General features: G+C 31.5%; 1 protein-coding gene and 1 non-coding gene across 2 annotated transcripts; both read right to left on the bottom strand.

The window, feature by feature from the left end:
* Window positions 1-2,702: 2,702 nt before the first annotated feature.
* LOC132748795 (uncharacterized) lies at window positions 2,703-14,727 on the bottom strand. The gene is made up of 2 exons (XM_060738430.1): window positions 13,881-14,727; window positions 2,703-4,502 (listed from the first exon to the last, which is right to left on the bottom strand). Exons 1-2 carry the CDS (start codon window positions 14,294-14,296, stop codon window positions 3,605-3,607), a joined length of 1,314 nt encoding a protein of 437 aa, XP_060594413.1. The 5' UTR covers window positions 14,297-14,727; the 3' UTR covers window positions 2,703-3,604.
* Window positions 14,728-48,021: 33,294 nt separating this feature from the next.
* Trnaa-ggc (transfer RNA alanine (anticodon GGC)) lies at window positions 48,022-48,094 on the bottom strand. The gene has a single exon. It is a non-coding gene; the product is annotated as a tRNA-Ala (tRNA).
* Window positions 48,095-72,089: the final 23,995 nt, after the last annotated feature.

Genomic DNA, 72,089 nt, shown 5'->3' with positions numbered 1-72,089 from the left:
ATACGGAGAATTAAGAAGATACCCTTTATATATAAACAGATATGTTCAAATGATAAAATATTGGTTGAAAATTTCAAATACAAATAATATTATTTTAAATACGGTATATAATAACTCATTAAAACAATGTTTAAATGGTGTCAAAAATTGGACATACAATGTTAAACTATTATTAGACAATTATGGTTTTGCAGATATATTTTTGAAACCAAATGAAATTAATATAAATGCATTTTTGGTACATTTTAAACAAAGAGTTTTGGATTGCTTTAAACAAAAATGGCAAGCAGATTTATACAATAATAGTGTTTTATACACTCTTTATATTCATCTAAAAACAGATTTAAATTTTGAAAATTATTTAAATACTATCAAATCAAAATATCTAAGGAGTAGTATTACGCGTTTAAGTATTTCTTCGCATAATCTTAGAATTCAAACAGGTAGATATGGTAGGAATAGAATAGATAGACAGGAAAGATTATGCCAAGTGTGTCAATGCTCTGAGATTGAAGACGGGTATCATTTTATTCTTATATGCAGTGTTTACCATGAATTAAGAATTCGATTAATTAAACGTTATTTTTTATCATAAACCCAGTATGTACAAATTCATAGAAATGCTCAAGTCAAACAATAAATCTGTTCTTAACAATCTTAGCAAATTTATTTATTTAGCCAATAAGAAAAGAAATGATTTATTGAATTCATATCCTAGACTTTAAGACTTTAACAATATTCATTATATTCAATGTTAGACACTTTATTAGTGAACAATTGCTGTTATTCAATATCTAATTCATGTTTATTAGAGCTTATTCTCCATAGTGTATAAACTGAAACATTATTATTCTCTTTCATTTGAATACCAACCGTGACAAAATGTTTTATATGTATTGATGTATAACGAGATACATGTAAATGTATAAGTAAAATAAAATTTCTTCTTCTTCATATATTTAAGTAATTGGCCTGACAAAGAGTTTGAATTGAAGGTCATTGTGAGCTTGACACCTCACAATCAAAAGTGGTCATTTGCAAGCCTAGATCAACAATGCCACCAAATATAACGGTTATAAGTCTAATGGTTCTCAAGTTATGATATTTTAGTGAACAGGGTTTTTGAATGAGAATTTATTTTTAATCCAAAACATCCCCTTTTCCCCTTTTCCAAAAACATATAACAAACAGCTGGCAAAAATTTAAGATGTTTTAATTTCTGAGTCAATCAATCTTTTCTTTAAAAAACAAATGACTATAGTATTACTTTCTATTAATACACATTAGTAAAACTTGAAGGGGCTGGCTTCCAGATTTTCACTTAAAATATATATCCTATAAATTTAAGTATTGTACATAAGGTGACATTTTCCACACTTTTTTTCTCGAAACTTAATTCGTTTTCACGCAATATTAATTCGTTTTTACGAAATATTAATTCGTAATTACGAACTATTAATTCGTTTTTGCGACCTATTAATTCGTTTTTACGAAATATTAATTCGTTTTTACGAAATATTAATTCGCAATTACGAAAAATTAATTCGTAAAAACGAAATGTTATTTCGTAGAAACGAATTAATTTTTTTCTAGGGCGTCAAAGAGTTTTGGTAATATTTATAAAGAAGGACTTGAAACTAAGTCCCTGACTAAATATAAGGCATGTAAATGCAATACAAATAGTGATTCTTTTCTCCCCAAGTTTTTTTTACTTAACACTTATGTATATAAATTAGAATAATCGTCTGTCAATAGCGTTGCCGCCACAGCCATGATAGTACACGCGCTAGGAAAATTGTGCTAAAATTGGGGTCCTGTGCTTCAAATCCATCGTTTCGTCGATGTTATTGAGTTTTGAAATAAAGTATTATGTTTTTACGATCGCACAGTGCCCATACATAAATTGAAAGGAAATATACTTTTTTAAATTGATAAGATAAGTGAAAATCTGGAGCCCGCTTTTTTAGTTTTACTTATGTATATGGTAAAAGAAAGTAATAATTTGGCATTGTTTCTTTTTTAAAGAAATTAAAGAAACATGTCAGAAAAGATAAATAGCCTCAAAAATATGCCATCTGCTGGTGAATATCACATCATATTCAATGGCACACTTGTTAATAATTGTATAACAATGGAAGAAGTATTGTCTTCTTAACAGTTATTTTTCGTATTGGTATATTCTTTTTTCCAATGTCCTATACTATTTATAACTTTCTTAAGTTTTTCATTAAAATTTAACTCTTACAAGTTTGTCTAAATCAACACCACGTATCAAACCTAACAATTGAAACGGTGTTTCATCCCATGTCAGTTTCCATTTTGTCTTAATGGATCTTGTACAGTACTTAAGAGAGCCTATCCGATAACTTGAGTTTGTCAAAATTTACCTTCAATCCTGAAATCTCTGAAAATATATTCAATATCTTTAAAATAGTATTAAGAGACTTTTCTGATCCATCTAGCAAAAGTGAAGTATCATCAGCAAATTGTTTAATTTTATTTTCCTCCCATCTATATGTATACCTTCATTATGTATACTTTGTCTTATTTTTATTGCCTAAAGCTCTACACATAAAATGAAGATATAAGGGGAAATTGGATCGCCTTGCCTACAACTTCAGTTAACTTTGAAAATATTTCATAAAAAATAAAAAAATAAAATGAAATAATAAAATTAAAAAAAACATTTAAAATAACACAAGTTTCAGTATTTAATGTATTAGAAATAGGACCAAAGTGAAAAAGTTATAAACATTTTTCTATAAATGTAAAAGATAAAATATCAAAAGCTTTTTCAAAATCTACCATCATTACTAAACCTAGTATATCATTATCTTCAGTATATTTCATAATATCATGCAATAATTAAGTATTCTCACCATTATATCTATTTGATCTTTTTGAAACTAAAATATCTTAAACAAGTTTAAGTCTATTTGCTATGGAACCTTAAAGCAGCACGCCTCCAGATTCATGCTAATTTTCATGAAAATGTGAAAATATATTTAATAGTATAATAATGTAAAGTTTCCAAAAGAATGCAATTTACACATTATCAATGACACTTAGAACCCATGTAAATTGCTATAAAGAGGTCAAAATATGCAAAAATAGACCTAAAGTAATGGGTTAGTAACGCAGTAGAAATATAGTTATAAATACTGAAAAATCGGTCAATAATCGCTAATAACATGTAAATTATTACTAGATTTTGAATTTTTATACCTTTCCTAGAATCTTAGTACATTTTTTATCAGGTTTGATTTTATCGAACTATTTTTGCTCATCTGGAGGCGTGCAGCTTTAAGCTAACTTATAAACTACATTTAATAAAGTTATTGGTCTCATTTTTTTTTTAAAATTGCTTTGGTTTGTTTTCTTTTGGAATGCATGTACAGATATTATTCCACATAACTTAAATTCTCAACTATAATGGTACTTAAGTTTTATTTTTTTCTAGTTCAAGTTTAAGTAGCATACTAATTTGTTTCTTAACATAATTGAAGAATGAATCCATGATTTAAGCCAACTTTCATATCTTCCTAATAATGAGTATGTACTAGTAAATCTCGCCAGAGTTTAAATAATAACACAATCTGACTAGTTACACGATAGAAAGAGCTTTCCATGTCTTTTGTACATGTTTTGACAAATTGTCTCCATATTTAACAAGCACTGTAAAGTCAATAACTTTGTCATGGTCTTCTGGCTTTCCGATATTTCGATAGTGATGCACTAGTGCAAGTTCAGGAGGCACAATAAATATTCTTCCGCGTGGAATCTCATGCACATTTCCAAACTCAACAACTTCTGCTCGGGCAAAATATTTTGAGCGATGGTTAGGCGGCCATATTTTTTTCTCGTGTTCGAAATGGGTAAGTGTTACTAGATTGTATTTTTCTGCAAAACGTTTCTCAGAAAAATTTTGATTCTTCAACTTCCAGTCTAATCGAAAGAATGAGTGTCTCACAACGTAACCGGCATAGTTTTTGTTAAATTTATCGATCAGCTGTGACCAAGTTATGATGTCATTAGAATGAGGAATAATGTATTCATCTTTATCAATATTGACGATGAATTCCGAAACATTTTTATTTCGGAAAATACAATCATTTATAGCCGCCTTTTGAGCAAAATATTCAATATTACGTTCAATATCAGGAAATGGTAAATTCCATTGAATAACGTCAATCAAACCTAATTTCACGTAATACTCAATGGCATTATTAACATTTACACCTGTTGAGTAGTTATAAAAAACAAACTTTTCAGCACCAAGAATTCTATTTAGTTCAACCCACTCGACCATCTGGAAAATGTTATCATATTTAAACACTGGTGACAAACATACAGTAAAACGACGCTGATATCCATCTGGTTTAGAGGCATCACGAACTTTTAAAAGGTTTCTTGGGATTTCACAGGAAGCCATGACAAGGGAGACGTACTCGGGTTGTTTTTCTGTCGTTTGCACTTTACATTCATAGATTGTAGACGTGAAACTGAAAAGAAAAGAAGAAAAAACTAACTGACTTTACAGTTCATTTTCAAACAACCGAGTGATTATTTATAAGAAATTACTTCAAAAACAATCAATAACATATCATGCAGCCGCCATAACATCTGCCCGATAACACTAGCCTGAACTTATTTTCGATATCAGGTTAGTAATCTGTAACCTGATAAAAAAATAAAGCTACACCAGTTGCAAAGGACTTTTTTAAATAGGTTATAGTCTCATTTTTACCTATTAGCATTTTAAATCTATAATAATTATTTTATCTCATATCCTTGCAAGTCTTAAATCAAGATTTAATGTTTATCATTTTTATTTCGATTTCAAATATAAACAAATTAGATAGCGAAATGTTAAGGACAAAATTAATTGAGTGACTTCATAATTTGATTTGCAAATGACAGCATCGATGCCAACGTAAAGTCGTTATATTATAAACATAACGATTTAAAGTCGTTATATTATAAACATAACGATTTGTTTTCGACAATTATTAATGCCCATTTTCTAAAAAATTCCCTACCTACCTACCTACCTATTTAGCATGCATGCATCCATGCATGTATGAGTGTGTGCGTGTGCGCGCGTGTGTGTGTTTGTGTGTGTGTGTGTGTGTGCGTGCGTGCGAATTGAAAAACCTAATCATGACTTTATTTATTTTCTTTCTTTATTTTAGCATACAGTATGTCATTTTATATTATTTTATGAAGTAACATTTAATCAGTATGCTGCAAATAACTATAACCCGATAACCATTCATTTGCAGTTTAAGTGACATTACGCCCATCAAAGTGCAAATGATGAGGGCACTGGTTTAAATACTTTACATTTTGTCATAACTATGGTCAAAAAAGAATGGGACAGTCTTTAAATATTATAGGTATCTTTAATATTTTATCCCATTCATTTTCCATTAGGAGTTATTGGTCAAAAAAAATGTTATAATAGTCCAAATCTCTTAGATTATTGGAGAGGTCATCAGACCTCTCCACCTGCTGGCGGCATCCATTTTTTAGTATCTGATTGTAATGAACGAATCTCATTTAAAGCGTAAAATCATTAGGAGCAGTCTACAAAAATTATTTTGCGCATGCTCCGTTTCAAAATACGACATAACTTAAACGAAAAAATAAGATCGAAATGAACAAATCGGTACATAGAAAAATCGGAAAATTTTATTTACGTTACTTAGCTCTACGTGGATGTTTCATTCCGTTTTAATCTTTTATATTGTATAAATCGATTACCGTATTGTTTTTCTGAATAGCGTTTTACTATTTCATGTTTCGATAAATAGTAAAAGTGAACATTACAGTACAATATCACCATGCACTATTATCTGACCGAGTTAACCGTGTACCGGTGTAGCGTGAGATTCGTCAGACCCGTGAAAAATGTAAGATCTTACGAATCTCACGGGAGGGTCGTGAAAAATGTCAGACGTGAGAAACATTATTCATTATTACACATATTACAAGTTTCATAAAAAATATTTCTATTACTTTTTGTGTTAACACTGGATCCAGTTTATGTGTAAAAATTGCTATATCTTCAGTCTATTTGTTGCCATAGCAACCAGAATTTTCAACATAGGAAGAAAAAAAAAAGACGTGCATAATCTCCATACTGCCATCTATCCATATATCAAGTTTCATAAAAATATTTCCAGTACTTTTTGCGTTATCACTGGATCCAGTTTATGTGTAAAATATGCCATATTTTCAGCCTTTTTGTTGCCATAGCAACCAGAATTTTCAACATAGGAAGAAAAGAAAAAGACGTGCATAATCTCCATACTGCCATCTATCCATATATCAAGTTTCATAAAAATATTTTCAGTACTTTTCAAGTTATCGCGGGATCCAGTTTTGTGGACGGACGGACTGACAGACAGACGGACGGACAGACGGACGGAGGGTAAACCTAAAGTCCCCTCCGGTAAACCGGTAGGGGACTAATAACATATTTCAAGTAAAAAAATCTAAATTTATGGGGAGATAATTCTTGCAATATTGGTGCTAGAGATATCCGTTTCCCGAAAAAGTGAAAGTGAAAATTTTTTTATTGCACCAAGACTTCGTATAGTGAAACTAAAAAACATTAACCGGGTACAATATGTGAAAGTGCTTGCCTTAAGTTCAATCTTGTTATCTTGCAAAGTTTCATACTGGTTTAAAAGGAGTAATGTGCACAAATTTTATAAATAAACAAGAGGGCCATGATGGCCCTGAGGTCGCTCACCTGTATATGTTTCATGCTTAACATCTAAGCTAAAGGTCAATGGGTTTTTTTAAAGAAGATTTTTACTATAAACACATAGTTAAAAACAATGACATCCCTGTGGCGGGGCAAGTTTTGACCCCAGGGGTTTTATTTAAACAAATTTTGCAGACACTTACTAGAAGTTGTTTCATGCTTAATATCTAAACTCTAGCTATTTCGGTTTTTTCAAAGAAGATTTTTTCAGTTTTTGCTACATACATATAAGGAAAATCAATGACCCCGGGGTGGGGCCAATTTTGACCCCAGGGCTTTTATTTGAACAAACTTGGTAGACACTCATTAGAACATGTTTCATGCTAAATATCTTAGCTCTAGCTCTTTGGGTTCTTTAAAAGAAGATTTTTTAAGTTTTTACTATATGCATATTGGGAAAATCAATTACCCCCTTTGGCACAACACAAAAGGTATTTCACAGGGCCAATGATAAAAAATAAATCACTTATTCAAATGCGAGCAATTGACACAGTGCTAGAACAGGCAGCATTTAGTAGATCCCTGGGTGTAATATGCCTTTAATAAAATTGCCTTTTTTAAGGATATAAACCACATTTATGTGATATTAAATGGACGTGAAATTGTATAATCGAATCATCCTTAAATGTCTAAATCCATAGAGCTTTTGGGAGCTGCGCCCCCTTTACCCCATCCAGGGCCCTGCCCTGGACCTGCAAGGGGGCCCTATTGACCTCCTGTGTAAACATTTGTGCGTATATTTAAAATGACCCAGCTACGCCCCTGACAATGAGTGTCAATAAGAAAATTTATAATATTTGTGTACACATTAACAAATGACAACAATCATTTTAATTATTCAAAGTCAAATTAAATGGAACTAAATCTATAAGTATTAAACCCCTTTACCTGATGTTTTATTTAATCTAACTGTTATACGACTAAACAATTAGCATGGTCAATGAGGATCATTTATCAAAGGGGAGTAACTATGTGTAATTATTACAACAATAATGAAGTCATATATTAAGGTTTCTTTCTCCAGACTGCATAAATTCCAAATATTTGTTGATGTGACTCACTGTCTGATACAAAAGTCTTCATAACAAATATCTTAGATTTTGGCATTATAATTTTACACAAAGCTTAATTGATTGTTTTACTGAAGTATTTTAGTCTATAGAAACTTAGTGAGCCCAGGGTGGTCCAGGGGGTATCATGGTATGTCAGACTTACAGAACGTTTGTAGAGACCCACAAGGAGATGCTTCATGCAAAATACAAAATACCTTGAAATTTTAGAGAAGAAGATTTTTTTTGAAATTTTTACTTTATTTGAGGACCATCTAAGAATCATTCCTGTAAAAATTGGTCAAAATCCATCATGTGGTCTATAGTAGCGTTTTTTTAATAAATTGAGGACAACAACAAACGACAGATGACAAAAGATAGACATACTGCTAACCAAAAGATCTGACACCTCTGAGCACTTTGTGCTCATGTGAGCTAGAAAGGGGGTATAACTCTGCAAATATGCTTAGCAGACAAAAAGTACCCATATACATGTAGCATGAAACAACCTAAATTATCTAAGGAAAATCACAAAATGTAATAATTGTGCAAAAAATCATATACATGTAACATAATAATAAAATAATAATGCAGTCAGAGCCCCTGTTTTGCATTAAAATTACACATGTATGAAAAAGAAATACCAAAACCTCTTATATATGACCACTTGATAAACTATCTTTAATGCTTGCAAACACATGTATTTTTTAAGTCCTGTATATACTTGTGGTTGAAAGTTGACAATAAATAGTTTTGGATAGGTTTATTAAAAGCAAAACAAGTTAAAACAGCTGGCAAATTCATCCTATTTTTAATGAAAGCTCTAAAAAAGTATTTAAAATTTTAAATGTGAAATGTTGTGAAGTGAACAATTTTTTTTTTTACAAAATTTGCTTGCAATCCACATAAATTACCAAAAAGGAGATCAAAATAAGCAAAAATAGCCCTAAGACCTTGCACTGTGTTAGTAAGACAGTAAGAGATATGTTGGTAAACACTGACAATAATTACTGCAAAATCCAGTCCTTAATCATAACATGAAAATTATCATTTGTATAATTACGTACTTGAATTTAAAACATTTTTTCTTTTCTACACTTTTATCAAGTTTTATTTTCTTGAATATTTTGGCTCATCTGGAGGCATGCCGCTTTAAGAGCCAAAAGTATACTTTTATTAAAAAATATTGGGCCTAATATTTATCTGGCTCGACTAAACCGACATAACAAGGGCTGCATGCTGGTGAATTCAAAATTAATTTTTAGCTTGAGTATATGTAGAGCAGTGCTACTCACTCATGCATTGGCATCTGTACTATTCAGTTTTAGTGCAGCAATATAATTTGATATTTCATTTTTTTAACTTTTAACTTCAAATATTATATATGTTCCTTATCATCACTCAATTCATATGGGACTCCAGTTATATTTCTCACTTAATAGAAAGGGACCTTAGATTTAGGTAAAAATTATTGCTAAAATTTCCACTTTGGGTAGAAAATCAGCTGGTGTACATAAGGAAAACTGCATTATTTCAAAGAAAAATTCAATTGGACTCTAGCATCAATATTTCTAGAATTAGCTCCCCTAAAGCCTAGTATAAGTTACTCTATTTTTTTACTCTAAACATAACTTGAATTTACTTCTTTTTTCAGGGATACACTTCAATATAATCAAAGTCCCCTTAGCCTTGGTGCTACAGAAATAAGTGTTGATTAATGAAAAAAATAAATATTTTAAGCGAAACCTGATTCATACTTTGTTGCTTTAATTTAATAAATATTAGACTGCTGCATTATCTTACTACCTGAACCATACTAGGGATAGTGGTTCACAAAATGTGTGTTTGATAATAACATACTAATAAATATAAAGGGGGGGGGGGGGATTTCGGCCCTCTACCAACTTGGCACGGGTCAAATGGGCACAGGCCAACTCGGCCCACTTTTTTGAAAAAAAAACATAACTTTTTCTGATAACTGCAAGCTGTTTTCAAAACTTTTTCCTTGACATGTCAAAGTCAAAACATTCAGTATCAGGCATAATTTCAGTTTCAAAGTCAAACCGGCAATCAAAAATAAACATGCATGAAACAATTTGCTGATCACTTATAAATTCAATATAACAATCTGGCACATAGTAAATATTTACAAGTTCTCCAAGAAAAATTCGCCTGGCCTGTTTGTTATGTTTATCGAAATAATATGACGTGAATATCGATGATGTCATTTTGGAAAATTATTTATAAATTGTGACGAATCACTTCATTAAATTGGTGCTTAAAACTTAACTATTCGCTATCTAATCTGTTCGTAATTGAAAACGAATAAAATAACAAATAGACTTGTCAGGATATTAGATAAAATTGTTGGATTAAAGGCTAATAAGCTATTGAAACAAGTCTGTTAAAATGGGGGGAGCTTATTTTTGATATCAGGTTACTAACCTGATATCAAAAATAATTATCAGTCAAGTGTGATCGAGCAGTTATCATCGCAGTTGCATGATAAAAATTAATATAATACAAATGTGTTCCCTTCAAAATGATGCTTTTTGTTTGTTAAAGTGATCTTCAATAAAAAAAGAAATATAAACTTGTTACTTATTATATAAAATATTTTTAAATGTTTGTTATTTATCTTGTATACATAAAACAACATGTAATGCATTTATCAACAGGCAATGTATTTTGCAATGTCACAAGGATGGATTGTAATGAATTCATATTATCCCAAATCATTGAAAACTCTTATTACCAAAAATGTAATAACAATTTAAGAAAACGTCTTTCAACGTTGTGAATAAGTCCATTTATTCTGCTACTGTCTATATCATCAGCTGGATAAAGCTTTGCCGGATAAACTTATCTATCTCCAGTCATTACGTCATATGATTACGACATGTGTTTAGCAGCAAAACAAAACTACACATATAGATGCTATTTTATCGGGGAAAAAGAAGAATGAAACCATCTAATTATTATAAAAACATTGATTAAAGCAGGATAAATCAAATACATGGTTGATGTCGGGATGGAGAAGGATTATCCGGTTCGATGCGAAAGTGAATCTTGGTTCGCTAAATCTCGCCAAGATACACTTTCTCGCTCACCAGATAAACCTTCTTTCATCCCCCACATCAACCATGTATTTTCTATATATCAATAATATGGTTCCAACAACAGAGAGTGATAAAACAAACCAATATATTAACACTGATAATCAGATTAATTAATTTTTAAGTGGGCCGAGTTGACTATGGAGTTGATCCGTGCCGAGTTGGAATAGGGCCGAGCTGACTCGGGGCCGAGTATGTTAGGGCCGAGCCGACACTTATTCAAATCAAATACATATAATTAGACAATATATCAGTAAAATTAAGTGTGCCATACCCCTAGATGTCGGCTGGCTGGTCGGCTAAAACAAAATTAAGAAACGAAAGGTTGAGCTACATACCGCCCATTTCTTAAAACAGACTGACATGGCCTACAGTACCTGTAAGCATTAATAAAAACTAACATACTTTCATCGATACTTGAAATAACCACATTCTAATAGCGAGCTCGACGAGCTGGCCCGAAGGGCCTGCTCGCAAAGCGAGCTTTACGGTAACGCGAGTACCTGCTAAGTGATGGTTTTGAAAACTTTCGTCAAAAGTACTGAATTGGACACATCGCAACCTTTCGAATTTAAAGATAACGATAAAAACTGAGGAATTCTGACTGAAAACGGATGTGTAGACTGTCACCCGCGCACGTCTATGGGAACCATAATTGGACAGGGAACCAGAATAACGGAAGCTGTGTATAAAAAATGAAAATCGAAGGCGCCATTTTGCAAACTCCTCACAGCGGTTACGTCACGCTTTGCTACTTTAACAAGCTTACCTCGATCAAAGCTCTTCGATTTTCCAGGATTTTCTATCAACTCGACATCGGGAACGAACGATGTCGAAAGACTGCATTTGGACAATATTTCATCCACACGATACGTTGTCACAGATAAATAAAAGTTGGTATCGTAGAAAATATCTCTATGCTCATGAATAAAAGGAAGAACTACACTTGGATTAATTAATGAGCTTCTAAACGAGGTTAACACACAAATGTACCAGAAAGTCTTACATTTCTCACGTCCCCGTCCGACAACTACCTGCGCATGCGCAGAACGTAAAGTCTTACGTTTCTCACGGGTCTGACAAAATTCACGCCACACCGGAATTGGGCTGCTCCTTAAACATTTGAACCGGTATGACTAAATAACGCAACGGTGATATTTTTGCACAAATGGCAAAAATTTACTCAAGATTTTCCTCACATATTGCGGTTGGAGGCATGCAGCTTTATATACTGTTTATTCCAATCAAATGTTATAAACATTTTTATGTAAATCAGGGACTTAAAATTGTAGAAACTTTTATTTTGATACTACTTTTAATATATATACATGTGTATATCATTTATTTTAAATCTAGTTTTATCACATAACATAAATTGTTCCCTTTAAGAAAAAGTACCCCTAATGCGCCGAGAAAAAAAAGTCCATTTTACCGGCATATAATCATTCAAAACATTTAAAAATATGAAGTGTAAAACAGACTTTCAGTATGATACTATAATAGATATAAATAATAAATTCTATTTATTTAAATAATTGTTATTTATAACCATTCATTGTGTTTATGAAAAAAATATCCCAATATATTTTCGAATTAAACAAATCTTCTACAGCAGCAAAAAGACTTCTCGCATGCTTCTTTTTAAAGATTACCAATTGAGCTGAACTTGATAGCGGATATGGAGCATAACGTCACTTTTAGTGAATTGGCTTAATTACTACGCAAATGTGTATTACAAATTTCAACATGAATAAGTACACAGTGTTATCAGCCCGGTTGACATGGAAGTGCCTGACAACGCAAAAACTGTACCTACTTAAATAACCTACATACTTAATCCCGACGCAGTGAAAAATTTTGAGGTTTAAATGGAATGCAAAAAGTAAAACTAAATTTTTTCTTGTTAGATAACTAGCTCTTATACCAGCTATAATATCGAAATAATCGCTTTGTAAATAGCACAAAAAGGAGTTGTAAGTATACTGTGTGTAAAACACCAAAATGCTTTTAAATTTATCATAAAATAAACAATTGCTGTCGATGACGCAGAATTCTAAAAAGCCGAACGACTCTTGACATTGAGCCGGGAGATTTTGCTCGCATTGGAATTACTTTTCCACGAGATTAATGTACAATCTGATGTAAGTTTAGTGCAGAATTTCAGACAGTTCACATATTTTGTTTTGATATTCATTTTTGTATATGACTCAAGCATTTTATTACGCAAAATTATACAATAATAGGAAAGCGTTTTAACCTTTTTAAAACAAATCTGACTAAAAATCGCTCTACAGAGGTCGGTTTTATAATATTTTTTTATTAGGTTTTACAAATTTTCCGCTTTAAGTTCCCTAGTTGATATTTTATAGAATTTTAAATTTCATGTATTTTAAGCTTTTGGACCTCAGTTGGGCTCCTTTAACATTAACTCGCGTATAGTATGTATTGTTTTAAAACATGGGTTGCGAAGGTCATCGTGCAAAATAAAAATAATTAATTTTTCAAAGCTTTGACAAAAAATAACATTACAATAGTAATATTTATAAGAATTTTAGAAAACAACAAAAAGATTGGTGATAAGATAAAATAATAATAAAGTAATAATATGTTGCTCTGATGATGAATTCTATCGAGAGCAATACAATCAAATACAAACGGCTGAATTGATTGAAAACCAATTTCTGATTGGTTTTGTTTGTTTATCAGAAAATATGGAGCGTGCAACATCTTTAACTGCCCCACTAGCACCAGTTAAAGCGGAAACTAAGCCCAACTGTATCGGCATCAATGCTCTCAAGGGAACAGAACACTACTAGAATTATGATGCTAAGATAAATTGGAAGACAACATTTTACAGCTGCCCTAAAACATTAAATATATGCTTTTGTGAGTAAAAACAAAGTGAAATTGTGAAAATTGCGGATTTGTATAAACGCAACTTACTTGTACGCAGTTGCTCCAATCGGAGCAACGACATTTGCCAATGTCTGTTGGACATGCCGTCTGTTATCTTTGAAACTGGTATACCAAAGTTGACATATAACCGAAACTTCAAAGAAAGGCTTTGTTCCAATGATAAACACTCTTTCCCTTTCCAGAACATAATATGCAGAAATAACATAAATTGTTTCGTTCACGTCAACTACACCCCAATTTCCCTCGGTGTTTAGTTGTGAAGGGAATTTTGTATCATTGCAGCGTTTTTGTACCAAAGCATTTTTCCAATCGGTAAAAGTAATGTTCACGTTCCAAGGCAATGTTGAATCAAGTCTAATATACGTAAGAAATGCAATAGTTACTGCCATTACAAACGTGAAAACTTTCGAACATATGTAAACGTATTTAAAACTTGATGACATGTTATTTTGTATAAGATGTGTTACGTGCGACAAACAAAAGTTAATAGCACCCTATAAATATAGCATTTATTTAATTTAACATTATCTTAAGTTCAAGATACTTACAATAACATGTATCTTTACACATGAAACAAAATTATATTATCACTGTTAGAGATTAAATCCATATATTTACAGAAAATACCACAAAGTAGTTCCAATTTTTACGATATTTAACGAGCACGAAAAGAAAATTTTTTCTTTTGACTATATGAGCTGATAAACATACTTTATTGCACTGCTTATACACTTTTTAAATATGTTGTCATAAAATAAGTTCCTCAAATTTAACCTTTAACACATCCAAGATAAGAGGTGAAAAACAACGTTTCAGCCTATACAGCACTGTGTTGTTATATTTAGCGCACTCGAATCAAGCGTCACTTAGATGCATCTGTACATCATCTTAACAGTAATGATTTATTCAGCACTTTTGTTACTATAAATATAATACTGATACAGTGATGAGTTCAAGGTATTTTTATGAGCAGACGACTTCCTCTATTTGTTTAGTGACATTCTAAATGGTAATAGCAAACAATCTCAAACTATTTGTTTTATTCTTTTCACCTCAGTCTAGATTTAAAAAAATCCTTTTTTCATTAGAATCATTGATAACAAGCCTGTTTTGTTTGTGAAGTTTTTAAACATATCTTATCGCTTTGTTGACAAGACACATTTATACATCAGCATAATAGCCCTTTCGTCATGGTTTGTGTTAAGCTCTATTCAAATGATTATCTTTTGTCACAAGTGAAGAGCCAGGTTATTCTTCCAGATATGTGCTAAGTTCTATTCAAATGGTTATTTTTGTCACAAGTAAAGTGCCAGGCAGCTTGCACATCCATGCAGTCTGACCACGCTCCGTATTGTAGGTTTGCTTTCAAGTATGACGCCATACACATAAAGCCTGGAACAACACAAAACAAAACAAAGAAACAAACAAAAACAGAAATATAACACACACTTTAATGCAATACGTGACAATTTATTGCATGTGCGTTTGTTTAGATTTTGTGTTTTTCCCCTTCCAAGACCGGAAACCGAAAATGAAGTACAGTTAAAAACAATGCGTTTGATAATTCACCTATTATTTTAAAGTTTTATTATAATAATAGATAAAAATACATTAATTATTCAAAAACATTTTTGAAGGCTTTAATTATTTATTCTAAAATTCATACATTTTGCTATTGAAAAGTTACATATGAGGTAAACATATATCTTTATAATCTAACGAATTAAAGTGTAAATATCACTTTAAAATATCTTCAATTATAATATGTAAATTATGTAAGCCTTCAATCATGTCTATTTATTACCACGCATTTATCTTAATGTCTGAATGTTTGTTGGGTAAGAGAATGTTACGCATTGTATATTCCGTATAATTATAAATATTCAAAAAAATATTAAATGCAGGCGACCATGACGGACGGTGTCTAGCTTTTTGGTTATTGCAACAACTTAAATTACATTGAATGTTTTCTTTTCTTCGTTGGATTCTTTTCTATATACATGCATTGAGCTGCTTAAAAGTATGCACCCCTGGTCACAGAGAAACTTGCTATACTAATCAAAGCAAAATATTGGCATATTTATTATCATTAAATTGCAGAAATGTCTTGTCAATACTATGTTTTAAATTCAATTGAAATTCGATTCTTATCAAAAGTATACATGGAATAAAATTCCGCCCTCTGAACATGATGTTTTGATAATGTAAAATATGACGTCATTGTTAAGTGTTTGCACGTGTTCAGGAGCGTATATGAATATGAGTTTTTGGGCACGGTATGCAAACTCATAATCAGTCACGTGACACTCATAATCAGTTACAATGAAAGACAATGTTTATACTATATAAAGTAACAAGTGTATTAAGACGTGATACAAGTATTCACCGACAGAAAGAATACCATATTGACCATAAGGCTCACAGGTCAGTAATTGTATATTAAATCAAAAGTCAAAACAAACAAAAAAACTGTGTAAAACATAAATAATTTTATCAACACAGAAGTTTACACTTTGTTATTTAGTTGATATATAACATGTGTAACGATAAAACTGAATTGAAAGAAAGACGAAGTTCAATATTTCACGAGAGATATGAAGCAAAATATCCAATGAACCAGATTTAGTAGGGGTAAATACAATTATATGTAATGCAAACTACATGCTGTGTATCCCATTTATAACATCCAAGTTATTCACCGAACCATTTGTATTACAAGCATTCAACAACTTCAAATTGTACAAAAAAACATGAAGATTGTGTGGTTAAAGGAAAGTAATTTTATTAACAGGATTAACATTTTAAGGCGAAATATATCCTAAACTTTTGATGAAAACAAAAACTGAATCTGCAACAAAAGTCTGGGGATGAACCTTGACTTTGTAACGTTTAAAGTATAATATAATGTAATGCAATGCAATGCTATGCAAAACTATACAATACAATACAATATCATATTTATACAAATATGGAAATTTTAGCTGGTGAATATGATGTATATTGACCGGGGCGATTTTGCAATTTCATGTTTAAATGTTGAATTCTGCTTAAGCCGGTGCTAGGGGGCGTGAACGGTAGTTTGCACTTGCACTTGACAGTACCGTCCACGAACAGGCTCAATCAAACCGAGCCTGCAACATTTTTAATTTTGCCATTTTGGACTTTCTTTAGGGGTTCTTATATTCTCTACTTTATTTCCACATCAGCGTTGTTTCTGCCGTCTGGAGGCTGTGAAAAGTCGCCCCGTACATTCAATCAGAGATGTTTTATTTCCGATCCATAAAGATCTTCAACACGACACTATTGTTGTGTTTGTGGTATTTTTTAGTTTCATCTATTTGTCTTTTTCGATTTGGGTGGTTCCAATATTCCTACTTGAATAATGTTGAATCACCCTTAGGATATGTTGCCTGCTTTTTAACTTTATTTTTTGACGTCTTATCTGTGATACGCAGGCTTCATAACCTCTGATCAACTTTCAAAATTCTATTTTGTTTTGTTCCGCCCATTGTTTTCTCGTTTAAGACACACGCTTAATTTTACTCGAGGTCTATACGCCGCTTTTCATTTAATCACACGTGTCACATTAAAGGTTCCATGATGACCGCCTTAAGAATACATATGCGGACGTTTCAAAATTCATAATTTTGCCATTTCATGTTTAAATGTTGAATTCTGCTTAAGCCGGTGCTAGGGGCATGGACGGCAGTTTGCACTTGACTGTACCGTCCATGAACAGGCTCAATCGAACCAAGCCTTCAACATTTTCAGTTTTGCCGATTTGGAATTTCTTAAGGGATTCTTATTTTCTCTATTTTTTGCTGTTATATCTTGTGAACTAGATAGTTGACCTGTTTTGTCAGGTGTGACTACTGGCTTTTTGAACGAAGATGGATAGATGTACCTTATTAATTATAGCCACACATTATTAAGTTTCATTGTATTTTAAAGTTGATTAATTCTTTTGCCGTGTAATAAAACTTGACTACTTGTTTGTTTTTTTGTTAACGCAAAATATAAATAAATAAAGAAGTTAATACCGGAGATAAAAAATGCAAATTTCATGAAAGGTCAACGCCGGCGGATAGATTTAGGCTCGGCATTTTAGCCAAAAAATAAGACCCAACCTCAAACAAATTCCTTCAGAAAAGATATTTGCATATTTGTTATCTACTATATATGTGTTGCTACAGGAAAAAAGTCTTCAAAAAAATTCGAAGTATAAAATTCTAAAAATGACATGTTTTGAAATCATGTGTTTTCAATTAGAAAAAATCTGTGAAATTAAAATGTACGCAAATCTGGTCATTAACAAAGTAACACATTAATACACAAACATTCTTTATTTAATCAAAAACACTTCAACCAATGTTGATTACATTCAAAAAGTCGCAACACTGCATAATCTATACATCATCATATAGACTGGTATAAAAACATTACCCCACCCACTAATGATAAATATTTTTTTTACTTTAAGTCAGATTCCATTAAATATTCTTACAAGTTAGCTCAGCCTCTACCAAGAATAAAGTTGTATGAATCTATCTAAATTCATATTATAATTCAAAATTGCAATACATTTTACACAAATAATTATTTATATGCATTTCTGTTCTGAAAATCAATCCTTCAAGTAAATATCTTACCAATGCTAAATTGCACTTACTTTACCATAGAAAGTTTGTAAAAAATATTTGTAAAAAACATTTTAAAATAAAATGAATCTTCTGAATGTTAAGACACTGGAAAAAACACAGTGTTATTTCATCATTTTTGTCACCGAGGCCCGACTATCCATATAGTCTGACAACGCTACACATGTATATATACATATATATACATATTGCCCTGCCCTTGTTCAATGATGAAATTATATCTCCACTTTTTCGGCTGGTGCTGTTGAAACCTTTAGCCTGCCCTTTTCACAGAGACACATTGTTTGGCATCTGTAAAATTGTTACAACATAATATGATAAATAAAAATGCGAACTTTGCATTCTGCTTTTAAAATAAAACAATTTTATGTCAAACTGAAAATGTAGGTACTATGAAAAGCAAGATAGGATTGTGCTTTTAGATTTATATTTTTATATTGAATTATCTAGAAATAATTCATACATAAATGAGGCAGGTTTAGCCTCAGCAAAAACGTGCCTCAGCTTTCTTCCTTAGAAAATATGTTTCATGTTATATTGTTATAACAAATTTAAAGCGTGTAAATTGCCTATCGCCTGAAATAAGCGCTGACTGTGAAACATGATAATGTGCCATATAAGTAGGAAATACTGAACAAAACAGCACCTATACTTTCATACAGATAACTAAATAGGAAGTTTTGGTCGAGTGTTTAAGGTCCTGACTTTAAAACACTTGCTACTTACGCTGTTAACGATGTAGGTTCGAGTCCTGCCTGGGTTTTGGAATCAATTATCTGACATAGCTATTCCAAACTAGCTTATAGAATATTGGTGGTTCTACGCGCTAAAAATAATACCTATGTCACACTTTTTCCTTCACAAGTAAAGCTTGAAGTTATTATATGACCTGTAAAGTCTTGATGTAACATAAAAACCCAACAAACAAATCTCTGATCTTAGTAATTCCGAGAATGTAAGAAAAACTGCAGTTTTGGACACTAAAAATGAAAACTGCAGTTTTGGACACTAAAAATAAAACACCTTTAAAAGAAAACCATTTAACTTTTACAAATGTGAATTCCCTTTAGAAAATTTACAACTGTTCTAAAAATGCTGACAACAACATGGAAAACATTACTTAAAATATACATACAACTGGCACTGGTATCATGAGGGTAGATTATCAAGCTACACAGCATTTAGAAAGAAAACAATTGAAGCAAATTTAATATGTAATAATAAGAATAAAATGGTTTAGGATCGGAAAAGATATGATTAAAAACTATATCAAATGCAATATTTAGGTCTGGTCTGTTAACACCTCATTTTAATTTTCTCTTTGAATATTTCATCTTAGTATTTAAGTAAATTATGTGTTTTAAAACCATTTTGATAAGTGAAATCTATTGCATTTTGACATGTAGATTATTTGACTTATCCAAATTGTCTAGTATGATAGAATAAAAAATAATTAAAACATAAGATATAAAACCTTTGTAAAGAACAGAACAGAATTTTATTTTGGATTTGTACATAGTGCATCATCACTACAATATAAATACACAAATTGTAAAGATGTCACGTTTCCATTTAACAAATAATATATAATAGGATTTAATATATAGTATCGAATTTCATGTAAAGCTGGAGAATAAACAATAATGGATTACCACTTATAAAACAATTTGTTACGAAGAGTATACAACAAATCAATTGAATTTTTAGTATAAATTTGTAACAAAATATCAAAATTCAGTTGTTAGTACTAACAATAATGTTCCTGATTTTAATTGATTCTCTCAAATATTTAGCTAGATTAGTGAGTATAATTCTATTATTAGAAGAAATCAGTCCAAAATTTACACATTGATGGACATTTGTAATGATATCGTTTCACATATTTTTTTCCTAATGTCAACATAGCATGGGCATATCAAAACAAAATGGTATTCGTCTTCTAAATCCATAGTATTACAACATAAACAATATCTTTCACTCCTTGGGATTCTATTTTGCCCATATCTGTACTCTAAGTGTATGTGCAGACATTCTAATTCTCGTGATGTAAAATCTAAGATCCTTTAAATATTTTTGGAAATAATTTACTATCTACGATATTATTTTCAAAAAAGTATTCAGATAAACTATACATATCTAGCATTTCTTTAACATTTTATACCCAGTTTTGTACCTTTATAAACGATCAGATAAACTTAAGTCATATATTTTTCCGTAAAATTATATTGTCAGTATTTATCAATTTGCACCAAAACTTAATTATTCTTACGTATTGATTTATATACAATGGGTAACGGCCGAGTTCGCCGTATATACGAACATTGCTTGAATTAAAATTCTTTTACAATATTTCAAGTGAATACGCTCAATTATCTTTTGATTTGCTATAACCCCATACTCTCAGATGCATATGATATGATTGAACCTACAAAATAATCAATATTTGGCATAATAATTTGGGTTTTAAATCCATGTCTTCTGTTGAGAAGTAAAAGTAATGTATAAAGTTCCAGTAACAATGTCCTTTAATAGGTAATAGTTTTATCTTGATTACACCCTATTGGATACGTGTCTATTTTTCATATAACATGCTGGAATATTATCATTTCGCTTAGAAATGCATTTTGTGTATTACAAAATACGTTTGTTTACATCAAGTTAACATATTATTTGATTTAATTATGTTTCCACAATTCATAAAACAATGCCAACTCTTTGAAATAAGTCAAATTTAACATTTTGAAAATATCCCTAGATTTTCGTGATTTTGGTCCAACACGCTTCCGTAGGGAAGAAAAATTTACATGATTGTACTTTCATTCAAAATTGTGTTTAAAATCGAGAAATATATGACACATTTTGTCATCTGCATAATCGATTGATTGGTGGTCAATCAAATCTATCTACGGACATATTTTTCCCTTAAATTTATACAGAAGAATATAAAAAATTACTAAAATTACTCATCTTTGCACTAGGAAGCTGTATTTGAAGTAACTTCAGAATCTTTCATCGAAAATGATGATAAATGTTGACGTCACCGAACGTGCATAAAATTAAAGTATTGGTGAAATTTAAAGAGACACATTTAAATATCGATTTTTTACTAAATTTTTATGATCGATTTTTTCAGGATTCTGCAAGGGAGATTTTTTGAGGACTTTTTTCTCAAAATGTAGATAATGTTTATCTTTAATTTAATCGTGAAAACATTTGTGAAGGAATTAGTTTTACCATAATTTCTATTATGACTGGCCTAATTGTTTTAACCTACTGACTACTAAACTTTTATGATTATCTTTGGTGTCAAAATGGGACCACGTATCAAACAGTAATATTTTCTGTCAAAAAAGGACATATGGGCCAATCCTATTTTTGTATATCGACGATGTCAAAATAGGTCACATATAAATTTATTTAAGTTATCTCCGGTGTAAGAATAAGAGCAGACGACAGTTTTATGTTCAAATTGACAGTAAATCTTATTAAAGTTGAATGTGTATGTCTAGCTACATGTAAAGATTACATGAAAGCTCTTCTTCAAGAAGTGAAATAGAATGCAGTATGGCTAGCACTTGCTCCAGTAAGTATGTAGTGAGAAAATATCATTGAACAAAACCCAGATGAAGTATAAAAATAAACAAACATGTTTGATGTGGTTAAAGAAATATAACTGCAATTAAGGTATACGCCTTATAATATATTTAAATTCTTAATGCTTATCTTGTACCCGAATAATATTTGCTTTATATTTCAATGATCTTTCAGAGTATCGAAAACATTCGAAGTAAATCTCTATCATCACTCTGCATAAATTTAATTAATTACTACTCCCCTGAAAAGTCACGTTTCTTTTCAATTGAAAATGTCCTGCCATTAAGTTGTGTTCACAAATAATGAAAGTGCAGACAAAATTCACTTTGGATTCTAATAGCAGTAAGTTAAACATGTTGATAAGCTGCTCCTTTTCCATAGTTAGTGTGCTGAATTTTTCTAAACAACATATCAAACAGTTTTACCACACAGAAACTTCACATTGTTCATTAGATTAACAAATGTTTTCAAAATGATTTTCATTTTAAACATAGCACAATAATTGTGTTAAATTTAAAGGAATTCTCTACTGAGGTTTTTTGACTTGACTGGATTGGAAATAAATTTTTCAAAAATTAATGCTCAATTTAATATAGGTCTAGACCAATAATTTATGTGCAAAATGTCAGATTATTGGCTCGAGAATAATTTTTCGAATTGTGAAAAAAATGGCCTAAAAGTAAAAAGCTTTGCAACGCTTTTCACTCATATCGGTCTAAGAAAAACACAAATACGATTCTTAAGAATTTGTGTTTAACATTTAATGAATGAATCGATAGATATTCATTTTATGGTTTGTGTAATTGTCTCCCTAATTGGTTTTTCTTTTTTTCAGATTGTATATAATAAATGATATAACTGCTAAAATATGTTCACAAATGCAACAGTCAATTCTCGAATGTTGCATTATAAAAGTTTCGCTAATATTAAGAAAAAAGTCCGTAACCTGATCACGAACTAAAGTTATTTTGCCTAATATTTTTGAAACTTTCTCTTAAGCCAAATTCCTCACAGTAAGTACCTCCCTTGGCAGAATTGTAATCACTGCCTTCACATGATGGTGAAAGTCACGTGACGTAACGTAGAAATTCAAAATATAAATATCGACCGTTACATAGAAAATCTAACGTCATTTTTCTCTTTCTGTCTTATTTTTAATTTTTCGTACCTACGTTCGTTATATTTTATCAAAAAATTATCAAAAGTATACAAAATAATGAAAAATAAATGAGAAAGCTAAAAAACATAAAATATCAAAATATTGATATTTAAATGTTTGTGATGGCAGAGATCTCTGTATTGATAAGGGGAGATCACTGGGTAGGAGATTGCTCTTTAGCATGTAATTTGGCATACAGAATCATGTCCATAATGGTTTCTTATCTCGGCTTCTTTAATACAATATCAACTCAATGTTAATTTGTCAGGACGTCAGTGAACGAGTGGCTAATGTCGTTGAGTGGCATCTGAAGTCTTCAAAAACCAGTTAAGATGGAAGAACACCATGTGGCATCAACTGTGTTGATGCGACTCGACCAAAAGAAATGTGAATTTGTTGAAGGAATTCATTTGTTTGTTTTGTACAAGAATGGCGGATAGCATTTATCATAATAAGAGGCCAACCGTTTAATAATGCTGTGTTATGTTTATTGATGTAATTCAGTATGCTAGAGAAAGATGAGGTATAAAGTTTGACTTCCTCACATTTTGACACTATACAATATTGAAAACAGGAAATGGGAAACAAAGTTTGATGATAACGTTTAAAAACTGGTATTATATTCTTTCACATCTTAAATGTTACATTGAATACAAAACATAAATGTATTAAATCTCAACTTAGTTTTCCTCATATTAATTGTCAGGAGAAAAGAATTAAGACCAATTCGTCATTGTCCGATTAAGTTTCCAGCAGCCTGACATTTACTATACTACTAACGAAATTGATAAAAAAAAAATAATCAAAGGGTGATTCTGAAAAAATGAGATATATATGTTGTATATAAGCAAATAGAAAAGAAATAGTTGAATTTTATATACATGTACAATGACTAATTGAATGTTCTATGTCTGTAGACTTAAATGAATTTGGATACAACAATGGAATGTGTAAGACGAGGTAGAAAAAGGATAATGCATGCGTTTCATAGACGAAAATAAAAGTGGGAAAGATGAAAGCGGTGTAATTAATTGCAACAAATTGGATTGTTAGTTTCTTTGAAAATAAAGATTAAAACAACTATAAATGTACAAAATGAGTTGTTAATGAATGTATCTTAAGCAAATAAATAAACATACCCAAATGTTTTCCAAAGCATTAATAAAGATTCCTGAATAATGTACATTTTTTCAAAAGGATAAAATGAGAAAATTTTGTTCAAAATTAATATTCAATGGAAATATTTTTTATGTACTATTATATTTTAAGTTTCAAATGTGTCATCCATTTGCATGTTGAAAGAATATTGAATAAATCAGCAAAGCAACTGAATATAAATTTGAATATTTTAATGGCAGAAAAATAATGGAATCTGATTTAATATTTTATTATATTTCATGCTTTTATCAATGCACAATTTCTATCTGTAATACATATATATGTGTATAACAAATTTTAACCAGTTATTTTCTTATATGCGTTTTCATATTGCATGATTGCCCGGAACATACGATATATTCCTTATATGTTCACCTTCCTCGGTCTGTTGTGATTGCATAACTAATTTAATATTTTGATATTTTAAAAACGCAAAGTATGTCATATATTTCAGATATTGTTTTGTTATTGCCAACATTTAACACATATGGAAAGTAATGGCGAATATTCGAATTGCTCTTTACCATTGGCCAAATGGTGTCACGCTTTAGCAATCAAACAAGAGAATATGTCATTTCGAGTATCGGTTTATGTAATATAAACTTTTGTTTTAAATACAAAGTTAAAATGCTGATATAAAAATATCGCTAAATTCATACGTGATTTCTCATCTGTTAAACGTAGTTTAGATGTTAATCCTGTCAGAAGTTTTGATCAGGAAACAACACAACTCAAATGTTTTGAGAGAAACCATCTGTGGGGAAATGTTGTTTTAAACAGACTATCGTCAGTTTTAGATTTGCCAGCGACTGATGCAATATATCACCAGACATGTAACGTCAATGTTCGAACTGGAAAACATATTCCAAAACTGTTCGTGGATGGTGAACCATCAGTCAAAAAGAGTACCGGTAGACGAAGCTGTACATTTAGCATTTTAGAAAGTCGCATGCTTTTTAGAAGGAAATGATGATTTCCTTATTCGTCTACAAGATCTCGTGCAGGTTATGTCCGACAGCTGTGGAGAAAAGGCATACTTTGGAAAACATTTAAAGAAGAAGCTAAAAGATCATTTCCGAGACTCCTTGATAATCACGTCGTGTGAAGGAAAAGATGACTTGAAATCCTTAAAAGAAACAGCTTCGTCTATTCTTAACATGTTTTACAAGACACAAAGGAGTGAATCCGAATAGGAACAGAAATATATCATAATTGAAACGGCAGCAAAATTGATACAACGTGAAGGGTTCAAAGGATTACTATCCATCCTTTGGTGATGTACTTTTGGTTGACAACAACTTGAATTACGTCTCAGACAGTCTGCGGTTGCTGCTTTAACATATATTTCCTGGAAATGATAATGAAAACGGCTGCAATAGAACAAGCTAAAATGCAAGCTTGCAGACCTAGAGCATTGATGTCACCTCTCCAAAATTGTCTTTTAGTTCAGCTTTACCATCATTTTTCATGCAGGTTTTTGATTGATACACTTTTCAACATGTGTGTTGTTCTTCGTATCCCGAAGTTATCAATTTATGCAACACTGTATGCCATCATATTTTCAAACACAAACATGGATTACAAATGATCAATTAAATTCAATTGAATGGGGATGGGAACTTTTTGAAGGATGTCTTGTGCCCACAAACTCTACACAACCCGCTGCTCCAGACTTTCTTTTAAATATCATCAAATGCAATAGAATAAAATGCGACTCTAAGAGATGTACCTGTCGCAAACATGATCTCGAACTTTTGGTTGGATGTGGAGAATGTCATGGTATAAGCTGTTCAAACTGTCGGTCCATTTCAGATATGGATTTTGCAGACATGGTAGACCTTGATCTTGTTTCGGCTATATGCTCTTAGAAGTTAATTATCAATTTTTACCTATTTTGTTTTGAAAGGTATTCATATTTTGTGTTATTATTGGCAACGAACATGTAGCTGGCATCTTGTTTGTAAATAAGCAGTAAGGGGTTTCACTTAAGTTATTCATACAAAACTTCGCAGACATAAATGGCCTATATATTGAACAGTCTCATATTCATCGTGAAGTTAATAAATGTAGTTTGTAATAACAACATTGACAAACGAAAATTTATCCTCTTAATATCAGTAAAATATATTTCATACTCTTACAAAAAAAGATATATGGAATACAAATATTAAAGTGGGCGGAGTCAAAACTCATATTTAGTTTAAGGGACTTGTTTTGCCATTTTTTTTAAAAATCTGATAAGTTAAAAACAACGTTTTGTTGAATTTTGTTTTGAAAACTATCTAATATGATAGAAAATGGTCTAACTAAGAAAATGAATCCAAACACTAATATCTTTAATTCAGTCATAACGCTATATATTATAGACGTTTAAAGAGTTGTTTACGTGATGACTCAATGAAGTGCTAAACAGTGCGTGAAAAATCAGTCAAAACAGGACGCATCCATATATAATCAATATATAACTGCGCGCTGTACAATTGCAGATGCGTAGCAAGTATGGAGATTCGTAACCATTTTTCTTTGTTAATGAAATTAAATAAAGAATATATAATTATTATTTCGTTTTTCGTGAAATTTGGTACATATATTCACTCAACATAATTAAATGCCATATAGTTTCACTCGCCTTCCTGCCTCGTGAAAATATGTGGCTTGAGTGAAAATATATTTCATATATCACTCAAACGAAAAAAACTACTCTACTCTTAATATAAATATGAAAGTGGGCGGAGTCAAAACTAAGGGACTTCTTTTGCCATTTTGTCTGAAAAATCTGATAAATAAAAAACAGGGTTTTGTTGAATTTTGTTTTTAAAACTTTAAAAAATCTAGAATGATAGAAAATGGTCTAACCAAGAAAATAAATCCTTTAATTCGTTCATAAACACTGTACAGACGCTTAAAGAGTTGTTAACGTGACGTCACAATGTAGCGCCAAACAGCAAAAACAGTCAATAAAATTTCACATTTATTTCACCATTCGCTTGAAAAATATATAATAAAATAAAATAAACAAACACAAATTATATGTGTTTTGAACCGCGTAACGAATCTATAAATGATAAATATATTACTGCGCGCTGTACAATTACAGTTGCGTTGGAAGGAAGGGGAATCGTGACAATTTTTCTTTGATAATGAAATTAAATGAAAAGGTTATGTTTTCGTTTTTTTTGTGAAATATTGTGTATATGTTTACTCAACATGATAAAATATCTTTTTATCATGTCTCGTGAACATATATTCCATATTTAACTCAAACGATAAAATATCCTCTTAATTTAGGTAAATTTTGCTTCTTTAGGAAAAGGAAGCCGATGACATCATACATCATGATAAAAATGTAACAAAATTAGAGAAATCTTTTTGTTTTATACAGTAAATATACAGAGAAACAAATTGATTTCAAAATAACAAATAGCAAAAGGATTGGGCCCTAGTTTTTACAACATTAGCGATCGGGCCTCCCCTGATTAGAGAAATTTTTAAACATGATGATGTGACGTCATGATGTGATGCCTTCATCAAGGAGAATGCGCGTAAATCAGTAAAAAGTACTTAAAAAGACAATTTATATGGTGCTGCAATCGAACAGCGCGCAGTAATATATATTTTATAGATGCGTCTTGTTTGCACACGATATCTGGCGCTACATTGTGACGACACGTTAACAACTCTTTAAACGTCTGTACAGCGAACATGACTGAATTGAAGATATCGGTGTTCGGATTTATTTTGTTAGACCATTTTCTATCATTCTAGATAGTTTTCAAAACAAAATTCAACAAAAAGTTGATTTGTATCTATCAGGTTTTTCAAACAAAATGGCGGAAGAAGTCCCTTAAAATAAATATGAGTTTTGACTCCGACAACTTTCAGATTTATATTTCATATTTATTCTTAAAAAATAAGAAATATATTTGACTGATATAAAAATATATACTTAATGAATTCCAGTGTGAAAATTATTTCGTTCATTGAAATACATTCACCAAAATTCTTTCAGTATATCTTGATTTTTTATGTCTACAGAATATTTCGGAATGTTCGTAGATTTCCTTTATTCGAGTAGATCAAATATAGAAATTTTTAGTAATTTTACTGGAACAAATTCATCTATTTGACTTCGCAAATGTTATTTTGTAGTGAAAATCGACAAGGCTCGTTCCCAATGGAACCGATCACCTTCGGGTTGGGATTTTCCTATCCTCTATCTAACCCAATGATGGATTCTATTATTTGCTCTCATTGAAAATTACGAAAGTGACTTATTTAATATTAAATATTATTTGCATAATTTCTTAACACAAGTATAAAAATTATGCAAATAAATTGCTACTAAATCATCATAGTAACAAGTTCAGATGTCAATGCATAATTATGAAAAGTGTTCTCTGTTGAGAAATATTTTATATGTTACGGCAATTGTACAAGATGGTCAAATAATGATTTAACAGTTACATTTTTTTTTCTAATTTAAAAGATTTTTTTTCAAACTTGGGTCCATATAATTTTATGCATTACAATTGATAAGAATTGAAAAAAAAGATAGATTGGTTGCCTAACCCATTGTAAGAATTGTTTCTCTTTCCATATTTTATAACACATTCTTTTTAAATTTTCATCATTCTATATTCTGTGTAATTTTTCTCGTAAAATTATCGAATTTACCATCAAATCAAATCTTTCAAATATTTTCTGTAAATTATTTACAAAAACACAGGATCGTTAATGAGCCTGCATTAATTTAGCTTCACGTTTAATCATTTACATGTTAAATGTGCAATGAGTATGTGTTATAAATATTTTCATTAATTAACAAGGAAAGTAATGTAGCCGTATCACAATGTGCATTAAATTTCCTGCCGTCAGTGTAGCTGCCCAAACTACACAACCTGGAAAAAAGGAGAAATGTTTTATTGAGAACATTTATTTTGTTCAAATCTTTAAAGAAATTATCCCAGTTGGGCAGTTCAAAAAGCTTAATTCACTCCGTAGAAACCAAACAGCGACTGTGTTGCAAGACCCGAAACAATGCATCTGTCTCTGAAATAAAAGGTACCTGCTATAAAAGATGCTACATAAACACTTTCTATACTTAAGCAACTCCATTTGCATGCGAAACATCTAAAAGAAACAAGTGCTTCGCCTTGTAGATATTTTGCTGTTGCTAAAAGTTTGTACCCCTCCCCCACTGTAAACTGACTATAATAAACAGCATGTGATTTCTAACCAGAGATCATTTTAGACCAAGTAATTACAATTTTGTCGCTAAAAATGCATTTTTAGTTCATCTATTTCGGAAAAACATCAAGCTATTATCATGATGACTTTGTTGTTGTTGTGCTGAATCTTTTATGACACCCATACTCAAAGAATTTTAAAGTTATAAATTCAAAACTTGGAATGTTTGTTTTTATTGACATTTTGTCAAAAAAGACTTACTCGGGAATTAAGAATTTTGGGTGTGTGTGTGTGTGTGGGGGGGGGGGGGGTAACAAACAAACTTTTACTATTATCGTTTCACGGTGAACTACCCGTCACACTAGATTTAATTTCATTTTATGCAATATGAGATGTTTCATGATTGAATTGATAAAAGTTATTTCAATTTTTGTTGTCAAAATGATCCTTATTGATCAGCTGTAATGCCCATTTAAAAGATACATATTGTATGTAATGTTCTTGATTATTGAAAAAATGAAGAGCATGGAATCACTTTTCATAATTTGATTTATTATATTCTATTACGAGGAGTTATTTATGAATCAATTGATAAAGGCAGCGGCTGAAATACACGACCCAATCCTTGCTGGTTCTAGCCTGATCAGACCAAACGGATTTACAGGATGACCTGGCTCTATATTCAGCCAAATTCATAGGGAAATGCCAGTAACTGGTTTCAAAGACTTAGTTTCAGTTCTAGCAGGTTGAGCAACAGGCTTCCATTGATTCTGTCATTATAAGATTTAGGTAACACTGTTATGCTGATACTGATCATTACTAAATTTCATTACAAATCTATCTTTTGTTTGTTTCATTTTACGCCTTTTTCAACAGTATTTCAGTCATACAGGCGGACAAATCTATCTAATAAGATAATAAGACAGCAGGAACTTTTCCTATGAGCTACAGATGTTCTATATAGGTCAAAAAGTGTCAAAATAGAGAAAATAAGGATCCCTAAAGAAAGTCCAAAACGACAAAATTGAAACGTTGCAGGCTCGGTTTGAATGAGCCTGTTCATGAACGGTACTGTCAAGTGCAAACTACCGTCCGAGTACTCTAGCACCGGCTAAAGTAGAATTAACTATTAAAACATGCAATGGCAAAATTTTGAATTTTAAAACATCCGCAGGTGTATTCATAGGGCGGTTATCATGGAACTTTCAATATGACACAGGAGTGCCATATCATGAAAAGCGGCGAATGGTCCCAAAGTAATTTTAAAAGGGCATCAGAGGTCATGAAATAGATAAATACAGAATCCCTAAAGAAAGCCCAACACGGCAAAATTGAAAATGAAGCCTGCATATCACAGATAAGACGTCAAAAGACAAAGTTAAAAAGCAGGCAACATATCCGAAGGGTGATTAAACATTATTCAAGAAGGAATATTGGAACCACCCAAATCGATAAAGCCAAATAGTTGGAACTAAAAAAAACACAAACACAACAATATTGTCGTGCTGAACGATCTTTATAGAAATAATGTATGTCACGGTCAGATGCTATTTTATAGTGTGTTCTTTAAAAAAGATTATATCTTATGTTCTGATAAAAGATATAGATCAAAATTTGTTGTTAGTTTTAACCATGACTCCATTTATTACTGAAAAGTCAAGGTTACTGGGGATGCAGTTTTAAGATAATATAAAGTGATGATTTTGAGTTGCCAACTAAGTCACTGTCCCTGCTGCCTATTTTTGCATATTACCTATGACAAAAGTCTATTGCCACTTTAATTGACTTATTGTAAACTTTCACAACAAATGATGTTGCGATAAGGGGCTGTTACCGCCATTTGAACACATCTGCGGTGTTTCTAAATTCAAAATTTCACCATTTTCGTGTTTAAATCTTAAATTCTTCTTTAGCCGGTGCTAGGGGGCGTGGACGGTAACTTGCACTTTCAAGTATCGTCCATGAACAGGCTCAATCAAACCGAGCCTGCAACATAATCAATTGTGCCGTGCAGGGGTTCTATTATTCTCCATTATAAAACTATTATGCAGCATTAGAGACTTTTGCTTATATCTCTAAAAATATCTTTAGCATTCTTTTTAAGGGTTGATCCAGGAATTACCATCCTATGAGCATGCACAGGGAGGGCATCCAGGTGGATACCGGCCGGTCCAACAATCAGAGGAAACACCTTATGAACAACCAGGACAACCAGTCTATCGACAACCAGGACAGCCGCCCTATGGACAACCAGTCTATCGACAACCAGGACAGCCGCCTTTGGTCAACCAGGACAACCACCCTATGGTCAACCAGGACAATCACCCTATGGTCAACTACCTTATGGTCAACTAGGACAGCCTTATGCAACCCAACAAGTTATAAGTTTTACATTTTCAGCTTTACAATTTAAATGTAATTGTTATTTGATAGATAAATAATAAGAAGAAATGCATGGTATCTTCATGAAAATTGTGTTACAAGTTTATTCACTGTTGCCATAAGCATTGTACAGTTGGCAATGAAAAACTGATGTTGTTTTCAATAGAAACTAAATGGTAATATCGAAAACATTTTACATGGCAAACATTCTATCATTTTAGCTAAAAATGTTTGTTGTCAATCTTCTATCTCATTGTCTTTCCTTTTTATACAATTCTTAGAGCAATATGCCATCAAATGTTAAAATGAAAAAATGAGAAAGAAATTATATTATAAGAAGTGTAATTAGCTTTTACCTATAAATTTACTACACCTGACCTCTTACTTCAAGAGAGAACAGAAACATGGTCAGTGTTTTTCTTGTATAGTCTACATGTGCTGTGTTACAAACACAGGGGCCGATATGAAAGGAAAAGATATTTTATTACACATAGTCACATGTCACAAAAGTGGTGGAGTTATCTGGTGATCTTTCAAGTTAATTCAATGTTTAGGCTGGTATAACTCTTATCGGATTTCAAGTTTAAATGTAAAACTCAATGTGGTCATTTATTATTACATGACCTTATATGATGTAATTTACTGTTTTAACACTTTTTATTGCCACAAATTAAAGACAAATTTTTAAACAAAAATAGTTTCTTTGTAAATATCTATCTGCAGCTGTTTGGGACTGGGTTGGGGGAATGCCATTTTCCCACAATTAACTTACCTCTCCAGCTATTTTAATATATCATTGTCTGCCTGCCTGGTCATAGGGGAAAAGACATGATGGGGTTAGGTTTGTGTTCATCTTTATGACATTCATTCCTTACAAGCAGTAGATCTGAGGTTGAAAAAGTAGTATCTCATCTTATGTACAATGCAAATGACTGGTGTATAAATAAATCTCTTTTGTACAATTGTAAATTTATAAATATATTCGATATAATTTCAGGTGTGTTAAAATGTCATAATTGAAGTCCAATATAAAAAAGAACAAAAAAAGAGAACATTCTCAGACGATTTGCGGAAAAATCTGTGACATTTGGGAATAAATTGGAAAATATGCGTAGTCATTTCCCTCTTTATTAATATCATTAAGGACAAATTCCAATTATTGAAGTAATGTGACAATGTAGCTTGCCCTTGAGAAATCATTTTTGTATGACTTGTTGAACACACATGTTGTAATATAATGTAATACTCTTGAATCTTGGTATCGTTAAGATTTAATTAACATATATATTTAGGACGTACATGCCATAATGTCCCGGACATCCGGGAATGTCCCAGAAAAAGAAGATTCATATCCTGGTAAAAGTCAAAATCTAACAAAGGCCCTCTTTGCAGCCCGTAATATTAAAATCGCACCGTCCGTTCGTCCGTCCGTCTGTGCGTCCCCACTTCATTGTTGTCCGGACAGTAACTGTCATGCATCAAAGGATTTTGAAATATCTTGGCAAAAATGTCTACCACATCAAAACGATGTGTCGCGTCCAATAACCACATCCTTACCTCAAAGGTCAAGGTCACAATATCATTTTGTAGTTCACATTATCGCAATTAGAGTAAATCGGTACACACATTCGTGTCCGGACTGTAACTTTGTCATGCATCAACTGATTTTAAAATAACTGGGCATAAATGTCTACCACATCAAGACAATATGTCGCGTCCAAGAATTACATCTCTACACCAAAGGTCAAGATCACACTAACATTTTGAAATTTCACTTTATCAAAATAAGAGTTTATAGGTACACATATTATTGTCCGGACTGTAACTTTGTCATGCATGGAAGGATTTTCAAATAACTTGGCATAAATGAATTCCACATTAACACGGGGTGTCGCATCTAATAATCACGTGCCTATCTCAAAGGTCAAGGTCACACTACCATTTTGAATTTCACTTTATCACAATTAGAGTTTACAGGTACATACGTTCGTGTCTGAACTGTAACTTTATCATGCATCGAAGGATTTTTATATGACTTGGCATAAATGTCCTTCCCCCATTAAGACGACATGTCTAGACTAAATACCATGTCCCTACCTTCAAGGTCAAGGTCACACTTATAGTTTTGAGGTACTTATTCTCTCGAGAAGAGTTTGAAGAATAAATGCGACTTTTTATGACACATGATTTCAACATTTGTCTTTGTTGATTTATATCAACAAAGACTTTTGTTTTGCTTTGTTTGTTTGTTTCATTTTACGCCTTTTTCCAACAGTATTTCAGTCATATAGATGGTTAGGAAACTACCCGCCTATATGACTGAAATACTGTTGGAAAAAGGCGTAAAATGAAACAAACAAACAAAACAAAACAAAAGTCTTTGTTGATATAAATTACAATCAATTGATTACATAAAGTCGATTTGTTGACATTTTTTATGTAATAAGACTATATAAACTATGTCTACATACGAACTTTGCACATTTTGGCGTGTTAATTTAAGTCGTAATGATCATATTGTTGTATATCTTATTCACTTAATTAAGTTCAAATGTCGTGGTATATCAGGACAAGTTGAAATGCAACAACACGAAAATAACCATAAAATGTTCAAATCACGGTGCGAACTTAAAGCTTCCGTAAAAATTATCTTATCACTGTTAATTGTTATTCGCCTACGCTGAGCCTGTGATATATCGACACCAACATATTACTGTGTAAAAATCAGTCGGTATGAAACGCCGTGACTGTCTTATGTGATCAAAGTGTTTGCTATCTTGTGAAATGATGATACTGTTTTGTCGTTTAAGCATGTAAACATGTGTAGTTTACATCATATCTTGTCAAAATACTCTGCTGTTCAAACAGCATGTTAACTTGAAACATAATCATGATGAAATGTGCAGACAACATGTTAACTTGTCAAAGTACCTTGATGACTTGTGTAAACAACACGTAGATTTGTCTAATTATCATAATGACTTGTGCAAACGACACGTCAATTTCATGATGACATTATATATTTTGACAAGTTAATATGTTATTTGCACAAGTCATCACAATACCTTGACAAGTTAACATGTTGTCTGCACATGTCATTATGATAATTGGACAACTTAACATGCTATTTGAACAAGTCAGCATGATCCTTTGACAAGACATGATGTGAATAGCACATGTTAACATGCTCATGTTAACAACAAAATAATATCATCATTTTACAAGATAGCAAAAACATTGATCACTATGGCATGTTAAACGTTGCAATATTCAATAAATTTAGTTTTTGGTCTATATCCAATTTTTATATTGTATAACTCTAGTTTTATATGCCATTCCATTATATTTGTTCTATCCTACTAAAAATATTTGTTCGTCAAAAAATATTTATATGCGATTATTAAAGTCTTCAGGACATACATGTACGAGGGATGATCAAAAATAAAACTGGACTGGGGCTGTCAATTGAAGAATTTTCAAACTATCACTTATTGTTATAATTATATCACTATTAATCGGAAAATTATACCATATCAAATTTGATGACGCAATTAGCTTGTACGTAATAGCGAATTAAAAAACCATGGCAACGCACACCCGGCGCAGTGCATAAATTTGCGCTGACAATAGGCGGTTTATGAAGCGTGTATTTTACAATATGACACAATTAGATTTCAAAATATGCCGAAACGTCATGAGCCATATTTGACGTTGTCAGAAAAAATGACTTTATTAAACCACATTTATCTTTGCAAACACAATTCATATGTCACTTGTAAAAGAAAAACTCGCGCTTAAAACTATGCCGTCGGAACGTCACGAAATTCGATCAGTAAGAATTTGTGTCAATAGTAAGTCGAGAAACTGTCTAAAACATAGAAAGGGATAAGGGAAAAGGGTAAAAGGTTAAGGTAGCCACAGAACATTTTTGATTGAAATAAATGATTAAGAAAGGGTGATTGAGAAATCAAAAAAAAAAAGAAAAATAAGGGAAAGGCAGAAAAAAGAATTGTTCAAGAAGGACGTTGGTGACGTCAATCGAAGAGAGAGACGTTGAAAAGTGACAGGCGATTAACTGCGGACATTATAAACGAAGTTCGACAGTACGTACGGTACTGTGCAATCAACTCTAACTAAGGAATTTAAAATGATAATTGTTAATGCAATTATTATCACACTGGCTACAGCTTTTGCAGAAGCGGTTGGTTCATCGTAGTGGCGATGGAGATTTCGTCACAGAAGCGGTGGATAAAATACAGCCGTTTGCTGCTGTCGATAAGTTGATGACTGAATTTTACTTCATGTTGGAAACACCTAGTGAGACTTGAGCCCACATATGTACGTTTCCAACTTATTACACGGTGCAATTCATTGCCATTTTTGCTAAAACTTATGTACAGTTTCACGTCGGGACGCCACCTTTGCCTATTTTAGGTTATAACACGTACATTTGTGTGAAAAAGGGCACTTTCATCCACCAGCATTACATCATTTGTATAATACTTGCACCAAAATAACCATAATTTGGAATTTTGATAATTTGTTATTGCCTTTTATAGAAGAATTGACAAAATTGGTTACAACGCAGACGGCAGTGGATTCGATTGCAACGCATAACGGTGGTCCCGATACCATTAATGTCTATTGTGAGGGTTTAATTTTCCACATTTAGAACAAACCTTTTCTTACGTTGACATCAGAGAAACGCTTCATTCTAGTGTTTAAAACAATATGATTATATATTATAAGAATCTTACACTGGCTACCGGTACAGACCGGACTGTCTAGCTCGAGGTTAAATGATTACTGCAGTAACGAGGCTCTGTCGATTTGCCGCTTAACAGTTACCCGAGAGCAAGATATTTCCGGCTGTACCGACAGCGGATGTTTTATTCTTTTTTTTTTTGCATATTACAATTCTTTTCAAAACAGATACCACGAAAACTTATATTCTCATAACGCACTTTTTTCTTAAAGTAGCGTATGAAATTACTATTTCATACATAATGGTAAAATAACTTCTTCCTGAGAACGCAATTTATTCATAAATGGCAGGCGGGAATGACGTTATTTAAAGCGTGGGGCTTGTCTTACATGGGGGTGTTAGACAGGGTTTTCTAGAATCGGTGTAAAGGGTAGATAATCTTGTCGGATATGCAAGAAACAAACTTTATAATACTGCACGTTTAACGTCGCTTTCCATTGGATAATTATAATAGTTATATAGCTTTATATACATGGGTGCTTTCAATATATGAAGAAATCATTTTTTTTCAATAAAAAAGATGCTTGCTGTAGTATTACTTTGTTATGAAGATTTTTTACGGGTTATATGGCCGTATAGAAACGGTTGCAACAAAACTTTAACTTAGCCGATGATATCCTCGCATAGATTCATATCGTGGTTAAATTATTAGGCATATGAAAAACCATTATTATACGATTGCATGTACTGAAGACTTCAAAATCTATTTCCATTTTTACGTATACACTTATAAGGAGGATTGAGCATGTGCACTATTTACAAGCGACACTCACAGGGACGCTGATCATTTCCACTACACTATAGTCTAGTTTAATCAGGATGGTAACGCTTTATCAGACATTCGTGCTTACCTTATAGGTGGGGCTAATAGTACGATTAAAGTAAAATTTAACGTCAAACAAATTGCAACACAAGCTTTTTTAAATTTTTAGTTTGTTTTATACATCATATAAGACAGGTAAAAACCCTAAGAAAATCTAACCTAAGCAAACCATTAAAAAAAGCAATTCAAATTTTGCATTTGTTTCGAGTTTTTATATGGCTCTGCATGTACACCATACACAGAGTTTTATACTGTAACCGGTGTCGAGGTAAACAAAAGTTTAGTCCTATAAATATGACGTCGCTTTGAGATATTTTTGCTTCTGGGCAAAGCAACGTCATATCGAAATTGCTCAAAAACCCATAGCATGTTCCGCCAGAAAATCGGGCGGAACGAAAAACAATGAAGACAGCGTGTATTTACCTATTTATGAACAAAACTAAAAAATAAATACCCTTTGTCAAAATAATTAAACTGTCACATCCGAAAAATCATGATTAAATCCTCTCATGTATTCAATTCTTTTTTACAGCCGATAACAAATGGCGGCCATAAAGTGCGCGAAATCTGATTGGCTAATTCAAATGCAAGCGTTAACTGAATCAGAACAATCTATCGGAATATTTTTTAACGAAATAATTGCCCATGCACCGTCAGTGTGTTCGAATATATTTTTACGTTCAAAAAGTTTCCGGTAGCCATTTTGAACAGTTAGAAAAAACGTGGTTTATACATTTTATTAAAATTTATATATAAATCTCTCTATAGTAACTAATCAAGTCTATGCTACTAACACAGCAACGTTTATTTAACCTATTTTTGGTCATTTTTTGTTTGAAGACCGTCGCAGTTTATGGAAAAAATGTCTCGAAAACCGAAGGATGTCGAGCAAAACCGCCCAGTTAACAGTTTCTCTATTGACGCCTCAGTTAGAGGAACTGAAGGACATGGTTAGAACATGTGCCAAGCAAGAAGGCCTCAAAACTTTAAAAGCTAACTTACTTGTCACCCAGTATAAGGTAGATAGTGGGGAACAATATTCGAGGCGAGAAAACATACGTATTAACAATTTCTCCCCAACCGGAGATCTCATCAATGCTGTCGTCGACCTAATGAATGTCATGATTAACCTAGATCCAGAGTTTCAAAAAAATAGATAAATACAGAATCCCTAAAGAAAGCCCAACACGGCAAAATTGAAAATGTTGCAGGCTCGGTTTGAAATTGTGAAACAAAGTTATCAAAGTTATCAAAGGTATCAAAGTTGTGCAACAGATGTCGGGCACGTCGAGTCTGATGAGGAATCTCCCCAAGCTCAATCTATTCTTGTGGACAATGTAAAGAACCCAACTTCAAAAGTTTTGATCCCTCAATTCAACAGGTCTGACATAAGTGACTGTCATTACACCACCCAAGAAGTGCTAAGAGGAAACAAATCATCGTAAGATTTGTATCTCGCCAGTCAGTTTAATTGGTGTACAAGTATAAAAGGAATCTATAGTTATCATCCGATCCTGTAATTAAAGGGGTATACATCACAAATGACATCACACCGTTTAGACTACGTTTGAAGTCCGTCGTTGCTAAAATACCCGGAGTTGAGAAGACGTATTTCCGTGATGGAAATATTCACTGTCGCTTTAAAGACAATAACTTTGTTTTAACTTTTGTTTTTAACAGTCATCTCCAGATGATATCTTTAATAAGCTAAAGGTAAATATATCCGAAGATATGCTCCGAGAACTCGGCCTGGAGAACTATCTATAGGATGTCGTGGGGAATGGGTCAAATTTCGACCAGAATAGTGTAGAGGAAGCGAACTTTAATGACGATTCACAGAAATGTACCTCAAGTGTTCTTCACGAATGTATTTCTGATAGTATTTCTCCTCACAATGTATTATTTGATCAAGCTTATCATATTTCTAGTGAAAATTGAGTACAAAAACTAGTTTATGTAAATGTATGTGGTATTACTTCAAAGTGCGTAATCCAGACTTTATTTCTTTTATTCATGAGTATGATATTGTTCACTTTGCTGAAACAAAATTAGATTGTTTTAATGACCCTATTGTTGATGGGCATGCTTTTATGGGAAAGACCCGAGATATTTATACAAATAGATCTGATGGTGTTGGTATCTTTGTTAAAAATTCTCTTGTGAATAATTTACAAATCTTGGACTTAAGTAATGAAAATTGTTTTTGGTACAAACTAAAAGATTCTAATAATATATTTGCTGTAATATACATACCTCCCGAGGGTTCTAGATATAGCTCTTTAGAGTTATTTGATAAATTAGAAAGTGATATTTTAGATTTAAATGTACAATTTGATAATCCCCCTTTTACTTTATTTGGGGACTTTAATGCTAAGACTAGCAAATTGTCTGATTATGTTATATTTGATAAATATGTTGCTGAACAGAACTTTGATAATAATATAGATCAGTGTATGTCTATAGGTAATTTAAGTGATTTTGGTATTCCATTGGAACGTTTTTCTGAAGATTGTAACAATGTCAATAATTATGGTCATCGTTTGTTAGAATTATGTAAGACTACAGGTCTTTTAATTGCCAATGGTAGATGTGGTAAGGACACCTGTATTGGTAAAAAAACTTGTAATGATAAGAGTTTGTAAGACTATTTGCTATTATTACCATGTAATTTTCCAAATATTAAATCCTTTGAGGTCTCTGACTTTGATCCTATATTTTCAGATGTTCACAATTGTATAATTGTAGATTTTAGTGTTTGTCAAGTTTTGCTTGAAAACCAAATTATTATGGATGATGTTGTTGTTGATAACAATGATAATTGCTATATACGTCCTGTATGGGATAACTCTGTTAGACAACAATTTGTAGACAGTTTAGATCCTGTTAGTATATTAGAGCTTAACAATGAGCTTGTTGATATATATAGTGTTAAAAACTATAGTGTTGCTTGTATTAAAAATATAACTGAAAAAGTCTCACAAATATTATATAAACCTGCCGATAAATACAATTTATTATTGGAAGTTAAGAGTAAGCAATCAAAGAGTGTTAATAATAAAAATCATGGTAAGAAGAAATGGTTTGATGATGAATGTCCAAGGGCAAGAAAAAATTATCTGTCAAACAAGAAGTATCATAGACGGGTTCGAACCCAAAATAGTTTTGTTACTATGGTAGCAAGTAGTAAATCCTACAAAAAGACTCTTGATAAGAAGTTTAGAGATTATAAAAATGATATCAATAAAAAATTGTGTAATCTAAGGTCCTCTGATCCCAAGGCCTATTGGAGTCTATTGAATAATTATAGCAATGATTGCAATAATGCTGTTTCTAAGATATCTAAGGAAACTTTCTATGAGCATTGTATGAAATTAAACGAGGCAAATATTGTTGAAAATGACAATTTGCATACCAGTATAGATTTTGACAATTAAAACTGTAATAACTGCATTGAATGCACCCTAAACTGTGAGTGAAATTCAAAAGATTATTGTGAAACTAAAAAATAATAAAAGCCCTTCGTCTTTTGATAGTGTTCTTAATGAGTATTTAAAGTATGCTAAAGACGAATCTTTTCTACTTTTGCTGTGTCATTTGTTTAATGTTATTCTTGATGCTGGTATATTTCCAGATATTTGGAGTCAGGGTATTATCTTTCCTATATATAAAAATAAAGGGGATGTATGTGGATCCCAATAACTATAGAGGTATTACTATACTTAGTTGCTTAGGAAAGCTATTTACTAATATTTTAAATGAGCGACTCAATGCTTACTTAGAAAGTCACGATCTACTTAATGAGGAACAAGCAGGCTTTCGTAAACAATATGGAACTATTGACCATGTAATTTCTTTGAAACTATTGATTGATTATTACTTGAATTCTAAGAAAAAACTGTATTGTGCTTTTGTTGACTATAAATAGAACATATCTACGGCACAAACTATTGTCGCATAATATTGACGGTAAATGTTTAAAAATTATCTATAATATGTATGATAAAGCAAAGTCATGTGTTTAAGTTAATAATGAATTGTCAGATTTTTTAGTAGTAACACTGGTGTACGCAAAGGAGGAAATTTGTCTCCTATATTGTTTTTTTATACTTAAATGACTTAACCCAGTTTCTGTCTTCCAGTATGCAAGGGTTGTCTACTATATCTAGTGCAACTGTTAATTGTCTTAGTGATGGTACTGTTGATGTTTACCTAAAATTATACCTGCTATTGTATGCTGATGATACCATTTTATTAGCTGAAAACAAATTAGATCTACAGAATGGTCTTAATGCCATGTATGATTATTGTTAATTATGGGATCTGAATCTGAATGAGGATAAGACGAAAATAGTGGTTTTTAGTTCACGTAAGCCTAGAAACTCAAATCTTAACTTTACGTACAATGGTAAACAGTTAGAAACTGTAGAAAGTTTCGCATACTTAGGTGTATTATTTAATTTTAATGGAATATTTGGTAAAGCCAAGAAAAAACTTGATGACCAGGCTAGAAGAGCTATGTTTTCTGTTATTAAAAAAGCTAGAAAACTGTTTTTACCCATATCTTTTCAATTGCATTTGTTTAACACTATGGTTGGACCTATTTTATTATATGGTTGTGAGGTTTGGGGTATAGAGAATGTACAAATTATTGAGCAACTACAGTTACGCTTCTGTAAACTCATACTTAATTTAAAAAGGTCTACGCCTAATTGTATGATATATGGGGAAACAGGACTTTGTCCCCTAGTACTGCAGGTTAAAACAAGAATATTGTGTTATTGGAGTAAGTTGATATCCTCAAAAAATGATAAAATATGTAAAATATTGTATAATACAGTTCTTTCTTTACATGTTAATAATGTTATGCCTTCTCCTTGGATCTCATTTGTTAAAAATACTGTTGATGAGCTTGGCTTATCAAACTATTTTGTGATCAATATATTGGTATTTTGAAAACTTTTAAAACTATTGTGAAACAGAGATTGAAAGACCAGTTCTTACAGAACTGGAAAGGAACCGTAAATGAATCTTCTAAATGTTTAATTTATCGTGTGTATAAGAAAGATTTTTGTTTTGAGAAATACTTAGATATATTACCTTTCAATCTTTGTAGAATACTTTGTAAATTCAGATCTATGAACCACCTTTTACCTATAGAGAAAGGTAGACATTTACATATTGAAAGAAATCAAAGAATATGTCATTTATGTCCAAAACAATCTCTTGGGGATGAATTCCATTACTTATTTGAATGTCACTATTTTAACTCTCTTCTTAAAAAGTTTATTGATTCGAAATTCTCAAATCATCCTAATATTTATAAATTAGAATCTTTAATGAATAGCTTTGACCATTCAATTTTATTAAAACTTGCATTATTCTGCAAAATTATTATTTCAAAATTTAAATAACTCATTCTCCCGTAAGCCATGAATTTTTCAACTTTATGAATGTATTTACATAGAAACAATTTAGATAACTTCTGTATAAGACAAATCATGTCCAAAAAGTAGAGTCTAGTCATATGTTATATGTTAGTCAAATTGATTTCCTTATTATATAATTTATGTTTACATGTTCTGTTTATTACTTTTGAATAAGTGTTCATTATATTGTTGATATATCATAACCTTATGCATAATATATGCCTTGGTTTTTGAATAAATCTTGAAATCTTGATGTTTATTTTTTATTTTAAATTGATAAGTACATATGTACATTGTTGGAGAGTTTTTTGTGTGATTGAGCATGAAATTGAAAGAAAAGAAGATAAGCTTTTGAATAAAGCTTGAAAACCAAGACAATAGACATTTTTTGAATTTTTTATGATGCTATACGTTTTTGAGCAATAACTATTAGACGTCAGGCTTGACTGACATAAACTATAACAAGCTTGTAACGTCTAATGTATTGGACTAACAAAAGTTAGGAGGCCGTGCGATTTAAATATATCAAAATTAACACATTTGCTACTTCGAGTTGGATTTAGAAGCTGTTGTTCAAAGTATGTATAAATTTTCATAATTTTATTATTATATTTACTTGTTTTTACAACCTTTAGCCTCGTACATGCCCAAATATCAAATACAATGAATAAATTGTAATGGGTTTTCACGTGTATACAAATCAGCGTTTGTCGTTTAAAACAGTAAAGATTTTTCAATTTTCATGACATATGAATAATCATTAGTCTCTTATTAACATTCCTTTTGATGATAAGATGTTTATGAAGTAGGAAAAATAAAAATAAATAAATTTAAGTTTAACCTGGGTAGCTTCAAAATGTAACTACGAAAGCGTTTTTGGGTAAACAATGCACGAAATCTAGAATAAATTGTTATTAATTTTAGAATCATAAATGCATGGTATTTATTAACAGATTATTAGTTTTTGGTATAAAAATGTCATTGTGCATGATAGCTACAGTACTATGTTTTCATTTTAAAACCATTTGGAAGATAAGAATTGAAAGTTAATACTGAGCGTGATACGAGTATATTATCTTTTTTTTTACATACAAGTGATATATGAGATGTCAGGGGAGTCAAAAACAGATACAGAATTTACAATGATTATGTTATTTCAAAATTGTGATTCCAAAAGAGGGAGAAAACTTATTTTACAGTCACAGTAAGCAGTTCAAAGTGTTGTTGAGCTTCATGGTTTAACCAGAGACATAGATAACATGCTACCTGTGTCTCTGGTTTAACTAAATTGTGCTACAAATATTGATGGGGAGCTATATTCGGAGTTAACTGTTGATTTGCCAGTGGTAATAGATCACCATTTTGAGTGTTAAATTCGTTGTACAATTTTACAAACACATGAGATAAGATACATAGGTAATGAATCAGAGATGTTTGTGCTAATATGGATATCTGTATGTCTATCTACACCGTCTGTCTTTCTGAATAAAAAACATGTCTTTCTGCCTTTCTGTTCTTTATCAAAAAAAAAAAAAAAAAAAAAAAAAAAAATTTGATAGTTGTAAAACTTGATTCTAAGATACTGTTCACATCTCCCTATCTTTAATAGGGTTTGTCTATCTGTTTGCTTTCCTTTCCCTATGCTGACCGTCCTATATTTATGAAAACTACAGCATATGGTCTGTGAATCATATTGAAAGTGTTGGCCTAAACGAACAGATAACTCATTTATATGAATGGACTGATAAAAAGTTCGGGTGCTTTTTTTGATAAGTCAAAAATGAAAACCCTGTCATACCTCAACCATGTGACCACAGGGGAAATGCCTCCTTTTATTTAATTCTGTTTCTCTCGTCAATAACAGTTACAGATGTAATTTAAATATCTAGTAAAAAAGTGATCCCTCAGATGCTTTAAAAAGCAAATTTACATAAAAAATTCCAGAGCCGGTTTGATTGAGTCTGTATATGACGGATAATGAAAATGTGCAACATCCCTCATTCCTTCTAGCACCGGATTGAGCGGTACTAAATTCTCAACACTTTAAAGTGCTGGATTCAATGATCCCGAAAGACCAGAAAAATAAAACAACACTAAGTGAACTTTTTACGGCTGCCACACAGCACTTCAAATCTGCTGTTGTGATGTATAAATATCTGGTAAATTAAGTGATCTCTCGGGAGCATTAAAAACAGCAAATTTACTGAAAATTCCAGGCATTGTTTGATTGAGTCTGTGATCACGAAGGCTGTATTTGACATTGAACATACGTTTCGCTCTATAGTGCACCCATATTTATGCATTTCTCTGAAGAGGACTCCACTTTTGGATAAAATTTATTTGATGAATAGTATTATTTTTTAAGACCAGACAATGTATTTTAATTCCATTTTAGATGACTGGGTGTAAAGCCGAAATGATAGAAAAGAGTATTGTTATCATAACGACAAGAAAAGAAAGAGACCATAATATGATTAGAAGTTCAGAAACAAGAAAAAAATGTTGAACGTATATTTATTTCAGACAATAACTGTGTAAGTTGCAGTAACAGTCATTTCAAGACGTTCTTTTCATGGAGAGTGCAAAAACACGACTTGCAAATCTAGTGAAAAGACCATCGAAAACAGTAGGAGAAAGCTTTTTAACCACTATGCAATACTTTGAAAAATATTGAAAGGATAATTTTTTTTACTGTGACGAGGAGTTGTCGAACTAATGAGCATTATGAGACATAGAGATGTGGAGATCACTTTTAAATATCTCTTTATAAAATAAGGAATAAAACATAAATAGGTTAAACAAGATGTGATGGCATTCAATTTCAAAGGTGAAATATTGGCATTTTGTACATATAAATTCTAATTTTGAACCATTACTAAAGACATAACTACAGCTCATTTTCAGCATTTATTCTTCACTAACTTAAGTGTTGTACAATATAGATAGTTGGAAATACTGGCGATGATAAATGAAGTTATTTCTATTAAATCATGTTAAAAGTGATAGTTTACATAACATGTATGGATAATATTTGGATGAATGAGACTTTGGTAACGTACAAATATGTTAAATGACACAGCAAAAGACTAAATAACGAGTTACTTTCAGACATTGAGTTTATTACCAGGTGCATTGTTTGTTCCTACGGATTTTAGGTAAAATAACTAAGTTTTTTTCTTTATTTTCATAAATTTTTAAAAAATAGTTAAAAAATGCTAGAATAATGTCAATGTAATTGAAGTAACGTATGTTACATTTTGCTTTTAAAATGTCTTCAGTGATTATGTTTCTTTATTTACATAAGCTTATGTGATATAAATATTATTTGAACCTCTTTTTAATTGTAAATATTAGGTATTTTAAGATTATGCAACGTTGAACGTTTTTGCATTATCATTATGAGTGGGTGGGGTAACACTCTTGTGTGTCACAAGTGAATAAGTAATAAAAAAGAGGCCAAACCTGTTATTATTCATTGCAAATATTATCTTTATGAACACCAAATACATGCTTGCTAAAAACTAACAATCTATATCAGAGAAAGACAAGACAGTCGCCACAAATTAAACATATTACGATATTATGTTACGATTTTTATCCCTGGACAGGTACTCGTAAACTACCTGCCAAAAGTCAAGTTTCCGAAGGTATATTTTTTTAGGGTTTTACTTCAAGGTCCATACATATATATTGATTGCAAAACACTAAAGAAAGCTTGTGTTGCAATTTGTTTGATGTCAAGCTACATATACTCATAACTTTAGTGGCCTATAAGTATGCTAAGTGCTCTATCCCATAATTCAAATTATCGAATATATGTTTTTCAGTAGATTTATACAATAAATATTTTAATTATACAATATATTTTTTCGAATTAAGAACATGCATATAGAAAATTATCTCACACATATATTTTTTATGATGAACAAATATTGAGCAGGATTGAATAAATATTATGTTATAGAATATAAAATTAGAGTTATACAATATAAATATTGGATATAGAACAAATATTTTATTTATTGAATATTGCAACGTTTAACATGATATAGATCACATATGACAGTCACCGCGTTTCATAAGACTGTTAATTGTAATACACCTACGCTGGGCCTGTGGTATATTGAAAACCACATATTATTGTGTGAAGATCAGTCCGTATCAACGTTCATGCAGCTTGACCGGCTTTATAGAGTTACTAACCACACATTGACAAAAACTGCGGCTATAAACATGTAACTTATTTTATACCATTTTGTATATGTAATTACTAATATATCTTCAAAAAATAGTTCTCTCTGAGATAATTTTTTATATCAATATGTAAACTATGTGATTTGTTTTCACGATTTATATCGAATTCAGATATAACAGAATTGTTTCCAACTTACGTGTCGAGTCTAAGACTCTTAAACAACTAGATATAAGCAAGCCAGTTTATAATCTTTGTTAATCAATGACGAAAATACTTACTATATTACAAGAAAATGTCAAATTGTAAATCAAATCAACATCAACTGCATCATGTTTCCCTAACCTTTCGGAAACGATTTACAAAAAAAAAAAAACAAAAAAAAAACAGATCAGAAAATATTCGTATTCGTTTAAAGATATTTCTTGAGAAAGTTTCATTACAGCAAAATATAATATTTGATTTAAAAATTTTTCTAGTAAAGATAAAGGTCAAAGCACATTTTTGTATTTTCCTGTGAAACGATTTTATGCTTGATTATATCAAATGTAATATAAGACTAACTTACTGTTTAAATCATTAAATCTAAATTAAGCCAATACTCTATCTTCTAGTTGATACCCAAAATTTCCACTTTCAAAATATGTGAAAATAAATAATGAAATGCAAATATTGATTAACGATTAACATAAACTTATCTTCATTAAAATTTTTCACATTGAACTAACACGTATGTTAATAACATCTCGATAAAAAGCAATATGCATGTATGTATTGATTATTTTATATATATATATATTGGAAAATCGCATGAAAAATCGGCACGTCGCTGCCGGGACTCGAACCACGGGTCTCTGGATTGCCGGTCCAGTATGCTAACCACTACACCACAGCGGCCATTGCTTTTTCTTCGTGCTAATTGGCCGTATATATTTAAGTTATTTTTAACTTTATTGTGACGTCATCACTTCTATTACCATAGCGGCGAGCTATTTATAGCTTCTTTTACCGCAGTTGGCTGACTCAGTCACTAATATTAATTTTCTTATGGCAAACACATTTATTGTTTTATAAGACCATTCCCGCCCAAGAATGAATATATATCAATCTCATTAAAATCATATCCTAACTGTCGCTTCACTACCCTACGCTCGTAGCGAAGAGTAACGGAGCAAAAACGATGATCTGATTTTTAATGAGATTGGAATATATATGAAAGAAAAAAAGACATGAGCGAGAAATAATACATAGGAAAATCGGACGAAAAATCGGCATGCCGCAGCCGGGACTCGAACCACGGGCAAGCCTCGTTACCGCCCAATGGGCGGGTCATCTCGGGACGGATATTCCGATCCGAACCGCAAAATATGACAGATATTGTTATTCTTTGGTAAATGAAACAGCGTCTCTGAGTATCTTTATATTTTTCTTTATATCATTGCATGTCATTAAAGTTGCTTTTCATTTGATAATCGTCATTATAATTTACATACACGGCTACTATCATTTTATTACAATTTTTTTCCTTCAAATAAAATAATTCTACTGTACATTGTATTTTAAATTTGCTTATATTGAGGTCTAATATATTCTATGGCCGTGCATAAACAATTGTTTGCAAAATTACCGCTTATACTGAGTATTTCAATACACTTATTAAATAAAACTAAGTTTTTTATTAGGCAATTAAATTAATATTAAGGTTCAAGAAATAAGCTTGGTAAACTTACTGCTATTTTATTCATTACTATTCTTTTGTTCTTCATGAAAGTATTTAATACATGTGTACTAATACAATAACTGTTTATGTAGGAATTTTATACATGACCCGTGAAACATTGTTAAGATAAAATGTCAAAATTCAAAACGGCCGCATGTATCTTCTGTGAATATATTCTTTGGGAGCTCGTTTCTGTTATTAAATAATTTAAAATTTGTATTACTGTAACATTAGTTTATTATGATTATACGTTATAACATAAATATCCTAAGAGCTATATTAGTTTATAACATACATTATAACATGAAACTCAAAGTTAAGGAAAATTGCACTCATGATATTCATTTTAGCTGGCGCTGGAAATTATGTACATGTAATCCATAATTATCTTGTACTGTTTCAAATTACATTTGATGGTGTTCCATGTTTCTATTTTACTGGGAAACGAAGAGTTTGTGCTGAAATCTGACGATACCATTACATGTATGCTGCTGCTTTTCGTTGTTGTAGTTGGGGTATATGCATTTGTTATAACTGTAATCCTAATCAGAATTCGGTAAGATACACAATTATGTATTTCTTAGTATAACGAAATCCATTTTTATACTTCAATGATATTGCCAAAATATTTTTTTTATCTCTAGTTGACTTCATTGTCGTAAATATTATTTTAGACTATAATACATCATGACAAATCTAAAATGTTTTACTTTCATCCGTAAAATAAAATAAAGATACATGGCTTGACGTGTTTGACTTATATATTGTTAGTTATGAGCAAAATAAAACAACATGTTGGTTTGGCCCAAGACAAACGCCTGTCAGCAATAATTTGCTTAATTATATAATCTAAACAATTTATACACGGCTATATGATCTATAAAACATTTATAACATATACATAACAATAAACAGAAGCTTTCTTGATTGAAAAATGAAAATTGTCATTACTTTTTTTTTAAATAATTCATAATAAATATTTCTTCTTTACAATTTGTTAAAAACAAAGACGTGAAGCTGATTTATATGAAGACTTGGGAGAGTTTGCTGAGAATGGAAATGAACCTACAGCATGTAAAATGATATTGACTCGGGTATTTAAAAAAAATAAACTTAAAACAAACAAAATCATTTACTTATTGACAACATATTGTATATTAATTTACGATACCAACATTTTTCATGCAACTTTTAAACCCGAAAATCATTTGTTTCCTTAAGTGTGTTTACATATAACAGTGTCTCTACTTGTTATACTGTTTGTAAGTGAACAGCATGGATCCTGATCAGACTGCGCGGATATGCAGGCTGGTCTGGATCCATGCTGGTCACCATACCACTATGTTGGTTTTGTCGTGACGCGGCTCATTTAACTTTTGACATGTAAACACTGAACTGGATCGGGAAAGAAGGATTGATAATTTTATTAAGATTGCTAAAATAAAAATTGTTTTTTATTGTACATAATAGGAATATTGCTATATCATTGTATTCTCTTTGTTTGATTGGACTGGTTGAAATTCATAGAAATCCAGCTGGGGTGAATTTATTATAAAATAAGAATAATATTTGTCAACGCATGGAAAAAATATGCTGGATTATATTAATATTTTGACCGAACTGCATACCAAAAAGGCAGGCAGTATTAACAGAACAATAAAAATGACAATCTCAATACTGTGGATTATTACACATTTAATAGAAACACAGAATTACATAGGGAATACCTAATCAAGGTATAATTATTTAACAAAACATATATTTATTAAAAATCACAAGTAATAACACTACATCACTACATCAATATGACTGTCAGACAGATATTAGCCTGTCTGTTGTGATTACATGTCTAAAAAGTACATCATGGTATATTTTAGCCACCATAGAATTTTCTTATCTAGAAAAAAATCTAGCTATTTTTATTTGTACAAAAATATAGAAATAGTACAATGTATAATTAGTAAAATGTTCACTATACATGTACAAATAATGAAACTATTAACAAATGTCGGTACAGCCGCGGTACGGTATTTAGAGGGTCACGGGTTCGAGTCCATGTCAGGATGCACTTTTTTCTCACCCTGTGACTGACATACATTTGTATAGCCCAGCTAGAAATTAAATCACAATGCTTAGTAACCCTGGGAAATTCGAAGAAATATTTGCATACACAGTAGGTTTATAACTATTCAGTATTTTAACAAGTAAAACGTGTAAGCGGCCGAATAGCTCAGAGGAACTCAAGAGCCGCGGAATGGTATTCCGAGTGTCAGGGGTTCGAGTCCCTGCCAGGCTGTTACATATCAATATAAATCTGTCAAGGAAAATAGGAAGGAACTGTCTAAAATAATTATCACCCTAAATAGGATTCGGATAGGGTTCGGACAGTCTTTGATGAAAAGTCAGAAGATGAACTTGTCAAGGGGGTGGGGTACGCATATAAACACCTGTTTGCTGAATTGAATATCAAAAATGTTGCAATTAATTAGTAATTAAATCTTATGCGTATGTAAACTAGGATTAAAACTAATTAATCTTCGGCGTAAAGCATGTAGAAATCTGACCAGTATTCACCGCGAGGTCACAAACTTTAAAACTTTAATGTAAATATCACAATAATACTTCTTTATATAATATTTTTCTTTGGCAGGGACACAGAACATCTCTTACATGTTTAAGAAACAAGAAATTTACATAATATATCTATCTAAGATATTCTTTTACTTCTCAATAGTAACAGACGCAAAACACGGTACTTAAGCGCTTAGACGAACGCAGACGCACGCTAAATTAGAAACGCACGCTTTCAGACGCACGATAAACGAAAAACGATACACGGAAAACGATAAACGTTAAACGCTTGTAAACGATGCACGCTTGAGAAAGCGTTTCAGCAAACGCACGTTGCACGCTATACGCACGCACGTTACACGAAAAACGGACGCACGAAAAACGCTATTTTTGACAACCGAAACGTTCACCCTACTGTACACTTGACATATTGTTGTTGTTTTTGTTGTTATTGAAATGTTACGAAGCATCTTCAGACAGATTTAACTCGAACCTTAAATGCATTGACATAAGAGTTCAACCATCGCTAAGTTTCACGAGCAAAAAAATCTAAAGGTCTTGCAAATAAAAGGAAAATGTTTCAATGATTAAACCATTGTTAAGAAACATTTGTCTATATGTAAAGTTATGTATACCAGTTAATGTCCTCATTGTCATAATTACTCACCTGATTCAGAAAATAAAAACAATGACCGGGTTTTACATTTATTGTTTACACCGGAAATACATATATATGTCTTATTCAAAAGAGTGTTAGTCATTTTATTGTATACTAGGTCAGTACGGAATACAGCAATTCAACTTCCCAATTGAAACAAGAGTTGTTTGAGCGTAATAAGATGTAAAGCATTAATGCACAAGATATACGTTTTAAAATCATTTTCACTGCTACATATGATATTTGCTAAACAAGGTAAAGAAACTGGATACAATGTACTATTATTTTCCTACAGATTTGATTTATAATCAGACACTTTTTGTTTTCCTGATAACGTGTTTGAACTTAATTTTTTTGACATAACTTGAAGAAGAAATTTAAAGGGTTGGCCAATATTGGCCTTATAACCACCACATGAGCAACCAATTTTTTTAAAAAATTTAGTTAAAAAACGATGACGACCTCGAAGAACCTAGCGAGCCCTTGTGCAGTATATATATATATAATCACACACCAATGCCGATTTTACGACTCCCTAAAAATGATATTGCACTCCCGTGCATATATTTTGACGTGACGTCATTTGCGTTATAAACAGCAATCGTTAAGACACACTAAATGTTAGCGTATACTATAGGCGCGCCAATGAAAAAAAGTTATTTTTCACTTTTTTTGTTATGTGATAAAAAGAATATTAAATTCATGTAAGTTCATTACTAAATTAATTGAGGTCGTTGGAAAAAAACATTATTACGCTCTTCAGAGGCTCCCACACTATGTTTTTATTCAACTCGCTCAAAAATGCAGTATAAAACTTACACTCATTCAATATCCTCTATTTCTTGGAATAAATAATCAACCATTTTTTATTCCAAGAAATAGGTATATTTGTAACTGTCTTAAAAATATTAGCAGAATTAAAACAAATTGTAAAATTATGGTTGATATCACACAGTAGTCACACAGTTTTCTAAAATCACTGTCTCAGATTATTCACGATAAAACATAGGCTTGTTTGAAATAGTGTGTTTTAAGTGCACGTTTAAAAGAACACAATGAGCTCGAGGACAGGGCAAGAGGCAGAGCACGGACAGAATATAAACTTAAATGATACTTAAAAATAAATAATAGTAACCGAAAAGGAAAAGCACCATAGTAGCCTATTGCTCGTGGACCATACATTATAGGTACTGATATGTCAGTAAAGGATTAATGCTGTAGTTATCAATATGAAAATATTTATTATTGACTTCAGTCTATTAAGCAGAACTGACAATTGGACAGGACAAATGTGATTCACATTGTTGGAAATATTGGCATTTTCAGTGTAGTATAACTTAGTTTTGTTGTGGTTCTGAATGTATTTATAAATATATACACATAAGAGATTTTCAAGTAATTTAACAGTGAAGTTTTTGGAAATAACACAGTTGGTGTGATTGTTGTTGTTCTTTAATTTGCTACAGCAGTTAAACTTTTTTCAGGCATGCATTTTTAAGCACACAGTATTTAGCAGCAAATCAAGACATTTATTAAGACATTATTTTCTTTCTTTTTAAATATCAGAATTATAGCATGAATGTCTCTTATAATTTCCTTCTGCATGTACTAGTGTTACATATTTTTCAGACCTTGCACTTACCAAAGCCTGGGTTTGAGTATAGGCCCTAACTTTCTCCTGGTTCAAATCTATGGAAGAACTCCTACAGCTCGGTTTGGCAGCAGCTTTGTCAGGACACATTGAGAAGGTAACAGCATATGTCTAGTTTGAAACTTCATCTACATCGTCGAATACCCATGACTGATAAACATGTCACATAACATGCTGATAATTGTTAATGTTTCGAACGTGGGTATCCGACAATGGGGGTGATAATTCTGACTCATAAACGTTGTCATCATTTTGGAGATGAAGCGATGTTTTCTTTTTGGGGATTTTAAACTGAAATACATAAGAACGTTTATACCGTCTTATCAGAACAGCATATCCTTGTGTAAATGAAAAGGGAAAATTTACTTAACAAAGTAAAGTCCTTTTCAACTTGTGAAATCAAGATATTTAGTACTAAAATAGCAAAATCAAAGTCTGACGTCATTGATTAATGGTTCTTTTTACAGTACATTTTGTTTTCATTTAATTTTTTAATATGTAATTGCCTTTAGAATACAAAACTCGTTTTGTGCATCTATCAGTATATTCGTGTTTTTTCGTTAATGAATTTTCAAACTTGTTTCAAAGAGTGGTAGATTTTATTCCTAAACGCATCAAGATTGCTCAGTTTTACCATCGATATTCTTTACGTACAAATATTTCATTTCAAGATTCTGCAAAAACTATTTGGCGACCTATATTCCACACAGAAACTTCCTTTAGAAACTGATTGAAGTTTATCTAATGGTCTTTTTCGCGTAAACAAGATAAACTACGATAAGAATAAACATACCATTTTTTTCTGGTTTTTTGAGAGCGTCCTTTATTTGTTGAAAGGTGACCGGAACTAATTGAACGTAAACACTCCACAATATTTGTTATTTTCTGAATTTTTCATTGTCATCCAGATCTGTTTGATGAAACAAATTTTTATGTGCAATTACAATAAATTTGTTTGGAAACTAGCTTAAGTAATGATAAACAGTAGTTTGAAGTATCATATTCGTGATTGATGCCGTGCTGTTACTGTTGCTGCCGCTGCTATTGATGATGGTGTGGTGTTGGTTATGATGATGGTGGTGATAATGATGTTGATGATGATGATGATGATGTTGATGATGGTGGTAATGATGCTGATGTTGATGATAATTATGATGCTGATGATATGCTGATAATAATGATTGTATCATCAATAATCAATGTCAGTATCTTTAGGTTTTTTTTAATCTCCAACAACTTGAATTTTTGTAATGCTTCAAAACTTCAGACAATTATAATATTTCTGCAAAAGCAACAGTTATATCAATAAAAGGGATGTTAGTTGTCAATTAATGTCTGCCACAGATTCCATCATAATTTTAGGCTAGACATGTATCTGCAAGCATGGTCTAGATTTATATACATCCATGGCAACATTCATAAAAGAACAATGATTAGGCAATTTTTTAATCCTATTAAAATTGATTTTGTATAATATGAAATATGCTGTTTTACTTATAAATGCTTAGAGATATTAATTATGATGTGTTTATATTGACATGTAAATGTGTATAATAATGTAAATAAGGGAGGTAAATCTACAGTAGATATTACAGATCTCTGTAATTTGCCCCTCTTATAAACTATAACAGTCTGTTATAATTCTTAAAAGAATGGCTATACAATTCACTGTATGTATATTGTTTTAATTGTAAATGCATGTATAGATCAGACTATAATAAAATAAATAAAACAAAATAAGTAGAAAAAAAATCAATTTTAATAGGTCTAGCCTTTTGTCCTACGCAGAACGATACTGACATTAATCGATCTTCGCAGACCGATGCTTCCACTTAAACTTCGCTCTAGCTTTTTTCTACGCAGATAACTCATGCTGGAAATGTCATTCAATTTGCTATGTGATTATAAAACTGTAAAAGGTTTATATTTATACAATACCAACAGTATGATGAGTTAACATTGAAATTAACACTTAAAAATACCTTATTGAAATATAACACTACTATCACTCGAACTGCACTTTCTTATTATGGATGGTAACCACCTGTCCTTCTTTCTGTTGCACACCTCTGATCTGACCGTTCTCTCAGCTCGAAATTATGTTGTTAATGAAATATTCCTGTAATAATATTATGAAAAATAAGCTGGAGGAAAGACCGCAATGAAAGGAATTGCACTATTTTATCATTAAACATTATACACTGAAAGATATAGTATAAAGATGATTTTATAGATGTCTAATGTAAGAGGCTTTTGTCATTCGAGTAAAAAAGCATTTAAAGTTACCATTTTGATAAAAAATAACTTATTTTGCTGCAAATGATTTGACAAATCCTAGACTTTTTATTTAGTGAAACATCAGTTGACGTATTAATTATTTTTACAGACCAAATAAAAAATACACACGATTTTATGATGGAAAGTATGCAAAAGTACCCAAGATTTGCACATCAAAACAAAAAATGATAATGACTCACATTACAACTATCGTTTATTATTATTATCTTTTTATTATTTTAATTATTATTACTATTATCATTATTATTATTATTTTTACTATTATTATTATTAGATTTATTATTATTATTATTTTCATTTTTTATCTTTATTTTTATCAATATTAAAGGGAATCCACTGAGGTGTTTTGACATGATAGGGCTAAAAATAATTTTTTCAGATAAATGTACCATTATATGTAGGTTTAGACCTTCTCATCTTTGTGTAAAATTCAGATCTTTAGAGCACTTCGTTTTTCCAGAATAATCATTCAAGTTGTACAAAAAGTGACCCAAAATGAAAAGCGTTTAAACACTTATCCCTCAAATCGGGTTGAGAAAAGCATAACAAATACGATTTTCAATTTATTTCAAGGTATATTTCTTAACTATCTTTGCATATATTTCTGTTTAAAGTGCCTCAGTCCATTTATGTAAGAAATACAAATGTTATGTTTTAGGCTTTTAAACCTCAGTGGAGTCCCACTGAGATTATTATTTAATATTCCACTATTATTATTTAATAATAATAATAATAATAAGGAAAACCATCATTATAATAATAACAATAATAATAATTATAACTATTATTATTATTATTTTATTATTATGATTATTATTATTTTTATTATTATTATTATAAATATTATTATTATCATTATTATTATTATTATTAGTAGTAGTAGTATAAGTCTTAAATGTTGCTGACAGGAATCCGTTAACCAGTCCGCCACACAGGTGTTCGGCACGTTAGACCCCCACACACTACTCTTCAACTTCAACACAAAATAAATATATTTACTACTATATAACAATCATAAATATATGTATCTGATAAAATGCCATGCCTATAATATACATAAAAACTAGTTGGAGAAAAAAGGTAGGTTTTCATTGAAGTTTTACAGGTACCACAAATTTGCTGCATTGGTACAAACATACAAAGTTTAGGTGGGACACATAGATATTACCATTTGGCGGTATTATGTTAGCAGTGAAGCAATTCAAGTATATTTGAATATCTCAGTATGCATATAACAATAAAAAACAAATGAAAAAAATTAGGGCGTAACTTTGCAAATGAAATATTCAAATAAGTATAAAAAGCAGGGTAACAACTTAGGCAGTAAGACTTTAATAAGTAATCATAAACAAAAGTCGCTCATACGTCGCTCTAGTTGTTTAAATCCTTTTTTTTACGTGATAAGAAAAAAGAACAAAAAATGTGCTATAGAGCTACATGCAATAAAGCAACTATATCATTTATTGTAAGATTTAACAGCACAACGAACAGTTATAGGAAATGTAGAAATCAAGGAAATCTAAACTTTAAATAATGCTTCTCCTTTCTGCTTCATAAATGATTATTTATTTTAAAAATAAGATAGAGTAGTCCTTAAAAGGGCTATTTTTACGAGAACGCATTCGTCCACCACAATACCCCTTGTTGTCCAAAGCCCTATCCTCAACCAATTTTTAAAAGACATGTATATACGAACAAGTATTAGCATTAAAAAAAATAAAAACCACCGTTAATAAAAAATACTTATAAATACTTAATTGATATTCAAAAATATATACTAATTTAAAACATTATACCAATTAAACATATAATCAATATTACATTATAATACAATATATTGGACACTCATTGAGCATCATTAACTGAAGGTATACCTGGTTTTAGATGGCCTTCGACCAAAAACCTCCTTTCATCTAAGTGATGTGTGTTGATCACGAGTTCATATGAATTGCTCTTGAATTGAAGTCGCAATGTGCCTTCCCTTAATATGATACATATATTTCCAAATAAGTATGAACTGGAGATATTTGATTCATGTAGCCATGTTTTACAGCAAAAATGGGAGGTCTTTCAACTCTTTTCCATTCTTTGATATAAGTTATCTAAATAAAGATCATCCTTTTTAGTTTCCGATTACATAGCGTATGTCTCCACATTGCATGACTAATATTGATCAAATTAGTCATGCTTATTCCGCGGTAATATACCAAATAGTGCATACACTGTATAAATAGTGAGCAACAAAATACGTAAGGTGTTATATGCAGAGAATATATAATTTGTAGTAAACTGTGTCACAGGCAGTCAAGCCGGTGAACAATTCTAACTCAAGGACAGACTTTCGCGAAACGTGATAGTGAAAATTGTCTCTGTTTCTCGTACATTATTGACATTTTTTTAGAAAGCAGATAGACAAAATACAATTTTATATTTTCTTGATTATTTCTAAGTAGCTTCAAAATGAAAGACCGCAATTCGCTTATATTATTATATAAAGAAAGGCATTAACAAACTTAAGAACTTCATCTTACAATTTAGAAACAGAGGTCGACAGACATGTTAATATAGCAAGGGAGGCAATGTAAGATGAATCTTACAGAAAATGTGTTTTTTTGCTGGTGTGTCCGAAATAATATACACTACGCAGGCAATATTTGAAGCCGTATTTTATCATTGGCCCACATTTAAAAAGCTAGAATTGTTGCTATCTTCACAAGCCCCAAAACCTTTTTTTCATTTTAAGAACGGGATACAATAAAAAATAAAAACGTTTGTATTTCTCTGCAAACACTACTGGCTACTGCATTTTTGTGAAACGCTTGCCACTACTTTCAGTATGTTTGTTATTTTTGTCAGCAATTAATGGTTACATTTGATGCTTAATAAAAGAGTGGTTGGTGTTGCTGTAGTTAACAATCCATATAATTATTTTCACACAAATCACACATGAATTCAAAGCCGATTGTTGATAACAATCGTAAATATTGTATGTAATTACAATTGTTAATACAGCTGCGATTGGAACCACGCAAAAGGTAATAGAAGCCCAGAACCTAGTGTTTGTACACTGACACGTGTCTTTTGTTGTTTATAGATCTGTCACAGATAGTTACATGTATTGGCATTGAATTAAGTTCATTGATACATACTTTCAATTTCAGCTTGATAATTAATTATTGTTTATCATTGTTCATGCTGTATACGTATTCACCTTAGTTAAGTTAAGTTAATGGACTTCAATAATGGCGAACAGTCAATAAATAGCCTATAGAGTGATTCAGGCGTCTGTCTCTCAAGCAAGGAATCTTGACTATGAGTCATATTCATTGCACGATCATGATTCCCCAATATGAAGCCGGGTTTGGTAAGTTCCAAAAAGCCATATCGAAAGTCAGTAATATATGTTGCGAAAAAAGTGTTTCCCGAAGTATTTTAAAAGATTAATATGCTTTAACTTAAATACACAATTTGATTATACGACTAGCGTTTGACTGTGTCGCAAGCCAGAATCTTTAAAAGGAACGTGAAGAGTACGTGCAACGTGATACTATCACTCAATTATCTTTTCAAAGAATAAAATATTTGTGTTTCTATGCAATTTCAAAACATATTGGAGCTGTAAATCATATAAAAGGTCACATAATAGAAATTTTAGATAAATGTATACACTCGATTTATGTCCTTTTTGACAAAACAAAAATAAAGTTTTACTAAAATATATATAATGAAGAAACATGACAAAACAAAAATTTTCTTACTAAAAGGGCTTTACGTTTGTTCCGCATGTATACATGTACTTATAAAAAAACTCCGAAAAACATTTTAGAGTGAATTAATCAGTCCAACATAAATTCTGAAAATTTACATATTCTTCTTTGAGGGAGTGGTTGCTTTCATCACTTGCATGTCTTTGTCCTGTGAAATGGCTCACAAAACTCTGATTCGTATCATTCAAGTACTTGTTTGTTTGCTTTTTAGGCCAGCGATTTATCAATAGACCAAAGTAAGCGTTTTTCAGAGATCGTCAAGTCTATTTTTGTCGTTACCAAGGCAACCTGCCGGAAACCTAAGCTCCTTCATGTCCGCATACGCATTTGTAAATTTTTCCAACATGCCTACAAAAAGAAATCACAACCTATACATATGCTTTGCTTCTAAACTGATAACTGGAAAGTTATCGCGTTGCATTGTAAAAGTGACATATTTTGTTACATTCTATGCAACAGTAATTGTTGAACTAAATTAGCAATATTCTGTCTTACTTATTTATTTCACTTAATATACAACAGAGATTTTGTCAGTCTTATTATTTAATAGAACGCAAAACCTCAAGAAATGAACGAATGGTGATCAAACAACTAATAATCAAATGTGTGCTAATCTCACTATATTTTCCAACGTTCCCGTTTATCTTAAAACACTGCAAACTGTATACTTGTAACTGTCTGTGACAGATCTATATTTGTCTATGATTGTATCAGACTGATAAAATACATAATTATATTACATGATATGCTTAAAGAAAAAAAGGTAACAGATAACCAGCATATTTGTACTCTGCATTTGTAATTTTTGCTGAATTAACACATTTATGTTATCTCTCGGCGGTAGATCCACCTACCCAACTATCCTCGGTTAATAACCAGTAATTGCAAATGTCTCCACACATAACCGTCTATTAATCCTACATAAGTTTTAATCAGATGACCATTTGACTTAACGTCCGGGATTTCACGGGGAAAAATATACACCTCGTCCGAAAATCTAACCAGCAACCTCTGTTTTGCAAATCCTATGTTCTCTCTTATGAGCTAAAGAAATAATCTGGAAACAAAGTGATACGTCGGAAGCATAAATCACAACAAAATTACATGAAAATTGTAGACTCGGTTTGATTGAGTCTGTACTTGAGGTATAATTAAAAACTGCAGCATCCCTCATAGCACCGGTTTGAGCGGTACTCTATTCGCATGGTGATCTTTCAGGAAATGTTGTAAGGGTTAACGCTTGTAAAAAGCATCATGAAGAACATTTTTTTTTAAATATGAATAATATTTCCGTGATTTTATTCAAGGTTTGCTTCGAGGGAGGACATTTTTCTGTCCGTGGAGCATGAATATTGATACTTATCACAAGACAGTATCTTTATTGATCTCAGTTATGTCACTTGTAAACATATTTATGGTGAACACTAATGTTGCATAACTTGCAATTGTTACTATCCTTCAATGATAAAATGACATAAAATATTTATGTCGGCAAGATGGACAGTTCTGGATTGTGATAAGGATCCGTCAGTTGCAAACTGGTATTGTGATCTTCGTCTGTAATATTGACAGTTAAGGTCTTCAAAATTTGCAAGATTAACAATTCGAATAATGTTATAATGAAAAAGTCTGAAATATTGACAAAGTGATCAGTCCACCATATTATCCATATGAGCCGTTGTTGGAAATGGATTCACCAGTAATGATAAATGGCACAATGGACATATCTTCCAATTTTGACATTTAGAATTACAGCACATTTTAAGCAATAAGTAAAGAACTCTTTAAAAAAATATCTCTACAGTTCTGAACATAGCATCCTCATCATTACATTGAGTGCTTTGATTACCTTCATTGGTAAGTTGCTATCTTGTCGGACATGTTCCAACTAACGGTTGAACCACATTTACAACATTCGATTATCTTTTGTAAACATAAGTTTTGTCCCTGAATTATTTCAATATTCCTATGAATTTTAGGCATTTGGACAATGCCCATGTTGAAATGCGAACCGTTTTTAATGCGTTAGCTTAAACTGGCTGCACAGGCTTCGCCAAAAAAAAAAAAAAAACCTTTTCGAAACAAAGAGTAAAAGTCAGATGCAATACATTTAACAAAAAAATGAGTACCAAAATGAAAATAGTACATCTACATGATATATAAAAAAGGAAGAAAAATAAAATCAGAAACGTGCCAATAAACATAACAATATGTAAATTAAAAAATGAAAAGTTACCAATTTCCGGCAAATATTTGATTAATTACTTCAGTTAAATATTTAACTCATTGGTGCTCTTTCAATTTACGGTATGTATGAAATTAAGAAGGTATATCTATAATTTCTGATATTTTAAAGAATACGAGTACCTGTTATGGAGTTTTAATGTTATGACTGACAATATTTCATTGAAAAAATTATTTTCTATATTTTGTACAAGATTGAAATCCACTACAATTTGAAATAATTCTAAATTTGTTTTGTTATAATAATAAAAATATAATAAAATATGTACATTTGTACTATCGTAGAAACTCGACAGATACCTCAGCACTTCTTTTGAAACGTTATATACTGAATCGTTATTTTAGCATGTGTAAAGGCTTTTGATTTTGAACAGTTTATCCAAAATGAATGATCGAAATTCTGGAATTGTCGCTGTGTATAAAACAGGATTCAGTACAGAGTTAAAACAAATGGTTGTAAACAATAACATTAGATTGTCTCTTTTTAAAGATGACTTATTGACTTGGCTTGTATATAAAATAGTTATGATACTTGGCCAGGAGCATATGTTCAGCAGTATTAATATTACACCAAGCAGTTTGAAGACACGTCTTTGGCGGACAGATCTGACGGAGAGTACATGAATTTCATTCGTCTGGGAATGAATACATTGAGCATATCCCCTCGGCTTAATATTTGTAAGCGAACACTGGCCTGCACATGAAGCAGATTGTGCAGAAGTATTTCTTCTTGTTGAATCAATTTGTTCTGTTACTGCAAGAGACTGAGGTACTGGAATTGAAACAACAGAACTTACTGCTTCTGTTGCAGGTGTAACCCGTTTCCACTTTGAATTCAAACTATAGAATAAAGTAAGGTACAAAATGTTTGTAAATAATAGGGGTATAATGAATGATCCCATCATTATAAGCATTCCTTTTTTGAGGTCTTCTTGAAACATGTGCTGGACAGAGCAATACTTTGCTGCACTATATTCTGCAGATTTATTATACAATACGATAGGCAGTGTACATAAAAACAGGCTTAATGTCCAAGAAATTAGCGTTGCGAAAACTGTGTGACGTTTCTGCCATAATCTCGTACCCGTGTCTACCCGTCGGAGAACAATAAACCGGAATATACTTATTCCAAAAATATTGTATAGTGAGGCATTTTGTGAACCAAACAGAAAAACCACTGTTAAACCACAAGTTGCAATATTTTCTCGAATTTGCAGTGAATCTATAAAAGAAGTGATAAAAACTGCTATTCCCACTATAAAGTCATTAAAAGCAAGGCATAAAATCTGAGTCCAGTAAGTTGGTGGAAACTTTCCTCTTTGAAAGGAAAGAACAAGAAGAACGAAAATATTAAAGATTAAAATAATTACACCTTCCAATCTCATTATGTAACACACAAACTTAGATCAAAAATCGGAGTTAAATTCCACTGTCTCATTTAAAGAAATATTCGACTTCATTTCTATTGTAACGTGTTTTTAGTTCTAAGTAATATTTCGAGTCAAGTTTGATTTTTTTTTGTTTATTTTCCACATTCCATTGTCAAACTTTTAAAAATTAGCATTCACAATTATAAGTATTATCAATATAAAAATTGATTCGGTAAGCTTAGTTTTAAACAGAATAAATAATCACTGTAATGCAAAGCGTATGACTTCACTCAGACTGATAATACACTAATACACTTTGAAAGCCTTAATGGAGAATATGTAGAAATGCAACACATTATTTATCAACATCGTTGTCATGTTAATGGTTTATGTACTAAGTGACTAGGAAATAACAACAGCTGTCAGAAGAAGCGGCGACTCTCGACTAATTAAATATCGGACTCAGTAATGGACAATCCTATGGACAATGCTTAGGAAAAAAATGATATAATTATGTTTATGTATCAGTATCAAGAAGCACTCAAATGTTCAATATTCTTGCACCATATCATATGCATGTGACCATTTCAATAAAATAAATTAAACCTATGCTAGGAACAGGAAAATACAAAAATGTAAAAATTTGAAGCAATTACAAAGAATAATTATAAAGTTTTTTAAGCCAAATTATAAGTTCAAAGAGCAAATAACTCTCGAATTAAAGCTACAAGAAATACAGGAGCTAGCGTTATGAACTTTATCAAATATGACAAATATAATAGTTTGTTCGTCAGTTTTCCATGTCAACAGTGTCAAACATTTTTTGTTGGTCTAACATTATTATGCCTGTGACCTTTAGACAGCACTTCAACCATTGAACATTTTGTTGTACACTAAAGACCAAAAGTGCTTTATCAGATAAACTATAATAGTGAAGTATGTGGCCTTAGCAAATCTAAGCAGTTAGAGGAATTACAATCAAATTTGTGTGACGCCTGTAAATAATAAAAATAATTTTGTTTAAAGTGAAAGTGATAACACTAATTGAATAATCTTTCTATTGAAGTGTGTGAACTCTACTACTCTTCATGATTGGAGGAAATAAAATAATATACATCTATCTACCTTTGATATTAATACTAAGTATATAATCTGTTTCACACTTCCTTTGTGTCTTGAATTGACAGTATCTTGTTAAATGAATTAAAAGCAAAACATGAATACAAATGGAACTGGCAACACATAGCATGTGACACCAGTAAGTTTACTTAATTTGTTAGCAACAAATGAGTTAAATAAATTATTAGATGTTTTATTTGTTTCTGAATTATTTACTAAACAAATATTTACTCTTTGAAATGAGTGTAGATTATCCTTTAATTGAAAAAATCTAAATCAACAATACTTAATAATTAAAATAAACATTTAATAGCATTATGTTGTCGCTTATTTACTTTCTAGAAAAAAATTGGATGAGGGGTGAAGTGTCTTACTGATTTTGAGGGGTGAAGTGTCTTAAGGGGTGAAGTGTCTTCAAAATTTGAGGGGTGAAGTGTCTGGGTGGTGAAGTGTCTTGCTACCGTTTTGTATACCTCATTCAAGACCTTAAAGAAGTACCAGATTCCGAATTACAGTCAACCCGGCCCCAAGTTAACCTGGCCCCAAGTCAACCCGGCCACAAAATTGGTCAACCCGGCCCCAAAATTGGTCAATCCGGCCCCACAGTATCTTTATTTGGTCAATGCGGCCCCAAAATTGGTCAGTGCGGCCCCAAAATCGGTCATTCCGGCACCAAAATATATTTTTTCGAAGAAAACTATTCAGGTCATTTTGTTGTATGATGGAATAAAAAAGATTTATTATTAATTGAATATTATATATTATAGTAAAAGGACATGAACTGGCATAAAAATGTCAGTAAATTTAATTGTGTCGATTAAGACTTAAACAGTTTAATACTCAATAGTAATAGTGAATAATTATATAACATTACAATTATATGTACATAATATGTACATCAACATTATTTCAGATGTGATAATCAAACAGTTTAAAAAAGGTATAGCTGTGAAAACAAAAAAGTTGGTAGTATCTTTCCTGTCTTTATTCGATGTAAATTAAAGATGGTTTCGTGAGTGTTATTGCGATAATTAGGAAGAAATGCATAGAATTTTGAGTTAATAAAAGGTTTGTTACAATGTATAAATTAAGTTTCCAACAATCCTTTTTTTCAGTTCATTTGAATATTTTTATTGAATACGATCATCAGTATAATTAATATTTGTTTCGTTTATTATTAACATATTTTCAAAGATTATTTATTGTGTAAAAAGTATTGGAATATTACTAAGTGTTTGAAAAAATGATAGTGTTTTGTGTTTAATCATTTTATGTCATTATGACTGATAACTGTATTGATTGTGGATATATTGTGCGTGACAGACAGGAGACAGGGACCTGCGATACCTGTGGTAGATGGCAGCATCTCTATAATTTAATCTTACTTAAACACTGTTCATGGAAACACTTTAGTGTGCCTTTGGTCGTTTCTTTTTTTAACATACAATAACATAGTAATGATTTGAACACATTACGGTTTCTTTTCCATGATATGTCAATAAAAAGTTGAGTTTTTTCTTAATACTTTTATCGTAGAGAGGTTAAGGTTAAAGACAGACGTCACCTTATTTTCACAATGGTAAAAACAGTAAACTATACATGTGCTTGTTTCTTAATATTGATAATTTTTATATAAAATAAATAATAAAAGATATCAGCGTTAAACTTTTGTTGTTGTTTTTGTAGTAAATTTTTATCTTATTTCTTGATAAGTGTTAATATTTTAAAGCAAAATAAATAATAAAAAAATGGGGCCTGGTTGACCAGAAATAACATTGGTTTGGGGCCGGGTTGACCAGTTTGGGGCCGGGCTGACTTAAGGCCGGGTTGACTTGGGGCAAGGTTGACTAATGTAACGCCAGATTCCATTTTCATACATAGTTTTTGTGGTGTAATGTAATGTCTTTGAACTGAACTTTGTTTAGGTGGTTCAATATTTAAAATATACTGGAAGATAATTTAAATATATTGCAAAAAATATGTGATTTAGTGTCGGAGTTATCTCTCCAACCAGTAAAGATATTTATTTAAAACTTTGTTTGTTTGTTGAGAATAATATTTGACATAAACAGAAAGAAAAATGTTTGGCTACTGTCACTTTTGTGAGAATTATTTCCTCTTTTTCATGTTTTTATAACCCATAATATTTGAAGTCTAAAAAAATATGTTACAGTCGCATAGTGTAAAACAAAATTGACCTTTTCGAAAACCTAGCTAAACACCGTTTTCCGGTACGTTACCGTTTTAGCTCTGGGGAATTACACGAAATAAAGTACATAACACAGTTACGTGATATTTCTATTTTTCTATCATTATTTAACTATTTAAGATGAAAAAATTTATGTTTTTGAAAATTATCAATATTCCTTTAATATCTATTGCAAATTGTTTAAAAAAAATAAATTATATATAATGAAAATCAATAAAATTCAAACAGACGTAGTGGAATCTTCAATAATAAATAAGGTCATTTTCTGCTTTAACTTGTGTATTTACTTCATTTTTTGTATGGAATTATTCATAAAATGATATTTAAGTATTTTTTATTAAGAAATAACTGTTTTATTTCAATTTAATTTTAAAAAATGCCGAAAACATCGAGTTCGCTATTACACTCCATAAGGTGAATTCCCCAGGGTTATGTACAGAAAGGACCGGAAAACGGCGTTTAGCTAGGTTTTCGAATTGTGAATAGGTTAAATAACTTTGTTATGCTCTAATTCATTGCGCCAACACCTGTCAGTATACATTTCAGTCAGTTTTCAGAGAAAACTTCAAAGTTAAATGTTCAGTGTCAAAGAATTATCAAACTATAAATGCCAGTAACAGAATTTTTAATCAAAATATATAGAATAAAGGTACTGGCGCAATATCCTAGAGCAAAATGAAGTTGATTGGCACGTTTCTTAAAAGAATTTAACATAACAACATAATTTTTATGAACATCAAATATTTAGTTTCCAGAAAATGGGAAAAAGTGAAATAATTCCAAGAAAGTAAAAGATAACCAAAATATTTTATTTTGATTTGTTTCATATATAAATGCTTAATGAAGAAAACAAGTTGGTAAGAAACATAATATCAGGGTGTTCACTAGCCATGAAATCCTGAGGGTCATTTTGACTAAGTATTTCCGATTACAAGGTAAAATCCCCAACAGTTTAGTTGGAAAACTTTTAAAAAATGAAAAATAAGCAACAAGAACACCGAGTGACATGGAGTAGATCTAGAAATTGCACTTACTTTTAAGCTGAATAGAATCTCTTTGAATTTCGCAATTGGACTTTATATTGACAAGCTATCTAATCAAATCACTTCATTGCTCTTTTTCTCTTTAAAAGAATATAAAATACGACAGTTTATCACGGTAATTATATAAATCTTTGCATGTTAGAATTCATTAAGTGGTTACTGATATTTTCACTTAAAATGTTTTAATGGTTTGCTAGTAAATTTGCCTTTTTGACACAAACTTTGTTCTCATTTTCTTTTTAATGATAACATTTAGCTATTGATGAGTGAGTAAATAAGGATAATCAATTTTTTTTTATAATTACCGAGTATATTTCATGCTAATTTTGAGACAAACCCTAAATGACGTCTATATGGGCTCCGCCATTTTAAAATGGACAGGTTACAATGTAAGTCAACGGGAAAATTTATAATTTTAACATTTTGACCATATTACTGACTTTATGAAAAAATGAAAAAAATGTCTAGAGATATTGACGTCAGGGTTTACATGACATTAATTTGAATGATTTTTACTATTGTATTAAATAAAAAATGGAATATTCAAATTTGATGGGACAGACACCAGGTCTTGTGACACCAGGTATTTTACAGGACCTTGGTGACTTTTACACTTACAGTACCTAAAAATTTTGTAGAATTTTCCCCATTTATAATAATTATTCGGGAGATGTTTTTAGGGACAAGGAGAAGTGCATACAAATTGCTTTTTTGGAAGTGTTGATATTCCATTTAAAATACTTATTAGTTTTAAGATTGACCAAACATTAGATTGACTAAAACTGCACCCACTGAAAATTAAAATATTTTCCTTAAGTTACATTTTATTTGAGCATCAAGATCATCAGTTAGCAAGTGTCATCAGAAGGAAATTTTAACTTCTTTCATTTACAACTGTTCTTTAAAGAATAATCATCAGATATTTCATCACTTGCTTAAAGAAATTCATTTACCTTTACCTATTTACATGGTTTTAAAGCATATTATTGTGCATAATTTTCATGTCTCCCTGGATAAAATAAATTCCCAATGAATATTTTGCAGCATATTTAAAATTCCGAATTTAAGTCAAACCAATGCATTCTGGTACCTGCACCTTTCCCAAAGCAGGGGAAAATCACTGTGTTGCTTTCTTAATTTTATGATCATTAAGTAAGGCTCCCACGTTTACAATTTTTTGTAAACGTTTACACGATTGATAAGAACTGAAACGATACCGTTTAAACGGTGGTACTTGTATGTAGTATACTACACCATTTATTCGAGTTGCCAAATGAAGACATAGGCCTACTTTCTATTTTCAATTCATGTGTAAATAAATAATGTTCAGGGCTCATCACAATTGTGTCGGCATTGTATCTCCATTTAACTCTATTGAAAGATTAAAGGCAAATCAACTTTACCAAGAATGTATTATGCCACAGGACGATTATTGCACGCTGTGTGAAGGGTTATAAACACCCATTTTCAGTTTTTATGCCCCCACTTAATATGTAGATGGAAATAAAGGAAGGAATTTTTGCTGCGACCAAATTTAACAGAATTATGGCCCTTTGTTGATTTTTCACTATATACTATGTAGAAATTTTGTGAATGCAACTCCTCTTAAACCAGATGGCAGATTTTGCTTAAACTTCCAGGGATGAACAACCTTTATGTAAAGATGGTAGTAAAGGAAGGAATTTTTGCTGCGACCAAATTTAACAGAATTATGGCCCTTTCTTGATTTTTTCACTATACACCATATAGAAATTTTGTGAAGGCAACTCCTCTTAAACCGGATGGTAGATTTTGCTTAAACTTCCAGGGATGAACAACATTAATGTGTAGATGGTAGTAAAGGAAGGAATGCTTGCTGCAACTAAATTTAACAGAATTATGGACCTTTGTTGATTTTTTCACTATATACCATTTATATGTTGTCAGTGGGGGCATCCGTGTCCTTTGGACACAGTTCTAGTTACTTTGGAAAAAAACCAATTAAATTTTATATAATCCGTGATTTCAGGCAGTGATTAAGATACATTTATTTTGTAAGACAATATGGTCATTTCGATTAAACGGTAAATGTTTACGAATGAAAATCGAAACGAATCATTTTAAACCTGTAACTTTGGAAGCCTTATCATTAAGTGAAATAAAAATTGTTGAAATGTAATATTTATCTGACAGTTATCTTTTTTGTTAATGAAGACTCTTAAATACATTAGATTTTGATGTCAAGTGACGGGTGAATTTTATGGCACAACAATGAGATAGATTTGGAGATTAAGGCACAGTGAGAGCAGGGAGCTAAAGGCGCCTAGGGAAAGGCCTTAAATATACATATACATTAATATATCTAGCTATCTCTATCATAAATTTAAACGAAACATTTCAAACACTCACTATGCATTTTCAATAGCTCACCTGAGAATGCTCAGGGTGAGCTTTTAGAATCGATGATTGTCCGTCGTCCGCCAACATTTAGTTCGTTAACACACTAGCAGTCGCATTTATTCCTCAATCATCATGAAACTTTGTCAGAATATCTGTCTCAATAATATCTCGGATGAGTTTGATCATGGGTGACCTCTGATGAAAAACTAGGTCACAGGAGCTAAAAATAGAAAAAAAGCTTGTTAACACTCTAGTGGCTGCAGTTTTCATCCAAATATTTTGGATATTTGTCAGGAAAGTTGTTTTGATGATTTGCAATCACCAGTCAAAAACTAGGTCACAGGAGCTAAAAATAGAAAAAGCTTGTTAACACTCTGGTGGAGGAAGACCTCAGATGCCCTTTTGTGCATTATTTCAGGCACGAACAGGCACCTGAGTAGAATCACCAACATTCCATAAGCTAGCTTGATAGCTTTCTCACATGAAAGAATCCAAAGTCCCTGTAGGGATTTGCACCCACAGCATTGAGGGGCAAGTGGTTTGAAGTCAACAACCTTAACCATTCGGCCACGGACGCCCCATCAATAAGGGTCATCTTATAATCAAGTGAAATGCACCTACCAAGTTTGGGGGCCAACAGCTCATGGGTTGTCAAGACAATGATCGTCAACTGTTTTTACCAACAAGATAAATATGACCTTGACCTTTGACCCCTTGACCCCAAAATCAATAGGTGTCATCTGCTGGTCATGAGCAATCATCATACCAAGTTTGAAGTTCCTAGGCCTAAGCGTTCTTTAGTTATTGATTGGAAACCGTTTTTACTTACAAGGTCAATGTCACCTTGACTTGACCTTTGACCCCTTGACCACAAAATAAATAGGGGTCATCTACTGGTCATGACCAATCACCATAACAAGTTCACAGGGTAGAATCACGCCGTTAGTACCCAAACAAACAAGATGGGGGATGCAGCCAAAAAGCAAATTTTCCCTTTTTTCTCTGAAATTCGTAATGTTCTAGTGTTAAGCTACATATCACAACTTTCTCCATAATTTTCCGGGCACACAGGATTTTATCAGATAAAAAACCCAAATAGCTAAAGCCTAGATATAAAGTATGAAACATTTTCTAGTGAGTGTCTACCAAGTTTGTTCAATTTAAAGCCCAGGAGACAAAATTGATCCGTCCAAAGGGGTCATTGTTTTTCCTTTTATGTACGAGGTATGTTCAAAAAGTTCGTGGATTTTTGCTGTCATTTTTTACTTGGTTCATAAAATCACCCTTATTGGATATGAATCGAAAGAGTGTCTTTATTTTCAAAAGTAAGATTTACTTTTATTGTTAACTTTAATTTCCTTTACGAGTTATGTGCACTTTAATAACCATGGCAACGCAACATCGGCGCACGCCGAAATTTTTATATAATGTTTAAATATAAACAAATATTGAAACAAATTAAATGATTGTTTTATGAAGTAAAATACAAGTAATCATCTATTAATATTTAAATGACATAAATCTGACTTTTGGCATCGTTTGGACCTTGAACAGCTGAACAAACAAGTTTTGAGCAGCAGTAGATAGACGGGTAAGTTGGGAAGTATAAACCCCGTCTAAAAACTAAAAATTCGCTCTTTCGGAAATTTTTACCAATAAATGTGGTATACTCCTTTATATTTTTATAAGGTGATTAAATTAACGAAAAACAATGAGTTGTCGAGCAACTCGCTTGGTTTCAGGTCGCGCAAGCGATTCAAATACGGCAAATACATGCTCACAGACAGAAAGGGCGACGAATAATTTTAGCGGCAAATTGTTGGGACGTTTGTAACGTCAATTGCAAAAGATCTACAGAAGTTC

Source organism: Ruditapes philippinarum, unplaced genomic scaffold (assembly GCF_026571515.1).
Source record: "Ruditapes philippinarum isolate M1 unplaced genomic scaffold, ASM2657151v2 ctg98_1_1_1_1, whole genome shotgun sequence".
Classification (NCBI taxonomy): Eukaryota; Metazoa; Mollusca; class Bivalvia; order Venerida; family Veneridae; genus Ruditapes; species Ruditapes philippinarum.
The sequence above is the reverse complement of the archived record's forward strand: the minus strand, read 5'-3'. Positions and strand labels throughout refer to the sequence as shown.

Bases quoted from the DNA above. Each gene is read 5' to 3' on its own strand.
- LOC132748795 (XM_060738430.1), bottom strand. From the start codon at position 14,296: ATGTCATCAAGTTTTAAATACGTTTACATATGTTCGAAAGTTTTCACG. The intron at 4,503-13,880 runs GTAAGTTGCGTT...TTTTCTTTTCAG, and splicing joins ATTGGAGCAACTGCGTACAA to TTTCACGTCTACAATCTATG.